The sequence below is a fragment of the Argopecten irradians genome, chromosome 1 (assembly GCF_041381155.1).
Source record: "Argopecten irradians isolate NY chromosome 1, Ai_NY, whole genome shotgun sequence".
In the NCBI taxonomy this organism is placed as follows: Eukaryota; Metazoa; Mollusca; class Bivalvia; order Pectinida; family Pectinidae; genus Argopecten; species Argopecten irradians.
Window position 1 is genome coordinate 70,412,909 of NC_091134.1, and position 72,089 is coordinate 70,484,997.

Consider the following 72,089-nt stretch of genomic DNA (forward strand, 5'->3'; position numbering starts at 1 on the left):
CATATATACCTGTTACCACGACCTTAGTCAGATATACCAGTTACCGCGTCCCTTGTCAGATATACCAGTTACCGCGTCCCTTGTCAGATATACCAGTTACCGCGTCCTTAGTCAGATACCAGTTACCGCGTCCCTAGTTAGATATACCATTTACCGCGTCCTAAGTCGGATATACCAGTTATCGCGACCTTAGTCAGATACCAGTTACCGCGTCCCTAGTCAGATATACCTGTTATCGCGTCCTTAGTCAGATACCAGTTACCGCGTCCCTTGTCAGATATACCAGTTAACGCGTCTTTAGTCAGATACACTAGTTACTGCAGTTTAGTCAGATATAGATCGCGATCGGTTAGTGCGGTCTTATTATAGTCAAACATATAGATAAATCTGTGTATATTTGTGGGATATAGTTCCCATCCTCGATCGGAAGTGAATAATCGTTAGTCATTGAAATCGAGGAAGAGTACATGTAGATACTGGTTGGAGGTTTTGAATTATTTCACATCAGTGAAGTGTAATCAGCCTGTTGCTATAGATTTATCATGATACAAGGAGATGGAAAAACTCGAGAACACAACAAAAAAGTTTATAAATAATCATACAAATGAAAATCTTTATCAGTACCAAGGCGTAACAGACCTGTCAGGTATACTACCACCCTTATATAATGATAAAAAAAGTTGTTGCTTTTTATCTAAAACATGAATTTGTATGCAAAATTTAACTTCGAATCTAAATTAGAAAGAAGGTGCTATTTTTTTCCGTTACAGCGTTAGCATGTCAGAAAATACTATTTTGTCACTCACGGTCATTAATAGTTAACTGTATGACATGCATTATATAGAGAACGATGGGGTAAATAATGATATCGATCTATTGATTTCCGAATCACCATGTGGTCCTTTGTCACCTTGGTCTGTGACGTCACGTTTCTCTATGATAAAGTTATGCCGAACTGAACTAATCGATTGCATTGCCATGAATATTAACCAACACTGCCTCCTGATTGGCTGTCACTGGCAGCTGTGTTCTGCTACAAGCTAGAACTACCAATACCGTCATAATTTCCAATATGGCATCCTCCACATGTTTGTGACCAGAATATGCACGTGAACTTTTCCTCTAGGAGACGTGACGAGTAACTTCTCGTCCCTTGGGTGATCTTTCGTTCTTTGTCGACTCCGCCACCATGGATAATTACTCGTTTTCGTTTCACACGCCGTCTTGGACAGACAATGCTCGTGCTTTCCTGTCACAGTTCTCTGACGTGTTCAGTGCCTTCTCCAAGTATATCTCTCCGTCTTACTACCATGACCGTTGTGAAAGGTAAGTTGAAAAGGGCTCGAATGTTGAACTGTCTTCAACTAATTAAGCTTATACACCCCTTAGTCTCAAATCCTAGTATAGACTAGAGACATATATACGTACATCACCGATAAACACAAGCCATATGGATAAACTTGTGTTTAAAGTCTTCAATTTTTTATTTATTCTGGTGATATTTAGCATATGATTCATCACCAAAAATAAACATTTTATCATTAAGTTATGGACATGCAATGGCCTGTCTGGCACAGCAGTCTTTCTATCGTACATGTATGTGTATATGCGCTATGCAATAAGACGATATACGATGTATCTGTAGTGTTCAATAATTAGTAAATACATCTGTTCGCAAGCGAACTTTTATAAATTCATTCCGAAATTCACCGTCATATTAGGTCTAAATATTTTAACAATCACTAAGCTAAAGTCTATACAAATAATCTATTGGTGATACAATTTAACATGCAAATGATGCAGTAGATTCTCTATATGTCATTGTGTTATACCAGAAACATATATACATATGTATATATGTTTCTGGTTATACACGACAGGGAAACATTTTTATGATTCTCTATTATATTATCAATTCAATAAATGTTCACGCATTTAACCACTACGTAGACTGCCGTTATCTGCAGCTGCATCTAATAGCCCCAGGCATACAAGCGTCTTAAGGACGTCGTGTTTTTAACAAATCATTGTCGCGTAGAACCTTGAAGTCAACATTGCAAAGAAAGCTTCCTCTGAGGGCACACACATTGCCAACATGGCACCAGAGATCGAATCGTAAGACTTTGATTAAGTTTTATATCATTCAACTGAATTGTATCTTAAATTTTTTTTGTTATTTGCAATAATTTTATCTGAAGTCAAAGAATGGACGTCACACTGACAGATCGAAGTATCAAAAGATGCCTCGTGTCATGTTGTTTAATCTAAGACATTTCGACCAATGATTAATGTTTCTTTTCAGATTAAGATCTCACATTTGGGTGTATAAATCATTTTCGTTTCATGGTTACTTCAAACAATGAATTATTTCAGCATGAAAATTTGCGGATACTCGTGAATATTCAAACTGTTTCTATAATCGACTTTTATTTGGTGGCCGATTTTGGACCAGTACTGTACTGTACCATTTACACTCTTTTTAACAGGCCTAATATTCAGTGTGAATTGCTTTTCACACGTAAAAAACAATTGTGGTTTGATATGAAAAAGTATAACTATAATTAACAAGGACAGAAAAACTGAATAGGTCTACTTGAAAATCCAAATATTAGTTATAGGCCTATTCCTATTTGCTCTTAAGCTTTATTCTAACTTAATTTTTGGAATTGAATATCAACGTTTGTAGTTTCCTGTATGTAATAAAGTTGATGATTTTGTGTTTTCATCATTTAAGTTTTATAGAATTATTAGTTTTTGAAACGTTAAATTACATTGTATAAGCTAAGTGAACAGATTGTCCTAATGATGTGTGGTAAAAATTGTCTAATTATAGCTTAAAATATACTTAGGAGACTTCAATATTTATGGAAAGCATATGTAAATTTTATTTAATAAAATTAAATTCAACAAAATCACTAGAAATGCAATAATTTTCTTTTGAAGGTAAACGTTGATACCGATTACTGAGAGACATGGAACCACTATGGCCAGACCAGATGTACCCTATTTACCTGTTAACATTGATTTTGATACTTTGAACACCTTTAACATATTCCCCTCTGTTTCCTTTGTTATCTCACTGAAATATTTCCATGTATGATTCATTTTGATTCAGGTTTGTTTTTCTTTTACATTTTCAGGTCTGTCCAGATGCGTCTGTATTCCCTGTCTAAGCGTCAGTTTGTCTCTGTTTTTGTGATATTCTTCTTCTGCTTCGGAATTACTGTGATGGTGGGTGTGGCAGGTAGGTTTACCTTGGTATACAACATAATCATTCATATATGTGAACTTAGACAGAAAACCTGCTATTACTTTATTTGATTTACAGAATTAAATTTAAAAAAACATTATCTCTGTTGCCTGTAGCTAATAAACTTGTTCTTTGTCTTATAAAGTTAAAGATTAATTACTGATTGCCGAACACAATGTATACTGACAGGTCCTCCTATCATAGAGACTGTGTCTCATAATGCATCCTTGATGTCTGGAAGTCAATCAACAGGGTCTGCCAGCCAGTTCAAGCTCAAGTCTCCCCCAATGTCCACATTTCACCAGCAGATGTGGTTGATTGCTCACATGACAACCAGCAATATGGGAGGTAAGACAAAAGAGATGTTTACCATTAAATCCTGCATTTTCCTTAAGAAATGGCGGAAGAAAAAATCATAAAGAGTTAGTCAGTAAGGTCAAGGCATTTCTTGTTGCTATTTATTAAAAAATAATAAGACTGATAAGAAAGTAAACCAGCTATCTATAGTTTGGTCTCACTGTTTAGTTGATATAATGTGTTGCTGTTGCAGGGTCCCGGTTCCAGGAGCCATTCGTAGTAGGTGTGGGGATCCGAGGATTTAAAGGAGATATCGACCATGGTATAATGAAGACAAAGAACCCAGAACTGAGTCCAATCGCTCATAACAGGACAAGACTTCTCAGCTGTTCACATGTGTGTATTTGATGATTTTATTGCCAATTTAAAGGTCATCTTTCAAAGTTACGCTATGTACCTGACAACATGCCAGTCTTCCTCCTCACACCAATCATATAGTACTTTTTGTGGTGAGCTATTGAAATCCATAATAATGGATTAATGGAATTATCTTTGGCAGTTACAATTTAGAGACATCTTTAGAATTTTATAAATAAATTAGAATTTGTGTTATTATGGATGTAATGAAATGCTTTATATTGTGTCCTAATATTGTTTCATTATGTTATTTTGTAGGTTTGTGACAATCTCATCCTTCTCCACCTCGGCTATTTAGATTACACTAACTACATCATCAACATAGACTTTTATGGCCTTGAGGCGACCAAGTCGAACATCAAGGATATTGTTTTCTATGTTAGTATTTCATTTGATACTTTAAGTGGTTACTAATTATAGCAATAGTTAATCGTCAGTGAATTACAATGTTTTTAAAGAAGAAATCTGTTGTGGTATTAAGAAGGCTAACAATTAAATGAATTTGAAAGTTGTAATTTTATTCACAGCTAAAATATTCTTTCACAATTAAATAATGAAGTTTTATTTGTATTCATATAAATCCGACTTTTTGATTGGCAGATTCTTTTTCTTCATTTACATATTCATGACGTCACAATAGAGACGTGGACGTTGCGTATTGATTTAGATAAAAAATTCAATGGAAAATCAATGGAATCATACATTTAAACATATTTAATTTTAGCAAGTAGTCTGAAATATTAATTATAAGCATCGATGTCACTACCTGTAATTTTTTTTTGCTTCATTGGGTTATGAAATAAATTTTGGTTGCAACTGTTGTGAGAATTCGCTACGAAGAGTCACACAGTTTGCTAACAAAATTTCTTTCATACTCTAATGAAATTTTAAAAAAAGTGACATCAATGCTTAAATAATTTTCAGCAATTTATATTTTCTTGTTCCAGACTGTTTATTTATGCTACTAAATATAAGTTGTTGTTTATTTGACAGTTTAAGAGTTACAACACCTCCTTTACCCAGCTTGAGATTTGGATCAGATTTGTGTTTGTGGTGATGACATTCCTCAGCACTGTAAGTTTTCTACTGATATTTTATTTTGACCGCATGAGTGAATAAGAAATTTAGGGGTGGGGATGGAGAGCTCATATCGTCTGTTTGAGTAAATATTAATGTACAAGTGCTTTGATAACAAAGCTGAGAAATTCCATGTGAATCTATTTTTAATATGGAAATGGAAAACAATTGCAAGTCACCAACTTAAATACAAATGTACTTGTCTAGTAGCTTGTGTAAATAAAGTATGGTTTGTATATGTTTCTTTGGAATATATGATATGAGGACTTTTTATACTATACAAATCCTGGTCCTATTTGGAGGTAGATACATGATCACAAACACAGCAAGTGAACTGAAGATAATTAAGTATTCATCAGATGTGTGCATATACTCTATATACAATCTGAATGACCTCCATCTGCGTAGTGGTGAGAGGAAACCCCAGATCTTGAGAACATCTGCCTTTATGTCAAGGATGTATGCAAACAATGTCTTATTGAACAACGTCAATAAACAGGGACACTCAACAGAACTAGCATTGTTAGCTTCATCAATAAACAGAGACACTCAATAGACCTAGCATTGTTAGCTTCATCAATAAACAGAGACACTCAATAGACCTAGCATTGTTAGCTTCATCAATAAACAGAGACACTCAACAGAAGTAGCATTGTTAGCTTCATCAATAAACAGAGACACTCAATAGACCTGGCATTGTTAGCTTCATCAATAAACAGAGACACTCAATAGACCTAGCATTGTTAGCTTCATCAATAAACAGAGATACTCAATAGACCTAGCATTGTTAGCTTCATCAATAAACAGAGACACTCAATAGAACTAGTATTTTTAGCTTCATCAATAAACAGAGACACTCAATAGACCTAGAAATATTGATAGCTTAACAGGGTTTTCTACCTTTTCTTCTCAAGTATCTGGTTTGTTTTGAAGTTGACAGGACGTGGAATGTCAAATTTTAAAGGATTTTAAACAATTTAACTTGTTATGTTTATTTGCTGGTATATTTCAATTCAAAAATCAGATTCATAGGTCTCTTCGGGTCAGATGACCTACAGTCGTCTTGTTTCGTTCGTCGTCGTCCGCGGTGCTCTGTGCGCTGTGCATTAACTTTTCACATTTTGAACTTCTTCTCAAGTTCTACCAGTGCGATTTGGATGAAATGATCCTGACATGGTCCCGACAAAGGGTTGTTATTTTTCGGGTCAATCCGAAATCCAAGATGGCCGCCACAGCCACCATCTTGAAAATACATTTTGAACTTCTTCTCAAGTTCAACCGGTGCGATTTGGCTGAAACTTACATGAAATGATCCTGACATGGTCCCGACAAAGTGTTGTTATTTTTCGGGTCAATCCCAAATCCAAGATGGCCGCCACAGCCGCCGTCTTAAAAACACATTTTGAACTTCTACTCAAGTTCTACTGGTGCGATTTGGCTGAAACTTTCATGAAATGATCCTGACATGGTCCCTCCAAAGTGTTGTTATTTTTCGGGTTAATCCGAAATCCAAGATGGTCGCCATCTTGAAAACACATTTTGAACTTCTTCTCAAGCTCTACCGGTGTGATTTGGCTGAAACTTGCATGAAATGATCCTAACATGATCCCTACAAAGTGTTATTTTTTGGATCAATCGGAAATCCAAGATGGCTGCCACAACTGTCATATTGAAAACACATTTTGAACTTCTTCTCAAGTTCTACCGGTGCGATCCTGACATGGTCCCGAAAAAGTATTGTTACATCTCTGGTTGATCCCAAATCGAAGATGGCTACCATGACACTATATCTAATTAATTTCCTATATGTTAAGGCCCTTGGGCCTCTTGTTTGAAATAAAATTTGTTGAAAATGATCCTTACATGGTCCTGACAAAGTGACACCATATATAATTAATTTTACTATTGCCAAGGTAGTCAGATGACCGTTATTTTTCTCAAAATTATAATGGTGGAAATCTGACTTAATATCTATATCATAGATTATTTGAAGATTCTAAAATATATTATATGCTGTAGATATAGCTTTAACCTTGTTTAAACATAAAAATAAACCGATATTCTAAATCACTTTGAGTATGTAATTATAAGTTGATTAAAATAGAAAATAAGATTCCTTTTTAGAAATCAATGTTAAAACAACCTGATCCAGTGGCAGCTCTGTTAATAAGCAGACAAGCAGTCAATTCTTATCAGTCGTTACAGGTGTGTTTGTATCTATATAGGTCTGCACCAGCTGTTACCAGGGCAAACACTGGTGTAAAACAATAAAACATACAGATGGTAGCTATACACATCATAGATAAAATTAACATCCACTTAAAACATTGATCCAGCTATATATGGGATTGCTCCTAACTCTTTGATACATTATGTTATGTGTTTATTATTTGTTTTATTTGTACTGTTATAGGAAGGTCCTATAAATAGCAGTATATACAGGAAGGTCCTATAAATAGCAATATATACAGGAAGGTCCTATAAATAGCAGTATATACAGGAAGGTCCTATAAATAGCAGTATATACAGGAAGGTCCTATAAATAGCAGTATATACAGGAAGGTCCTATAAATAGCAGTATATACAGGAAGGTCCTATAAATAGCAGTATATACAGGAAGGTCCTATAAATAGCAGTATATACAGGAAGGTCCTATAAATAGCAGTATATACAGGAAGGTCCTATAAATAGCAGTATATACAGGAAGGTCCTATAAATAGCAGTATATACAGGAAGGTCCTATAAATAGCAGTATATACAGGAAGGTCCTATAAATGGCAGTATATACAGGAAGGTCCTATAAATGGCAGTATATACAGGAAGGTCCTATAAATGGCAGTATATACAGGAAGGTCCTATAAATGGCAGTATATACAGGAAGGTCCTATAAATGGCAGTATATACAGGAAGGTCCTATAAATGGCAGTATATACAGGAAGGTCCTATAAATGGCAGTATATACAGGAAGGTCCTATAAATGGCAGTATATACAGGAAGGTCCTATAAATAGCAGTATATACAGGAAGGTCCTATAAATGGCAGTATATACAGGAAGGTCCTATAAATAGCAGTATATACAGGAAGGTCCTATAAATAGCAGTATATACAGGAAGGTCCTATAAATGACAGTATATGCAGGAAGGTCCTATAAATACATTTTATATGCAGGAAGGTCCTATAAATAGCATTTTATACAGGAAGGTCCTATAAAAAGCAGTATATACAGGAAGGTCCTATAAATAGCAGTATATAGAGGAAGGTCCTATAAATAGCAGTATATACAGGAAGGTTCTATAAATAGTATATACAGCAAGGTCCTATAAATAGTAGTATATGCAGGAAGGTCCTATAAATAGCATTATATACAGGAAGGTCCTATAAAAAGCAGTATATACAGGAAGGTCCTATAAATAGCAGTATATACAGGAAGGTCCTATAAATAGCAGTATATACAGGAAGGTCCTATAAATAGCAGTATATACAGCAAGGTCCTATAAATAGCAGTATATACAGGAAGGTCCTATAAATAGCAGTATATACAGCAAGGTCCTATAAATAGCAGTATATACAGGAAGGTCCTATAAATAGCAGTATATACAGGAAGGTCCTATAAATAGCAGTATATACAGGAAGGTCCTATAAATAGCAGTATATACAGGAAGGTCCTATAAATAGCAGTATATACAGCAAGGTCCTATAAATAGCAGTATATACAGCAAGGTCCTATAAATAGCAGTATATACAGCAAGGTCCTATAAATAGCAGTATATACAGCAAGGTCCTATAAATAGCAGTATATACAGTCAAACCTCGATGATTCGAACTTCGATGAATCGAATTTCTCGCTGTATCGAACTTTTTGTCTGGTCCTGAATTTCTTCACTATATAACATTACTAACTAACCCATGTATGAATCGAAGTTTTATGAATCGAAGTTCTCGATGTATCGAACTTTTTTCATGGACCATTTGTTATAGAATCATAGGTAACTGACACTCGATGATTCGAATAAAAATTTACCTGTACAGATCAGGTGTTCGCCGATAAATTACCCCGCGGCATGCTGTCACACCTAGCTGTCTTGCGACGGCCCTTCGCCGGACAATAGGGATTATGACAGCTTGTGTTGCTAGCTTGATATCATCAAGATAATTAATATCACTAATCAGGCCGATACCCGGTGCTTTCTTTTTACAAGCTGCGTTATTAAATTATTAGTACGGCAAAGATACAGTTAGTACCATTGGTAGCGGTTTGTAGAATTTACGGAACGGTAAATAGCGAGCCACATTTTTAGTAACTCATACTCAAAACTGTTACATTGCACAACTTTGGCATAAATACTGGAGCAAATCGATCATTCTAAATCGAAGTATTTTGTAGGTGTTGTAGCGCTTTCGGTTCCTCCTTTTTAGTTTCGTTTTTACAACGTGTTTTCGTTTTTATATACATTCCGTAATATTAACCATAGCTTAAATAGTCACCAAACGAACACTTGTACATGTACATGGGTTAGGCCTACTACACGTAAGTCTTGTTTATAATATACGTATGTATTGGTAACGATAGCAATACATGTGATTAATTGCATACTTCGTTTTTTATTTTGTTTTGCTTGTGGTACACTGATTATAAAGTTTACGGAACGGAGACGACATGTACACAACTACCACAGTTGTTGGTCATGGTTAAAAAAACATTGGTCTAATTTCAACCACGAATAATTCGAAGTCTCGATGTTTCGAAGTTTTTCTGATGGTCCCTTGAACTTCGATACATCGAGGTTTGACTGTACATACATGTTGCTCTTTTTATTCTTCTCTGATTTCTGTGCCCCATTGATAATAATCTATCCTCACCAGTCCTGGAACTGTCTACATTGAGACATGACTATTTAAGTCATACAGACATCTTATTTCTTAATCTATTCTTAATATTCATCAATACATGATATCTATAGCCAAGATAATGTAGACTACCCAAATAACTGACTGAGAGTATAGACTACCCAAATAACTGACTGAGAGTATAGACTACCCAAATAACTGACTGAGAGTATAGACTACCCAAATAACTGACTGAGAGTATAGACTACCCAAATAACTGACTGAGAGTCTATGTAGACTACCCAAATAACTGACTGAGAGTATAGACTACCCAAAGAATTGACTGAGAGTCTATGTAGACTACCCAAATAACTAAGATTGACTGAGAGTTGTATAGACTACCCAAAGAATTGACTGAGAGTCTATGTAGACTACCAAAGTATTGACTGAGAGTCTATGTAGACTACCCAAAGAATGGAATGAGAGTCTATGTACAAATTATGACTAAAGTATTGACTGAGAGTCTGTATATAACTACCAAAGAATTGACTGAGAGTATGTAGATTACCAAAGAATTGATGAGAGTTATGTAGACTACCTAAAGTATTGACTGAGAGTCTATGTAGACTACCTAAAGTATTGACTGAGAGTCTATGTAGACTACCTAAAGTATGACTGAGAGTCTGTATAACTACCAAAGAATTGACTGGGAGTCTATGTAGATTACCTAAAGTATTGACTGAGAGTCTGTATAGACTACCCAAAGAATTGACTGAGAGTCTATGTAGATTACCTAAAGTATTGACTGAGAGTTTGTGAAGACTACCTAAATTATTGACTGAAAGTCTATGTAGATTACCTAAAGTATTGACTGAGAGTTGTATAGACTACACTAAAAAATTGACTGAGAGTCTATGTAGATTACCTAAAGTATTGACTGAGAGTCTATGTAGATTACCTAAAGTATTGATGAGAGTCTATGTAGATTACCTAAAGTATTGACTGAGAGTCTGTATAACTACACAAAGAATTGACTGAGAGTCTATGTAGATTACCTAAAGTATTGACTGAGAGTCTGTATAGACTACCCAAAGAATTGACTGAGAGTCTATGTAGATTACCTAAAGTATTGACTGAGAGTCTGTATAGACTACACAAAGAATTGACTGAGAGTCTATGTAGATTACCTAAAGTATTGACTGAGAGTTTATGTAGACTACCTAAAGTATTGACTGAGAGTCTATGTGATACCTAAAGTATTGACTGAGAGTCTATGTAGATACCTAAAGTATTGACTGAGAGTTTGTAGACTACCTAAAGTATTGACTGAGAGTCTATGTAGACTACCTAAAGTATTGACTGAGAGTCTATGTAGACTACCTAAAGTATTGACTGAGAGTCTATGTAGATTACCTAAAGTATTGACTGAGAGTTTATGTAGACTACCTAAATTATTGACTGAGAGTCTATGTAGATTACCTAAAGTATTTGATGATGAGTTTATGTAGATATACCTAAAGTATTGACTGGAGTTTATGTAGACTACCTAAAGTATTGACTGAGAGTCTATGTAGACTACCTAAAGTATTGACTGAGTTTATGTAGACTACCTAAAGTATTGACTGAGAGTTTATGAAGACTACCTAAAGTATTGACTGAGAGTTTATGTAGATTACCTAAAGTATTGACTGGAGTATGAGATACTAATATTGATGGAGTCTATGTAGATACCTAAAGTATTGACTGAGAGTCTATGTAGATTACCTAAAGTATTGACTGAGAGTCTATGTAGATTACCTAAAGTATTGACTGAGAGAGAGTCTATGTAGATTACCTAAAGTATTGACTGAGAGTCTATGTAGACTACCTAAAGTATTGACTGAGAGTCTATGTAGACTACCTAAAGTATTGACTGAGAGTCTATGTAGTACCTAAAGTATTGACGGATTTATGTACTACCTAAAGTATTGACTGAGAGTCTATGTAGACTACCTAAAGTATTGACTGAGTTATGTAAGACTACTAAGTTTACAAGAGTTATTAGTAATACTAAAGTATTGACTGAGAGTTTATGTAGACTACCTAAAGTATTGACTGAGAGTCTATGTAGACTACCTAAAGTATTGACTGAGAGTCTATGTAGACTACCTAAAGTATTGACTGAGAGTTTATGTAGACTACCTAAAGTATTGACTGAGAGTCTATGTAGACTACCTAAAGTATTGACTGAGAGTCTATGTAGATTACCTAAAGTATTGACTGAGAGTTTGTGAAGACTACCTAAATTATTGACTGAGAGTCTATGTAGACTACCTTAAGTATTGACTGAGAGTCTATGTAGACTACCCAAAAAATTGACCGAGAGTCTATGTAGATTACCCAAAGAATTAACTGTGAGTTTATGTAGACTACCTAAAGTATTTACTGAGAGTCTATGTAGATTTCCTAAAGTATTGACTGTGAGTTTATGTAGACTACCTAAAGTATTGACTGAGAGTCTATGTAGACTACCTAAAGTATTGACTGAGTTTATGTAGACTACCTAAAGTATTGACTGAGAGTTTATGAAGACTACCTTAAGTATTGACTGAGAGTCTATGTAGATTACCTAAAGTATTGACTGTGAGTTTATGTTGACTACCTAAAGTATTGACTGAGAGTCTATGTAGATTACCTAAAGTATTGACTGAGAGTCTATGTAGACTACCTAAAGTATTGACTGAGAGTCTATGTAGACTACCTAAAGTATTTACTGAGAGTCTATGTAGATTACCTAAAGTATTGACTGAGAGTCTATGTAGATTACCTAAAGTATTGACTGAGAGTCTATGTAGATTACCTAAAGTATTGACTGAGAGTCTATGTAGATTACCTAAAGTATTGACTGAGAGTCTATGTAGACTACCTAAAGTATTGACTGAGAGTCTATGTAGACTACCTAAAGTATTGACGGTGAGTTTATGTAGACTACCTAAAGTATTGACTGAGAGTCTATGTAGACTACCTAAAGTATTGACTGAGAGTCTATGTAGATTACCTAAAGTATTGACTGAGAGTCTATGTAGACTACCTAAAGTATTGACTGAGAGTCTATGTAGACTACCTAAAGTATTTACTGAGAGTCTATGTAGACTACCTAAAGTATTGACTGAGAGTCTATGTAGACTACCTAAAGTATTGACTGAGAGTCTATGTAGACTACCTTAAGTATTGACTGAGAGTCTATGTAGACTACCTAAAGTATTGACTGGAGTCTATGTAGACTACCCAAAGTATTGACTGAGTTTATGTAGACTACCTAAAGTATTTACTGAGAGTCTATGTAGATTACCTAAAGTATTGACTGAGAGTCTATGTAGATTACCTAAAGTATTGACTGAGAGTCTATGTAGATTACCTAAAGTATTTACTGAGAGTCTATGTAGACTACCTAAAGTATTGACTGAGAGGTCTATGTAGACTACCTTAAGTATTGACTGAGAGTCTATGTAGACTACCTAAAGTATTGACTGAGAGTCTATGTAGACTACCCAAAGAATTGACTGAGTTTATGTAGACTACCTAAAGTATTTACTGAGAGTCTATGTAGATTACCTAAAGTATTGACTGAGAGTCTATGTAGACTACCTAAAGTATTGACTGAGAGTCTATGTAGATTACCTAAAGTATTTACTGAGAGTCTATGTAGACTACCTTAAGTATTGACTGAGAGTCTATGTAGACTACCTGAAGTATTGACTGAGAGTCTATGTAGACTACCTAAAGTATTGACTGAGAGTCTATGTAGATTACCTAAAGTATTTACTGAGAGTCTATGTAGACTACCTTAAGTATTGACTGAGAGTCTATGTAGACTACCTAAAGTATTGACTGAGAGTCTATGTAGACTACCCAAAGAATTGACTGAGTTTATGTAGACTACCTAAAGTATTTACTGAGAGTCTATGTAGATTACCTAAAGTATTGACTGAGAGTCTATGTAGACTACCTAAAGTATTGACTGAGAGTCTATGTAGACTACCTGAAGTATTGACTGAGAGTCTATGTAGATTACCTAAAGTATTGACTGAGAGTCTATGTAGATTACCTAAAGTATTTACTGAGAGTCTATGTAGACTACCTTAAGTATTGACTGAGAGTCTATGTAGACTACCTAAAGTATTGACTGAGAGTCTATGTAGACTACCCAAAGAATTGACTGAGTTTATGTAGACTACCTAAAGTATTTACTGAGAGTCTATGTAGATTACCTAAAGTATTGACTGAGAGTCTATGTAGATTACCTAAAGTATTGACTGAGAGTCTATGTAGACTACCAAAGTATTGACTGAGAGTCTATGTAGACTACCTAAAGTATTTACTGAGAGTCTATGTAGACTACCTAAAGTATTTACTGAGAGTCTATGTAGATTACCTAAAGTATTGACTGAGAGTCTATGTAGACTACCTAAAGTATTGACTGAGAGTCTATGTAGACTACCTAAAGTATTGACTGATACTGATTGTGGGTTATGTAGATTACCTAAAGTATTTACTGAGAGTCTATGTAGACTACCTTAAGTATTGACTGAGAGTCTATGTAGACTACCTAAAGTATTGACTGAGAGTCTATATAGACTACCCAAAGAATTGACTGAGAGTCTATGTAGATTACCTAAAGTATTGACTGAGAGTCTATGTAGATTACCTAAAGTATTGACTGAGAGTCTATGTAGATTACCTAAAGTATTGACTGAGAGTCTATGTAGACTACCTGAAGTATTGACTGAGAGTCTATGTAGATTACCTAAAGTATTGACTGAGAGTCTATGTGGACTACCTAAAGTATTGACTGAGAGTCTATGTAGACTACCTAAAGTATTGACTGTGAGTCTATGTAGACTACTGAAGTATTGACTGAGAGTCTATGTAGATTACCTAAAGTATTGACTGAGAGTCTATGTAGATTACCTAAAGTATTTACTGAGAGTCTATGTAGACTACCTAAAGTATTGACTGAGAGTCTATGTAGACTACCTAAAGTATTGACTGAGAGTCTATGTAGACTACCCAAAGAATTGACTGAGAGTCTATGTAGATTACCTAAAGTATTTACTGAGAGTCTATGTAGATTACCTAAAGTATTGACTGAGAGTCTATGTAGACTACCTAAAGTATTGACTGAGAGTCTATGTAGATTACCTAAAGTATTTACTGAGAGTCTATGTAGACTACCTAAAGTATTTACTGAGAGTCTATGTAGATCACCTAAAGTATTTACTGAGAGTCTATGTAGATTACCTAAAGTATTGACTGAGAGTCTATGTAGATTACCTAAAGTATTTACTGAGAGTCTATGTAGACTACCTTAAGTATTGACTGAGAGTCTATGTAGACTACCTAAAGTATTGACTGAGAGTCTATGTAGACTACCCAAAGAATTGACTGAGTTTATGTAGACTACCTAAAGTATTTACTGAGAGTCTATGTAGATTACCTAAAGTATTGACTGAGAGTCTATGTAGATCACCTAAAGTATTGACTGAGAGTCTATGTAGATTACCTAAAGTATTTACTGAGAGTCTATGTAGACTACCTAAAGTATTTACTGAGAGTCTATGTAGATTACCTAAAGTATTGACTGAGAGTCTATGTAGATCACCTAAAGTATTGACTGAGAGTCTATGTAGATTACCTAAAGTATTGACTGAGAGTCTATGTAGATTACCTAAAGTATTGACTGAGAGTCTATGTAGACTACCTGAAGTATTGACTGAGAGTCTATGTAGACTACCTGAAGTATTGACTGAGAGTCTATGTAGACTACCTGAAGTATTGACTGAGAGTCTATGTAGACTACCTAAAGTATTGACTGAGAGTCTATGTAGACTACCTAAAGTATTGACTGAGAGTCTATGTAGACTACCTAAAGTATTGACTGAGAGTTTATGTAGACTACCTAAAGTATTGACTGAGTTTATGTAGACTACCTAAAGTATTGACTGAGAGTCTATGTAGACTACCTAAAGTAATGACTGAGAGTCTATGTAGACTACCTAAAGTATTGACTGAGAGTCTATGTAGACTACCTAAAGTATTGACTGAGAGTCTATGTAGACTACCTAAAGTATTGACTGAGAGTCTATGTAGACTACCTGAAGTATTGACTGAGAGTCTATGTAGATTGCCTAAAGTATTGACTGAGAGTCTATGTAGACTACCTGAAGTATTGACTGAGAGTCTATGTAGACTACCTGAAGTATTGACTGAGAGTCTATGTAGATTGCCTAAAGTATTGACTGAGAGTCTATGTAGACTACCTGAAGTATTGACTGAGAGTTTATGTAGATTACCTAAAGAACTGACTTTTAGTCTGTGTTAAATTGCAGTGTTTGTTTGCCCATTCTCTGAGGAAGTTTTCTATGAGAGATTGGTCTATAGAGCAGAAATGGATCTCAGTTCTGTTGCCCCTGCTTCTCCTCTACAACGGTAAGTGTCTTTAGTATGGGCACGCTAACCAGAACAACTTTCCAGCAATAAACACAGTGATTTAACGCTTATCTCTTAATGTCATTAGCCAAAATCATTTCATAACATTTTAACATAACTGGCTAAGTGTTATGTGAAAAATATTAGCTTTGTTTGAGTAAAACACCGGTGTACATGTGATTTGCTGTTTCCAGATCCATTATTTCCAATGACATTCCTAGTAAATAGCTGGGTGCCAGGAATCATGGATGGAATTTTCCAGGCCACTTTCCTCTGTGGACTTCTCATGTTTTGGCTGTGTATTTATCATGGTGTTCGACAGGTGAGTAAAATATTCATCCTGATCATTAATTTGTTTTGCATATTTTGAAGTAGAAAAAGGAAGCAAACAATATGATCAAAGATTTCAGGAGTTAACTACAGCTCTCAGGATTTCTTAGTTAACCAGATTTATGTTACTATGAAATGCAATATCATTAGACTAAGAAACTCATCAAGCGACAAACATTTATTTCATTTTACTGTAAAGTCATCCTATAAAATTTTTCAATGCTTACCTCCCCTTAATGCATTCTTTCATGCTTAGAATGTTTGTCAGAAATGAGATTCGTTTGATTCTGACAGTGACATTGTTTTTAATATTTCTTTGATGTATAAAACTGTAAAATTGTGTTTTTGCAGACTGACCGCAGATTTGCCAAATTTTACCTGCCAAAATTAATCATTGTTGGTCTGATCTGGATCACAGCTGTTACTTTGGCCTCATGGCAGGGCTACAACGAGCTACAGGATCCCACATACTATTACCGACTAGACACCACCAACTTCATGGTACGTGTAAAAGTAATGTAAGCTTAAGTTCACATTTTTGATTCAAAAGTTAACTATGATATAAAAGAATCGTCATAACTGAGGGAAGTTTGTTATAGCTAATATTCTTTTTAAAAGATTAAATTGATCCAAATTGAGGATTAAAATTGATATTCCATTACAGTTGTAATCAGCTGATATTGGTGTAAAGCCTTTTCATCTTACGGAAGCTTTACTATCGTTAAGTGATTTAAAAAATAATGAAAAGTTTTGTAAAACTGTTTTGATCTTCCTTACATATGACATTACCTCCTGAATGATTCTAACATATTTGATATTACATTCCTTGTTTTGTTACAGGGATTTAAGATTTTCTTTTTCATCGTTGGTGGTCTCTATCTGTTGTACCTACTGTATCTGCTGGTGAGAGCCTATGCCGAACTTAGATCGATGCCTTATTTTGGTGAGTCTGTGTAGTATAACGATGCATTGATATGAAAATTTAATTTAAAGATTTAAGTAAGCTATGTATAATACAGAGGATTCCGCTTATTTGCATAGGTCATTTTCCAGAAGAAAATATGCAAATAACCGGAGTATTCGAATAGGCGGAGATGACATTTTGCACCTTTGTTTGATCCCACACATATGTATGTGAATAGGCAAATAGATATCGTTTCGTTTACTTGATAAATACGTAAATTATTTACACTTAAAACGAACCACAAGTAATTATTTTCGAAGTTGTATATCGATTTTAATTGTTTAATAACAAAAAATATTCCAATATTAGATTCTTGTTTACGTTAGATCGACACGTGAATATTTGAGAAACAGCTAAACGATCGATATCAAATGCAATTAGATTCTACTAAACAGGATTGGATTTGTGTCTACAATTCTAAACCTAAATAATAAACAAATTTACGTACATTTGCCTGGCAAAATAAACTTACGATCGTGATTAAACTTCAAAGTGCCGATCAACTAGTAGTGTTGCTTTTACACATGTGCATATGAATTCGAAAATGGCGGCAGGTGATGAAGCCATGCGTTCATTCGACCTAAATGTCTTTTGAGAATTCTCCCTGTATTGTTAGCTCACCTGGTCCAAAGGACCGAGGTGAGCTTATGGGATACCGCAGCGTCCGTCGTCCGGCGTCCGTCAACAATCGACTTCTTCTCCATAACCGCTGGTCGGATTTCAATAAAATTTGACTGGTAATATCCTTATGGGCTACTAACTGAAAATTGTACAAATGATGGGGCTGACCCCCCGGGGGCCTGAGGGGCGGGGCCAAAAGGGGTCAATTTGGCTATTTCCATATAAACGACTTCTTCTCTGAAACCAAGCATGGGATAGCACCCATAATGCAATGGTAGCATCATTATAGGGTGGGGATTCAAAATTGTACAAATAATGGGGCTGACCCCCCGGGGGCCTGAGGGGCGGGGTCAAAAGGGGTCAATTTGGCTATTTCCATATAAACGACTTCTTCTCTGAAACTAAGTATGGTATAGCACCCATAATGCAATGGTAGCATCCTTATAGGGTGGGGATTCAAAATTGTGCAAATGATAGGGCTGACCCCCCGGGGGCCTGAGGGGCGGGGTCAAAAGGGGTCAATTTGGCTATTTCCATATAAATGACTTCTTCTCTGAAACCAAGCATGGGATAGCACCCATAATGCAATGGTAGCATCCTTATAGGGTGGGGATTCAAAATTGTGCAAATGATAGGGCTGACCCCCCGGGGGCCTGAGGGGCGGGGTCAAAAGGGGTTAATTTGGCTATTTCCATATAAACGACTTCTTCTCAACTAAGTATGGTATAGCACCCATAATGCAATGGTAGCATCCTTATAGGGTGGGGATTAAAAAATGTGCAAATGATAGGGCTGAACCCCTGGGGGCCTGAGGGGCGGGGTCAAAAGGGGTCAATTTGGCTATTTCCATATAAATGACTTCTTCTCTGCAACTAAGCATGGTGTAGCACCCATTATGCAATGGAAGCATCCTTATAGGGTGGGGATTCAAAATTGTGCAAATGATAGGGCTGACCCCGGGGGGGCCTGAGGGGCGGGGTCAAAAGGGGTCAATTTGGCTATTTCCATATAAATGACTTCTTCTCTGCAACTAAGCATGGTATAGCACCCATAATGCAATGGTAGCATCCTTGTAGGCTGGGGATTCCAAATTGAGCAAATGATAGGGCTGACCCCCCTGGGGCCTGAGGGGCGGGGTCAAAAGTGGTCAATTTCCATATAAATGACTTTTTCTCTGCAACTTAACATGGGATTGTGCTCATAATGCAATGGTTACATCCTTATAGGGTTTGGATTCAAAATTTTGCAAATGATGGGGCTGACCCCCCGGGAGCCTGAAGGGTGGGGTCAAAAGGGGTCAATTTAGCTATTTCCATATAAACGACTTCTTCTCTGCAACTAAGAATGGAAGAGCACTTATAATGCAATGGTAGCATCCTTATAGGGTTGGGATTTGAAATTGTACAAATGATTGGGCTGACCCCGGGGCCTTAAACGGCAATAGATGCAAGGTCAAAAAGGTCAATTAGGCTACTATTTTCATATAAATTACTTTGTCTCTGAACCTATGTATTGGATAGCATATTTGTATGGTATCAATAGCATCATTGTATGGTTGTGATTCAAAATTAAACTTTGGGAGTCAATTTTGCTTATTTTTCTAATTGTCAGATTCTTGTGATAATTACTAACAAAAAACCAGGTGAGCGATACAGGCCCTCTGGGCCTCTTATTGATCTATACGGCGAATAGCTTGATAACATTTCAGAAACTAATGCATATTCAAGTAGCAATGAAACAATTAACGTAGCAAGTATCTTTTGTATCCTAAGCTTACATACTGTATGAAACTTGCGGTAGTCATTGCATGCCGACTTTGCATGCTTTTATGTCTCGTTCAACGAGACGCTTAATACGCACATGTCTGTCGTAGTCAACAAGACTCTGATTGAACGAGACTACTCATGAATGGCGATTGTTGTAAAAGTCTATGCAAATACACAGAGTTTAAAAACAAAGATAAAGAAGGAAAAATTGGGACCGCAGAATTTTATGCAAATAACCGAAATATTCAAATAACCGTTATTCGATTATGTGGAGTCCTCTGTATATATAAATTGATATTATAATTGACCAATGTGAATATGTCTTCAGGCAGTTGATTCAGGGACATCATCTAGTCCATATAGGAAGTCAGTTCATAAATAGGAAGTTGTTATTCAATCATTGCCTGACATAATTTTAGGAAATCGTGACCTATACACCATTCCTGCTTCCTGGTATAGAATATATACGAGACTCGAGATATTCTTTAAACACACTCCACAGACACTCCACAGATACTCCGGACACAACATACACTACAGACATGACACACTTCACACCAGACACCTCTACAGATACCAACATTAGGAAGCATGGAAATTAATTGTAGGAACATGTATTTTAGTAGACGGAGAAGTTATGATTGTAATTCCCGTCAGGATGTATAGGACTATATGGTCCTTTATCCACTGTACTAAGTATATATATGGAACCAAATAAAAACTATGCAACTGAAAGTCAACGCCTCCATCATCATTCAACTACATCGACATGAACATCACAAGCAACATCAAGCCTTCCAACTCCATTTTAAAGAAAAGACATTTCATTATATCTGATGTAACCAGGCTTGGTGTCATTATATCTATATTGTTACTACAACCGACACAAATAGTGTGGTCTATCACTCCGTAGTATTTCAGCACCACAGAACCTGGCTTAACGTTGGTAAAACAATGGGGTTTTAAAATTCTAAACAAAAATCATTTGATAATCAAAGGGAATCAAACATAGAATAAGATAATTTACAATAGGAATTTTCCACACACTCATTAAAAAGAATTTATTGTAGATATCACTTCATGGTTTTCTCTTGAAATCATTCACGTAACCATAATTTTATGAAAATTAGGATTTATGGTTTCACAAATATGTGAAACCATAAATCTTAATTTTCATGAAGTTATGGTTCTATTTTTGGAAAATCCAAATTAAAATGGTTGTTTTTTCTGATTTCCCATATTTTAAAAGTTGTACTTTGCGATTTCCCATAATTTAAAAGTGGTACTTTGTGATTTCCCATATTTTAAAAGTTGTACTTTTTGATTTCCCATATTTCAAAGTTGTACTTTGTGATTTCCCATATTTTAAAAGTTGTACTTTCTGATTTCCCATATTTTAAAAGTTGTACTTTGTGATTTCCCATATTTTGAAAGTTGTACTTTATGATTTCTCGTATTTTAAAAGTTGTATTTTTTAATTTTCCAGATGTCCGATTGAAGTTCATGACACTGCTGATGTTGATTGTGCTGTCAATAAGTGTGACTATAACAGTGATGAGATTTGGTGCAGCAGCCCTCCAGGACAACTTTGTCGCAGAACTCTCCACAAACTACGAAAACTCTATAGAATTTGTGTCATTTTATGGCCTCCTAAATTTCTATATGTACACAATGGCATTTGTGTACTCACCCTCCAAAAACGCGCAGTTTGGTGAGTAGATAGAACAAATAAACATTACATCTGTTAGAATTCAGGGTGACAATTAAAGAAAAGCTATTTCATGATTGTTGCATATTGGTATTCAGCATAAAGTGTAATACATTAAGGGACATTCATAGTTTTTACCTTCAAAGTACAGCTGCTAGAAATATACAACACAAAAGTAAGAGTTATCACTCTTTGTTCTATGGTGGTTGATGCTTACTATTCAAAACTCCTGATAATCTAAATTGAATATCATTATATTCATGTCTGTCTTGAATATCCCTATATTTATATCTGTTGAATATCACTATTTTATATCAGTGTTGAATACCCCTATATTTATATCTGTGTTGAATATCGCTATATTTATGTCAATGTTGAATATTCCTATATTTACATCTGTGTCAAATATCACTATATTTATATCTGTGTTGAATATCCTTATATTTATGTCTATGTTGAATATCGCTATTTATGTGTTGTGGAATATCACTATATTATTTTTGTGTTGTATCATATTGTCAGAGAGTAACTTGAAGGATAATCCAGCCATTTCCATGTTGAACGATTCAGATGAGGAGGTGCATTATGGGTAAGTTGTTATTCTCCAAAAACCTACAGCACAAGTAGAATTCTGATACCATCATAATTTCAAAATTGTGTAATACATCTGATATTTTATGGTGAGAATGTAAACAAATGTTTTTTTGGCATTGTCACTTTGCCTTCATCTCTTAGACATTTAACATACAATTGGATTAGCTGGGACTGTTGTATTGACTAGTCTGTTATTTATAGATCTGACCAAGAGGAGGCAACTCTCAACAATCACCATGTCAGTCGCTACCATGACTCAGAGGAGGAGACTTTTCGATAGGACAGCTGCCAGACATCTCACCCGAAGAAGCCCAGATCTTGGAAGGTTACTGTCAATCTGGCCATTTTGAGGGGATCCTGTTTTTGGCTATTTTAGTATATAATGCTGAAGTATTGAAATATTTTTCATATGATATTCTCTTCCTGACAGTTTTCCTAAACTACACATTTTGGAAATAATTTATCTTCATTAAATTGGAACTAAAAGAATGTAAAAGTATGTGACAGTGGGTTGTAATAAGTTGACTTGATAACATTCCGAGTGGATAGCCTGCTGTTCGGGGTGAGATCAACATTCCAATGGTTTATAGTGGCTAACATATCAAAAGTGATTGGAATGTCAAAAATAATTCATATTTAAAGTTGTGTCGTAGTTATAATACTGAAATTTTAACCTTGTCCATTAATATGTAAACAAAATCAAGATATGAATATTAAAGTAAAGTTTAGTTGAAAGCATGTCATATTTTTATAAGTGCTATGATTTTAATGAATATTGTTGTTTGTTGAAAGGATGTTCTTTCTAAATGGATATGATCTTTGACTTTTGAAAATATAACAGTGTAACTTGTCTATACAGGATGTCTCAGGGACCAGAATATTTGGTCGATGAAGTCAGGTTTCCAGTTTATACAGATATTAATTACTATAAATTAAGAAGGAAATTCTACACAAAAATGCTGGAATAGACAGTATTTGGATTAGACAAGTCATACTGTACAATGTTTAGGTGTAATAAACGAAGGAAAGTTTTGCTCTCTGTTCTTTAGTCCACTTTTGAGTGGAGGAGAACAATTACATATACTTCATAGCTTTACTATGTATCCTTGGTGCTTATATTGGGTAATAATTCAATTTACGAGCATTTTCATTGGCTTAAAAATTTACTTTATCAGCCCATACAGGAAAAAATTGCGTCGCTGTTTGTGACGTTGCTTATGATTGGCTGAGATGACGGCGTAATGATTTCATAGACAAAAGAGTCCCAAAATGAATTCTGAATATTGAAGAGATTATCTTTAGTAAATTGAATTATAAAGATTAATTTGAATAGATTTTTTATGTTATGGAGATATAACACAAAAATCTGAGTGTACTCTCATCATAAACTGCTTCGCGGTTTATTTAGAGTACACTCAGATTTTGGTGTTATATCTCCATAACATGAAAATCTATTCAAGTTAATCCTTAAAGGTTTCCTGTTCTCTGGCAGAATGGAGAAGATTTTAGGACTAGTGGTTGGGAGGAGGGGAACACTAAGGCTGTTTTGTCTTTAAAAAGAACTAAAACTAAAAAAGATAATAAGATACCTCTTCAATTTAGAAAGGGAAAATGGTTGATTAAAATAATTTTTGTTGAACAAAAAGCAACAATGTCAAATTTTCACAACTCCTTTGTTACTAAAACCTAGTATTTTGGTTATAAAATTTTATTTCTAACTTAACATAGATAAAATCGAGGTTGTTACAGAAATACATGACATGTTGTATTTGAAATATGATTACAGTGGAACCTCCCGAAACCGATCATGGTCGGTGCATATAATTTCGGCCCGTTTAGAGAGGGTTCGGTTTGGAGAAGTGAACCGAATACCGATCATCACGATCCGGATTTAATCGATCGGAAGTCGTTTTTTACACTAGTGCACCGCATGTATGCCTAGTGTTCGTTAAAACCGACCGATATTGATTGTTAATGTGAATGTTATCACAAAAGAGAGAATCATACGTTTAAAAGGAATGGATTACAGCAAACTTGACTTTGTTACCGCTTATAAACGTAGTTTAGTTAGTTAGTTGCGTGAATGTTCTTGGGGATGTTCTCGACTGCAACCTACATACGACCGATCGCTTCCGGTTACGTCAAGAATCAAATTATATGGTCTAATTACACGATGATCAGTTGATGCCGGTCATTATATGACAGTCATTTTCTAAAACAATACATGGCTTCGGCTTCTTTATACAGATAATTTACGTTATCCGACAACTACATGTATAAATAAAAAAACGTGTGAATTGAATACGAAACTTTCTCTTTATTACTAGCTCTGCTTGTTTTTCCTACAGTAAACAAACCGCGTGCACATGGTAGACCTTCGTTAGATATCTAAACAATAGACATGATTAAATAATTACACCACGATCTCGGGTATAATTACCGTGTACCTATAGCCTTCACATCTTATACATGCCCAAGGACATGGCATGCAACAACTATGGTACAGGTACGTGTGTATTTCACGGTCGGTTGATCAGACCTCAATGCAATCTATCGGTGTCGCTCAGGTAAGGCCGGTTTTCAGAAGTGTATTTTAGTTACATTTGACTATTCTGATCTCAAAATCGGTCCGGTATTTGGAATTGGGAGGGATCGGTTTTGGGAAGTTTTATATACTATTAATAAAGAGGAATTAATTCCGTACATGACATTCATGTTCGGTTTCTAGAGGTGATCGGTTTTGAGAAGGTTCGGTTTTGGGAGGTTCCACTGTATTATAAAATATGCATAGCGGGGATATACATTTTCAAATATGCTGCTTCTGCATTAATAATTTATGTTACACAAACCTCTGTTGTGTTGAAGTCAGGTGAAGTGATATATAAATGATGTGAAATCCACGTGGACCAAACAATTTTCATGCAATATTTACCCAAACTTGAAACATTATCTTTCTTCTTTTGATCTCCATTTCATACACGTTACGATTTACAATTAATGCAATTTGTTGATATTTTAACTAGATTTGAACAAATCGTAGCTTCAAAGATCTGAAAGCATTTCCATACAGAATTAAACGGAACAAATATAAGTGATAGTTATATATGGAGACAATCTTATTAGAGTAGTATATGTGCATATATGTATATTATTGTTTTTACTGCTTATTTCCTGCCATTATTCTTCTAGTCATTCAATCATCAATAACTTTTAATTATTTGTATTTTTTTTCATTTAAGATGAATAACTATCTGCAAAAATGAAATGTGGAATCAAATATTCTGGCAACACCACATTTTAAGATGGAAGGAATGAAAAAAAAAACTTAATTAGAACCAAATTAATGAGAGTAAATATATCTATCATTGCCTGTACCTGTACACAAACTTCCATTTTAATCTGATCATTGATTTATTCCTAATACTAAAAGTTTTGCATGCTTATAACATATCATTTATGGTAACAGCGACTCATGTATTTTGTTACAAGCTGGACCTTTGTTATTGGGAATAGCTTAATTTGTGGTAACAGCGACTCATGTATTTTGTTACAAGCTGGACCTTTGTTATTGGGAATAGCTTAATTTGGTGAATTGTAAAAAAGAAACTATATTGTGTTTGCCTTGCATTTTGTTTTCAAGTCTCATGGAAATTAAACAAGTTTCAGTCATATGAAGACTTTGGTTTAGGAACTTGTCAACATATTGGTATCGTAGTCAAAAGAAATGTGCAATTTTAAATTTACGATATTTTGATTTTAATTTGTTTTACATCATTGTTTTTATTTAAATTGAATTAGAACTTGTTTGGTTATTCCATGTGAAAAGGTCGTTTTAGTTTGGTCAACATTTCGTGAAATTGTTTTGTGTTTCACAGCATGGAATGCGTGTTCAGGAAGGGAGATAACTTACCAAGGGAGATAACTTGTATTTGGTACAATATTCAAAGATGCTCCACCGCCGACAGAGCATAAATGGTGTTCATCATTTGAACAAGAACTGGTGTCTAATCATGTTTATATATGTCTAATTAACACAAAAAATAATGAAAAAAAAAAAATTATGCCTTTGGTGCATGGGCAATCAGTTCTTCATTCCATATAGGATATAGTGCCACGGAATTTTTTCGGGATGCAATTAATTATTTTTTAGCTCACCTGGTCCGAAGGACCGAGGTGAGCTTATGGGATACCCCGGCGTCCGGCGTCCGTCAACAATCGACTTCTTCTCCATAACCGCTGGTCGGATTTCAACAAAATTTGACTGGTAGCATCCTTATGGGCTACTAACTTAAAATTGTACAAATGATGGGGCTGATCCCCCGGGGGCCTGAGGGGCGGGGCCAAAAGGGGTCAATTTGGCTATTTCCATATAAACGACTTCTTCTCTGAAACCAAGCATGGGATAGCACCCATAATGCAATGGTAGCATCCTTATAGGGTGGGGATTCAAAATTGTATAAATGATGGGGCTGACCCCCCAGGGGCCTGAGGGGTGGGGTCAAATGGGGTCAATTTGGCTATTTCCATAAAAACGACTTCTTCTCTGAAACTAAGCTAGAGATAGCACTCATAATGCAATGGTAGTATCGTTATAGGGTGGGGATTCAAAATTGTACAAATGATGAGGCTGACCCCCGGGGGGCCTGAGGGGCGGGGTCAAAGGGGGTCAATTTGGCTATTTCCATATAAACGTCTTCTCTGAAACCAAGCATGGTATAGCACCCATAATGTAATGGTAGTATCCTTATAGGATGGGGATTCAAAATTGTGCAAATGATAGGGCTGACCCCTCTGGGGGCTTGAGGGGCGGGGTCAAAAGGGGTCAATTTGGCTTTTTCCATATAAATGACTTCTTCTCTGCAACTAAGCGTGGGTATAGCACCCATAATGCAATGGTAGCATCCTTATAGTGTGGGGATTCAAAATTGTGCAAATGATAGGGCTGACCCCCCAGGGGCCTGAGGGGCGGGGTTAAAAGGGGTCAATTTGGTTATTTCCATATAAACGACTTCTTCTCTGCAACTAAGCATGGAATAGCACCCATAATGCAATGGTAGCATCCTTATAGGGTGTGGATTCCAAATTGTGCAAATGATAGGGCTGACCCCCGAGGGCCTGAGGGGCGGGGTCAAAAGTGGTCAATTTCCATATAAATGACTTTTTCTCTACAGCTTAACATGGGATTACGCTCATAATGCAATGGTTACATCCTTATAGGGTTTGGATTCAAAATTTTGCAAATGATGGGGCTGACCCCCCGGGGGCCTGAAGGGTGGGGTCAAAAGGGGCTAATTTAGCTACATGTATTTCCATATAAACGACTTCTTCTCTGCAACTAAGAATGGAAGAGCACTTATAATGCAATGGTAGCATCCTTATAGGGTTGGGATTTGAAACTGTACAAATGATAGGGCTGACCCCCGGGGCCTTAGACGGCAATAGATGCAAGGTCAAAAAGGTCAATTAGGCTACTACTTTCATATAAATTACTTTGTTTCTGAACCTATGTATTGGATAGCATATTTGTATGGTATCAATAGCATCATTGTATGGTTGTAATTCAAAATTAAACTTTGGGAGTCAATTTTGCTTATTTTTCTAATTGTCAGATTCTTGTGATAATTACTAACAAAAAACCAGGTGAGCGATACAGGCCCTCTGGGCCTCTTGTTATATTTTTAACTTAAAATAAAATCAGAAGCTCAAACTTTTTAATGGTGTAAAGTAAGTTATTAAATGAAGAAAAATACTAAATCGTCTGCTCCTGTTTTTGATAGTGAAAAAATACTATTTGTCAGCAGTGGAGCATCTTTGAAGAAAATCATTTTTCAAGCACACAGATTTAAAATATGATATAAATGTATGATATATTCTAAAATGTTATATATATATATGTAACTTTAACATAAGACATCTTAACAATGTGTATGTGAAACACCCTTAATATGTTTTGTCCCAGATGAAAAAATTATCTAAAGAATTTTTCTGCCCGAAATTTAAATCTAGTTTGAATACTTTTACGACCACATGGTGTTTTTTTTTTTTTTTTTTTTTTGTTAGAGACAGCCAACAGGATATGGTGTTTCAGTAGTTGTTTATAAAGTGATTTTTAAGTTATAAATTGTATTTAAATTTAATTTAATTTACTGTCAGATTTCATTACAACAGTCATATAAACATTGCGTTGTAGTATTATTATAATGAATTATTTAATTAAGTTTGTAAGATATTATTTGTGTTTTTCTTGCCGTAGGATCAATGTACATTTTCTATATGTGTCAGGTGTTTTTATCTAATAACATACTATTTATTCTGATTTAATGCCGTTTTTTATGTTCTATAAATGAAATCCTAGAGTTTACACTTGATCAGCTACAGAAGTCAGGGCAGTGGGAGGACTTGGAAGATGATGTAATCACTTATTCTGATTTATAATTGTTGTATTTATACTAACACTAAGCTAGGATCTGGTTAATGTTTAACCTCTCAAGTCTTACAATCATTCTGTCCAAATAATCAAATCCATACAGACATCAATGGATTTTCATCATGATAAATATCTATAAATATTTAATATACTTTATCTTTTACCAATCTTTATCAGTAACCTCTCTTTAATTTAATTCCTGTGTATAAATTTTTTGTATTCATTTGATCTAGGCCGATAATGAAAAACATGCTAAGTTACATTTGTGTGCTGGATCAGATTTGATTGCGCTTTGAAATAATTCAATGATATATACGCGGGTAGCTATGTATAGTGTATATTCTTGACTCGCCATCAGTCACTAGAACTTCCCTAAGAACTTCAAAATCACCACTGCAATATGGCTTGATCCTTTTTGTCTTGTCTCTGCGACATATCTGATTCTAAGTTTTAAACTAGGGGGAGATGATCTAGACAACTTTGGGTCTGGTAGCCAGTCCAGGATACATTTTCTAAAATTCTGCGGAAAATGTAATAAACATAAACCGATGTAAATGTATAGAGAGATAAAGTCTTTACATTGAAGGCTTTCAAAGTCCTACTGTATAGAGATAAAGTCTTTACATTGAAGGCTTTCCATGTCCTACTGTATAGAGATAAAGTCTTTACATTGAAGGCTTTCCATGTTCTACTGTATAGAGATAAAGTCTTTACATTGAAGGCTTTCAAAGTCCTACTGTAGAGAGATAAAGTCTTTACATTGACGGCTTTCCATGTCCTACTGTAGAGAGATAAAGTCTTTACATTGAAGGCTTTCCATGTTATACTGTAGAGAGATAAAGTCTTTACATTGAAGGCTTTCCATGTTATACTGTAGAGAGATAAAGTCTTTACATTGAAGGCTTTCCATGTTATACTGTAGAGAGATAAAGTCTTTACATTGAAGGCTTTCCATGTTATACTGTAGAGAGATAAAGTCTTTACATTGAAGGCTTTCCATGTTATACTGTAGAGAGATAAAGTCTTTACATTGAAGGCTTTCCATGTGTTTACTGTAGAGAGATAAAGTCTTTACATTGAAGGCTTTCCATGTTCTACTGTATAGAGATAAAGTCTTTACATTGAAGGCTTTCCATGTCTACTGTAAGAGATAAAGTCTTTACATTGAAGGCTTTCCCTACTGTGTAAAGATAAGTCTTTACATTGAAGGCTTTCCATGTCTACTGTATAGAGATAAAGTCTTTACATTGAAGGCTTTCCTGTATATAGAGAGATAAAGTCTTTACATTGAAGGTTTCCATGTCCTACTGTATAGAGATAAAGTCTTTACATGAAGGCTTTCATGTCTTCGTATAGAGATAAAGTCTTTACATTATGTATAGAGGCTTTCCATGTTCTACTGTAGAGAGATAAAGTCTTTACATTGAAGGCTTTCCATGTTCTACTGTATAAGAGATAAAGTCTTTACATTGAAGGCTTTCCATGTTCTACTGTAGAGAGATAAAGTCTTTACATTGAAGGCTTTCCATGTTCTACTGTAGAGAGATAAAGTCTTTACATTGAAGGCTTTCCATGTTCTACTGTATAGAGATAAAGTCTTTACATTGAAGGCTTTCCATGTTCCTACTGTATAGAGATAAAGTCTTTACATTGAAGGCTTTCCATGTTCCTACTGTATAGAGATAAAGTCTTTACATTGAAGGCTTTCCATGTCTACTGTATAGAGATAAAGTCTTTACATTGAAGGCTTTCCATGTCCTACTGTATAGAGATAAAGTCTTTACATTGAAGGCTTTCCATGTTCTACTGTATAGAGATAAAGTCTTTACATTGAAGGCTTTCCATGTTCTACTGTAGAGAGATAAAGTCTTTACATTGAAGGCTTTCCATGTCCTACTGTATAGAGATAAAGTCTTTACATTGAAGGCTTTCCATGTCCTACTGTATAGAGATAAAGTCTTTACATTGAAGGCTTTCCATGTTATACTGTATAGAGATAAAGTCTTTACATTGAAGGCTTTCCATGTTCTACTGTATAGAGATAAAGTCTTTACATTGAAGGCTTTCCATGTCCTACTGTATAGAGATAAAGTCTTTACATTGAAGGCTTTCCATGTTATACTGTAGAGAGATAAAGTCTTTACATTGAAGGCTTTCCATGTCCTACTGTATAGAGATAAAGTCTTTACACTGAAGGCTTTCCATGTTCTACTGTAGAGAGATAAAGTCTTTACATTGAAGGCTTTCCATGTCCTACTGTAGAGAGATAAAGTCTTTACATTGAAGGCTTTCCATGTTCTACTGTATAGAGATAAAGTCTTTACATTGAAGGCTTTCCATGTTCTACTGTATAGAGATAAAGTCTTTACATTGAAGGCTTTCCATGTCCTACTGTATAGAGATAAAGTCTTTACATTGAAGGCTTTCCATGTTCCTACTGTATAGAGATAAAGTCTTTACATTGAAGGCTTTCCATGTCTACTGTATAGAGATAAAGTCTTTACATTGAAGGCTTTCCATGTCCTACTGTATAGAGATAAAGTCTTTACATTGAAGGCTTTCCATGTCCTACTGTAGAGAGATAAAGTCTTTACATTGAAGGCTTTCCATGTTATACTGTATAGAGATAAAGTCTTTACATTGAAGGCTTTCCATGTCCTACTGTATAGAGATAAAGTCTTTACATTGAAGGCTTTCCATGTTCTACTGTAGAGAGATAAAGTCTTTACATTGAAGGCTTTCCATGTCCTACTGTAGAGAGATAAAGTCTTTACATTGAAGGCTTTCCATGTCCTACTGTATAGAGATAAAGTCTTTACATTGAAGGCTTTCCATGTCCTACTGTAGAGAGATAAAGTCTTTACATTGAAGGCTTTCCATGTCCTACTGTATAGAGATAAAGTCTTTACATTGAAGGCTTTCCATGTCCTACTGTATAGAGATAAAGTCTTTACATTGAAGGCTTTCCATGTTCTACTGTATAGAGATAAAGTCTTTACATTGAAGGCTTTCCATGTTCTACTGTATAGAGATAAAGTCTTTACATTGAAGGCTTTCCATGTCCTACTGTATAGAGATAAAGTCTTTACATTGAAGGCTTTCCATGTCCTACTGTATAGAGATAAAGTCTTTACATTGAAGGCTTTCCATGTCCTACTGTATAGAGATAAAGTCTTTACATTGAAGGCTTTCCATGTTCTACTGTATAGAGATAAAGTCTTTACATTGAAGGCTTTTCCATGTCCTACTGTAGAGAGATAAAGTCTTTTACATTGAAGGCTTTCCATGTTCTACTGTATAGAGATAAAGTCTTTACATTGAAGGCTTTCCATGTCCTACTGTAGAGAGATAAAGTCTTTACATTGAAGGCTTTCCATGTCCTACTGTATAGAGATAAAGTCTTTACATTGAAGGCTTTCCATGTCCTACTGTATAGAGATAAAGTCTTTACATTGAAGGCTTTCCATGTCCTACTGTAGAGAGATAAAGTCTTTACATTGAAGGCTTTCCATGTCCTACTGTATAGAGATAAAGTCTTTACATTGAAGGCTTTCCATGTTATACTGTATAGAGATAAAGTCTTTACATTGAAGGCTTTCCATGTCCTACTGTATAGAGATAAAGTCTTTACATTGAAGGCTTTCCATGTCCTACTGTATAGAGATAAAGTCTTTACATTGAAGGCTTTCCATGTTATACTGTATAGAGATAAAGTCTTTACATTGAAGGCTTTCCATGTCCTACTGTATAGAGATAAAGTCTTTACATTGAAGGCTTTCCATGTCCTACTGTATAGAGATAAAGTCTTTACATTGAAGGCTTTCCATGTCCTACTGTAGAGAGATAAAGTCTTTACATTGAAGGCTTTCCATGTCCTACTGTATAGAGATAAAGTCTTTACATTGAAGGCTTTCCATGTCCTACTGTATAGAGATAAAGTCTTTACATTGAAGGCTTTCCATGTCCTACTGTATAGAGATAAAGTCTTTACATTGAAGGCTTTCCATGTCCTACTGTATAGAGATAAAGTCTTTACATTGAAGGCTTTCCATGTCCTACTGTATAGAGATAAAGTCTTTACATTGAAGGCTTTCCATGTTCTACTGTATAGAGATAAAGTCTTTACATTGAAGGCTTTCCATGTTCTACTGTAGAGAGCTTCAGCAATGTTTATAGGGGTGAGTTGTTAGTGTCATCTCATTGCTGATAAAATAAGGTTGTGATCTCTGTATTTACACATCATTGCTTTGCATTTTTTATGTTACATGACAATTTCCGACAAGGGCTGTGTGTTTTAGATGTAACATTTATATATTTCTACTTTTAAGTATTCAGTTTGTTAGCATCATTTTCCATGTTGCTCTTTTTGTTTGTTTTCCCCGTTTTGATCCTTTCCTTACCAGGTATTTAGAGGACCGCTTGAATTGTTAGGGCTATTATATTCAAAAATGTATTAACAGACTTCAAGTTTATCATTTAATTATAGTACCTATTATGATTATTGTTTTTAAAACTTTGTATATAATGGAAGACCGTCGGGTGTGAGGGTAATGGACGTTATTGTACGAGTGTCATTGTTACTTTATTGAGGAAATCCATGTTGACTTCTTGAGGCATAAGATATTGTGTACTAGACTGAGAATAAGATGTGGTCGTTGGAAGAAAGTATATGTGGGGTGGGGAGGTTGGGGCATTATATTGGGGAATGGGGAAGGACATATATTTTGTAGCAGAGGATGGGGTGGAGAAATTATTGTTATGTTGGGGATTGGGTCCTGAGTTAAGTCTCTTTGTTACATTGTGCCAGTACTTGGTAGCTTAGTTAGAGAAAGATGTACATGTATTTATTATAAAGCCTATGTTAGGGAAAGGGTCTTGTGAGATGTATTATAAAGCCTATGGTAGGGAAAGGGTCTTGTGAGATGTATTATAAAGCCTATGGTAGGGAAAGGGTCTTGTGAGATGTATTATAAAGCCTATGGTAGGGAAAGGGTCTTGTGAGATGTATTATAAAGCCTATGGTAGGGAAAGGGTCTTGTGAGATGTATAATAAAGCCTATGGTAGGGAAAGGGTCTTGTGAGATGTATTATAAAGCCTATGGTAGGGAAAGGGTCTTGTGAGATGTATAATAAAGCCTATGGTAGGGAAAGGGTCTTGTGAGATGTATAATAAAGCCTATGGTAGGGAAAGGGACTTGTGAGATGAGCACAGAGTTGTTATTATTTTAGGGGACTTTGTATGCAATATTTGGGGTTAATTGTTATATTTGTTGATATTTGATGATAAAGACGTGTGACAATGGAAAGTCAATTTATTGTATATAAAAACCAGACAATGGAAAGTCAATTTATTGTATATAAAAACCAGACCTAGAACAAAAACAAACTTCTGAATCATGTACAATAAATTATTTAAGTTAAATTATCTATGTACTTCCAAGGTACATCATTTTCCACCATGACATTGTCTTCCTGTGAAACAACCGAAACATTAATTTGGTAAGATGCGAGCATGACCATCATGATTTGTAATACAAAAGAAATCAATTTTTTGCTTCACTTTTCACGTTTTTGCTATAGGTTGTAGACACTTCATTAACTGATATAGAAGCTACTAGTTATTTAAATCAGCGGTTTACCTAATTGATATAAGCTACACGGCAGTTATTAGACTGGTGGTTAAATCCTACCAAGTGTGACTGTTATCTAATTGTGATTTTGTTGATTTGTGGACAGTCTACAGTTTTTACTGTTGTGTTACTAGCTATGTAATATATATAAAACGAAGGGTCACAATGAAATAAAAGTGGTTATATAAAGCACAATTTCTCTGGCTTGTTTTTCACATATAAAGACTGTGCACATACAACATAACTAAACATGGTTATAATGACCCTATTTTACACGAGATTTATATTTTACACGAGATTTATAAAGTGTTACTCTTTCCAGTCAGCAGATAGCAGATTCCTGGATCTGTGGAATACATTTTATGTAATGTATGTAACCAAATGAGGTTTGCATGGACTAAAGTTACCTAATATAAAAAAATTTTTTGGCACAAAATTGATTTTAGATGAGTTTGACAATGGTGCCATTCACAATGATTGCTTTATGAAATTCAAACTGAAACTACTATAAATAACATTTCAGTATAACATGCTGCCTTAAATATAATTAAGTTCTTAGGCCAACTACCCTTCTAAAACAAAAATTAAAAGTTTCTTAAAACAATAATAACACAAGTAAATATATAAATGGCTTAAGATGAGGTTACAACACCAAACAAATGCAACATTCCCTGTGTAACCTATTTTCGCTGGAGTTAATAGTCAAATAACCTGCAGCAATTAAAACCACAACGGGAAACGTGAGACCACCTGGTTATGAAAATTATCATTTTTGAATTAAATTGTCCAGAAGGTGATGATAAGTGTAGTATTAACGATAAGCTTGTTACTTTTGCGAACTCAAAATTATCAATTTCGTTTTACATTCCAGTTTTAAAAATAAAAGTTGTTTCGGAAAGGTAGTGGGCCTTTTAAAACATTTTTAGCCCATGATGATGGTGGGCTATTCAAATCGCCCTGCGTCCAGCGTCTGTCGTCTGTCGTCCGTCCGTAAACAATGCTTGTTATCACTATTTCTTAAAAACTGCTGCAGGGATTTTGTTCAAACTTCACATGGAGGGTCCCCTTGGTCCATATTTGTGCCATACAATTTTTCGGGCTGATCGGAAAAACAAGATGGCCGCCAGGCAGCCATCTTTGATTTTGGCAGTTGAAGTTTGTTATCGATATTTCTTGAGAACTACTGAAGGGATTTTGTTCAAACTTCACATGGAGGTTACCCTTGGTCCCTAGTTGTGCCATACAGATTTTGAGGCTGATCGGAAAAACAAGATGGCCGCCAGGCAGCCATCTTTGATTTTGGCAGTTGAAGTTTGTTATCGATATTTCTTGAGAACTACTGAAGGGATTTTGTTCAAACTTCACATGGAGGTTACCCTTGGTCCCTAGTTGTGCCATACAGATTTTGAGTCTGATAGGAAAAACAAGATGGCCGCCAGGCGGCCATCTTGGATTTTGATAGTTAAGGTTTGATATCCCCATTTCTCAAAAAGTGCTGAAGGGATCTTTCTCAAATTTAATATGTAGGTTCCCCTAGGGCCCTTGTTGTGCATATTGCATTTTTGGACCAATCGTCGAACAAGATGGCCGCCAGGCCGCCATCTTGGATTTCGATAGTTAAAGGTTGTTATGGCTATTTCTCAGATAGTACTGAAGGGATTTGTCTCAAATTTCATATGTAGGTTCCCCTAGGGACCTAGTTGTGCATATTGTATTTTGGGGCCGATCAGTTAACAAGATGGCCGCCAGGCAGCCATCTTGGATTTTGTTATTCAAAGTTTGTTATCGCTATTTCTCAGAAAGTACTGAAGGGATCTGTCTTATATTATTAGGCTTTTAAAAAAAAAATTGCCTAATATATATATTAGGCAAAAAAAATTAAAAAGCCTAATAATATAGGCAGGTTTAGCGGACTACCGTTAGCTCACTTCACACTCTCTTACTATAAATAACGTGTTTATCCAGACATAGGTTTTTTATTAGTGTTAACAGTATTAAGGGTCCGGGAAATTTACACTATGTAGCTATATATAGCACAGACCAATTCCTCCCTAGATTTCCTTTCATTCATTCATTTCCTGACGTGAGGGTGTCCGAGAGATTGACGACCCCATGTCTCCGGAATATCGACCTGTCAATCAACACCTACCCCCCGGTTAGACTTGGTCACACCTGAGTGACCACCAGGTAAGTGCCAGGTAAAAAGTGGTCACTTACCTGTATATCATATTGCATTTAATATCATTTCAGTGATCATTTTTTTATTTAGAATTTTATGTGACATTAACATATTCTTAATTAAACTGTGATTATTACAACATATTTGTGAATTTTTTGATAATGTAATATGTTATAAATAATGATAAATAAATATTTTATCAACTAAGATGTTATGATTTTTTGCTGATGTCTACCTGTAAATTACCTGTGCTGTCAGTGTTGTGATAGTAGAACTTGTGTTGTTTTAGTAAAACACACCTATTCCAACCTGGCCAACCTTTTACCCTATCTGTTTAACACCTAAACTCCCAAAAGTTGGCTAGACTGGAAGACACCTATTTAGGCACCAGATTCTATTCTTGGTAAGACACTCCTTTAATTGATCTTAATTAATCTTTTCTGTGGCCCGACCATTATTTTAGAGAAGGTTGCTAGTCAATCTGTTAAAGATTTCCCGAGCAATTTATATATGTTAATGGTAAGATCCTTTAACGCGTAAATAATTAGAACATATGTCCACAAATTCACTGAACATACCACGACCAGCTTCCCCAGAACACAGGGACATGGGTTTACTCACCATAGCTGTAAGGTTTCTGTTTTCTTGCAGCCAAAACTTTAGATCCATTGCTACCATACGTTTTTCATTGTCCAAGATCACGAGTTGGGTGATATTATTTGGATCTGTCTATAGTGTCTTGTATGGCAAGCCGTTTGGGTTTTTACCTATTGAAATGAAGATATCTGTATTCAAAATGCAGATATATCTGTATTTCTACAGCAATTAGAGATATCTGTATTTAAAACGAAGACATCTCTATATAACCAAATTAAAAATATTTTTATTTAAAATATGGATATCTTTAATTCAAATAGAGATATCTCTATTATAAATAAAGATATCTTTAATTGGACAATAATTAAAGATATCTCTATTTAAAATAAAGATATCTCAATTACGATTAAAGATATCTGTAATTCAAATAGAGATATCTGAATTTGAAATAGAGATATCTATAATTTAAAAGAAGACATTTCTATTTTCAGTAGAAATAGAGATATCTGTATTTAAATATGACATATCTTTATTCAATAGAGATATCTTTATTATAATTACAGATATCTTCATTTTTAATAGAGATATCTTCATTTTAAATAGAGATATCTTTAATTAAATGGAGATATCTTCATTTTAAAAGGTAAAAACCCAAACGGCTTGCCATAGTGTTGAGGACATTTTCCTACGTTTTCGGGATCTAGATTAAAATTCGGTAAAATCTATACTCCGTCATGACAGAAACATAAATCGTAAATATATATCTAATTAACACAAAAACTATTTAATTTGCCTTTGGTGCATGCGCAATCAGTATTTCATTCCATATAGGGTATAGTGACATGGAATTTTTTCGGGATGTAATTAATTATTTCTTTATATTTTTGTCTTAAAGTAAAAGTAGAAGCTCAAACTTTTCAATGGTGGTAATGGTGTAAAATAAGCAACTTTTGTAACTGAAGAAAAATGCTAAATCGTTTGCTCATGTTTTTGATAGTGAAAAAATACCATTTGTCAGCGATGGAGCATCTTTAAGGTAACTCGCTGATGGTGTTAAAATCTAAATAAAATTATGTATTTCTGATTAAGGTCAAGGTCACAGAGAAGGTTTAAATACAGAACTGGACTGTTTCCATTATTTAAAACGATAAATTTGATTTCCATAGAGAATAACAAAGCAATGTTTTTACTACACTTGATTTAATCATAGTGTAACGCAGTAGGTTGATCGTTTTATCCATGTTTTAAGATTTGTTCGTTTCACAATGCACGTGAGTTGATATCACATGGTCGTGTGGATGTCGTCTGGTGTGTAGCGGTGGCTATGCCTATGGTATGCTGTACCACTAATCTATTGAGCGCACCTCTGAATGTTCATCAGCATAGTTTGGCATGGTTCAAGATAGTAACATGTAACGTTAGAGCTTTGATAGATTCAATACTTGGTCTGGTTTGTCGCGAGTGTTTTCGTTTGTGCTGCACGAGCGTCTGTCAGCGTCTGTCAGCGCGTGTTGTCCCTATTACAGCACATCAATCATGTCATTGTTACACTCAGTATTTTGTTTTCGTGGTTTCCAATATCCGAATGTTTATTTCATTCCAATATTGTGTCTAATAGATGCCCCTGTGTAATATAGAAAATTGCAAAATTGTGTTTCTTTTTATTACTTTATATGGTCAAGCTTGTGTACATGCACGCGCGCTATATAACAAACCCAATCTCTACTGAGATTCCAGACTTGCCCAAATATAAAACTAACTATGCTTTTGACTACGTGGAACATCACCTCTTTTGATCTAAGGGTTACAGAGATATGTAGAGCATGCGCGTCAAACATGTGGGCAAAGAATGCTTCAGCATCTGAAAGTGGTTTAATGGTGGAAAACATCACAAACAAATGTTTTACTCCGACACAGGTAGTACACAACTCTCACTGACGTCACGCAAACATAGACCTAAAGCAAGTTACGAAAACGCCGTAACGTGAAACTGTACTCTCTCTATGTGATTGATGTGTGATACATTTGTGTTTGTTACGTTATAGATGGGTGACTTGATAAACAAAAAAAACACATTATAGCATCACTGATGACCTTACACAAAGAAAAGGCAATGTAAAATCAACGAACTTGTTCCCATTACTATTTATACAATATTTATCTTTATAACGTCATTAAATTGAGAGTCCGGCATTACAAGGTTGTTAATATCAAACGACAGTTTCTTCAGTAAAGGGCGTGCCATGCGAAAATTACACTCTTCCAATATTCATATAAAGTGAAAATTGAATTAATGTCTAATGTTGGTTTCACGACTTTACTGTTTTATGAACAGCTAGTGCTATTTTGGCGGGAACTTCCTATAGTAGTGACTATCCCCCTGAACATTGAATATAGTACTGGCCGATCCGTTGCTCAATTTTCTGGCAAAATTGGCTCACGGTGCCATAGGTAACGCTGTTCCGAAGCAGCCGCTGTACTGTTAGAACGGACGTTGACTATAGCGTTCTATCACAACACGTGTCACCAATCACAGAAGGACTCTTCACTCGAAACCATTCTGGTGAAATGAACCAAGAGTCGTATCCGTGGCGGTACGAGGTGCACGAGAGGACTAGGATAGTATATTACTCTCGTCGGGATATGGCGAGAGTCGACCATAACGTCACCGTTATAAGTTAATGACCGATATCAACTGATTACCACGCAAACTTTATTGAATTGTTCGGCAGGCGATGGTTTCGGAACCATCTGTACCAGATTTGTGGATAAAAGAGCAGCTAAACAAGAACTATGTGTATCTCCCTACATATCTAGTGCTTATCACACCAGTGTTATCCACATAACACGTAATGTCCATGTTTTTTCTGTGTGACTTTACCGTTGTTGTGGTATTACCGGTGTGTTCAAAGAAGTGTTGGTATCAAGCTCTTTGTGTTTCGATGCTACTTGAGTTTATTGAACCGTCCTAATTAAAACTGTTTCCGGTCATCAGCTTCATCAGTGACCTCCGACCCTGTATTATCCGCGGTATTACAGATAATTACAGTACGCATGGCTCGGTGAGTGAGCCTCCCCTGGGATTTATTGCTCTCTGGATGGTGCAACAAGTCGAGTGATACCCTAACGGATTTAACCGATAGGTGACGCCACCAGATATTGATCCGATGTTTGACAATATATGATGACGTAATGATGCTTAGTGTTTGGCCGCATGAAGTCGCCATAAATCAGTGTTCTACTCTAGTTCTTTAAAGTCTATATAGGTGTCGCTACTGGTCGGACACCTTAGTAGTTTGACGGCGTCCTCTGTGTGGAATTTACCGAACTCATGGTGGCTATATTCTAAAGGTTCATCCAACGTGGGAACCGTGGAAATACCATTTTTATCGGACCAGTTTGGATAACTTTTCTGGTGCCATAGGTAAGATAAATGTTAATCAATTGGTGACAACATTTAAACTACAAACATTTGTAGTTTATCATATAGATACTGCAGTGATTCAATATAGTAAAATAATGACCCCAATTCGGATCCTACGACCAATTAAACCAATTGATGGCTAAGCTATCTCTAAAGAACATAAGACTAGCCTATAACGATTACTGAAACTCTTCACTCAGCTTTAGTATACGTCTTCACGAAGCTTTACGTACCCTTACAAGCTGGCTACGGTTACTGTGAAATCCACGTACTCATAAAATACATCATAATCAAAACAATTATTTGTATATTGACAAGATAATGATATATAATCAATAATGTTTCAATGTAAGGAGATCACCAGATACGCTTGTGTGTTTAGTAATTGATAACGTTTATGATATGGGATTTGAGTATGTATCTCATCAGGGACATCGGGGTACCTGGAAATGGTTTGCATCTTAAAACGTTCATATAATAGCGATTTTCCCGCCAGAAACGTCACTAAAATTGATTGTGCACATTGCATTTCGATTATACCATTAATATATATAATATGATATATATGTAGCTAGTCGCGGTGGCTGAATGGTTAAGATGTCCCGACATATTTTACAAATATGCCCTCCACCTCTGGGATGTGGGTTCGAATCCCATGTGGGGCAGTTGCTAGGTACTGACCGCTTTCGGTTTTTTTCACTCCGGGTACTTTGGCTTTCCTCCACCAACAAACCTGGCACGTCCTTACATAAAACACTGGCTGTTAATAGGAAGTTAAACTAATTAAAACCAAACATCATTCCGAACGCGCAAGTTCATCATTGATCCACTGAACCTGCATATTTAGAATGGAGTAAAAATATTATTGTGCTAAAATAATCATCAGGAATTTTTATCAGTCTCTAGAGAATCGGATGTTGGGAAATACTGGTGGGTCTATAAATTATCAGATTTGAATGTGTGCTTAGGAATGGATTTGAATATAGGACTAAAGTGTTTCATTGGTGAACCTTGATTTGAATATAGGATTGGTGTGTTTGATTGGTGGATGTTGGTTTGAATATAGGATCGGTGCGTTTGATTGATGGACATTGGTTTGAATATAGGATTAATGTGTTTATATCGCCAAGAACATTGGTGGACCTAGAAATGATGCGAAGATTTTGATGAATATGTCATCTAGGGATAGGGAGAATACAATTATATACGATTTTGATATTTACGTTCTTGTTTTACTCTGTATTCAAAGTTACAAAAGTTTTACGTGTCAAATGTGTGTGGCACTTTATCTGAACATCTAACTCGATTTGTGGGGAAACATATGTAATTACAGTACACATTCAAGTCGCGAGTTCGAACCCACGTTGGACAGTTGTCAGATACTGACCGACATTGGTGATTTTTCTCCTTCTAAATCTGACATGTCCTGAAATTACCTTTGTGGTCAAGAGGACGTCATATCAAACAAATCGAATGGTTATCATTGATCTACGAGATTCCAGAGACCCGATGGACATGTTTAGTTATTTTTTTCTATTGACTAAAGGGTTAGTTGAGCAACTACGGGGAAAACCATAAGCATCGTTTAAACTAGGTTTGGTTTTATAAAGGAAATAATTGGCTTTAGAATTGTAACATAAAAAACATGTGCGTTCAAATGTAAATGTGAAGGTTGTTTGAGGTGCACGGTCGATGCTGGGACGACCAGCTCTTGGTTCATACTTCGCTGAACGTGTGTTATATCGGATACATTAATGAGGTATTATGGAAACAATTCCGGATTCTCAGTAACGTCATCCTTTTTATTTTCCTTGTTACAAGTTTCTAGAAGGATTCTTTGAACATTGAGAAGAAAGTTTAATTTCATTAAAAACATGTGTTGGTAATGGAACAATGGTTACAAGGTACGTAATGAGTTTATACAGGTATAGAGGATAGAGTATTCTCAAACTGACGTACAAGGTAGACAAGTAGGGAGAATTGGTGAGGCCGAAAGGCTTTTCGTTGTGAGAGGATAGCTCACATTTCGTTTGGGGGATGTCACAAGCGGATACTCAGTCTTCAGAGAGTTGTCAGGTGGCTACGACAAAGTGACCTGGATTTCAAGGTATTCATCAGGACTTAAAATTACATGTATGTTATACTATCGATTCGCCATTCCTAATGATACTAACGTTCTTTCTTTCTTCTTTCTTTCTTTCTTTCTTTCTTTCTTTCTTTCTTTCTTTCTTTCTTTCTTTCAGGGTACAAATCTATCGAGTCTCTAATTACATGTAAACAAGTTGTAATGCGATGTGAATTGCATAAAAATGATAGTAAGCAGTAAAACTATGTGATATTTCCTTCAAACTTCTTGTGGTAAATCGAAATATCGCGAGAATTTAGTGAAAGAAGAACGATCAACAAGGCATGAAAAAGGCGGATACATAGAAAGTCGAAAATAAATGCTCGCTAATATTGGTTTGTCTTCAGGTTGTCTCTATAATTTTATATATAGGGCCGGTATATAGAGAAGCACTAGGTCTATTTTCAGCACACATCGTCTAACACGTGCAGCTATTTCTCGTTGTCATGGAAACCAGCACTTAAAAATGACAAGGTTGTCAACCTTTTTAGATGTGTCGACAAGAATAGTCCAGACTGTCGATCGGTTCTACAATCCAACAAAGGTATAGTTATTTTTGTCGTTTTGTCTAGTCCATGCCCACAAGATTTAATTTTGCGTTTCGATGTCGGATCACTATTTTTATGACGATTCATTTTCGTTTATTTGACCCGTAGTATCAATACGTTTTGGCGGAGATTCATTTTCGTTTATTTGACCTGTAGTTGATACGTCTTGGCGGAGATTTAATTTCGTTTATTTGAGCTGTAGTTGATACGTTTTGGCGGAGATTTATTTTCGTTTATTTGACCTGTAGTTGATACATTTTGGCGGAGATTTAATTTCGTTTATTTGACCTGTAGTTGATACGTTTTGGTGGAGATTTATTTTCGCTTATTTGACCTGTAGTTGATACGTTTTGGCGGAGATTTGTTTTTGTTTATTTGACCTGTAGTTGATACATTTTGGCGGAGATTTAATTTCGCTTATTTGACCTGAAGTTGATACGTTTTGGCGGAGATTTATTTTCGTTTATTTGACCTGTAGTTGATACGTTTTAGCGGAGATTTATTTTCGTTTATTTGACCTGTAGTTGATACGTTTTGGTGGAGATTTAATTTCGCTTATTTGACCTGAAGTTGATACGTTTTGGCGGAGATTTATTTTCGTTTATTTGACCTGTAGTTGATACGTTTTGGTTTAGATTTAATTTCGCAAACACATGGTACTAGTCATGGGTGAAATACGTGAAGTGGTGTTGATTTATAATAAGCGGAAATCGACGATATAGAAAGGCACGTCGGGCAACAGATAATTATAGGTCGGATACTTAGTGTTATAAGGAACGTCGTGTAACAGATAATTATAGGTCGGGTACTTAGTATTATAAGGAACGTCGTGTAACAGATAATTATAGGTCGGGTACTTAGTATTATAAGGAACGTCGTGTAACAGATAATTATAGGTCGGGTACTTAGTGTTATAAGGAACGTCGTGTAACAGATAATTATAGGTCGGGTACTTAGTGTTATAAGGAACGTCGTGTAACAGATAATTATAGGTCGGGTACTTAGTATTATAAGGAACGTCGTGTAACAGATAATTATAGGTCGGGTACTTAGTGTTATAAGGAACGTCGTGTAACAGATAATTATAGGTCGGGTACTTAGTGTTATAAGGAACGTCGTGTAACAGATAATTATAGGTCGGGTACTTAGTGTTATAAGGAACGTCGTGTAACAGATAATTATAGGTCGGGTACTTAGTGTTATAAGGAACGTCGTGTAACAGATAATTATAGGTCGGGTACTTAGTGTTATAAGGAACGTCGTGTAACAGATAATTATAGGTCGGTACTTAGTGTTATAATATATAGGTCGGGTACTTAGTGTTATAAGGAACGTCGTGTAACAGATAAATATAGGTCGGGTACTTAGTGTTATAAGGAACGTCGTGTAACAGATAATTATAGGTCGGGTACTTAGTGTTATAAGGAACGTCGTGTAACAGATAATTATAGGTCGGGTACTTAGTGTTATAAGGAACGTCGTGTAACAGATAATTATAGGTCGGGTACTTAGTGTTATAAGGAACGTCGTGTAACAGATAATTATAGGTCGGGTACTTAGTGTTATAAGGAACGTCGTGTAACAGATAATTATAGGTCGGGTACTTAGTATTATAAGGAACGTCGTGTAACAGATAATTATAGGTCGGTTACTTAGTGTTATAAGGAACGTCGTGTAACAGATAATTATAGGTCGGGTACTTAGTGTTATAAGGAACGTCGTGTAACAGATAATTATAGGTCGGGTACTTAGTGTTATAAGGAACGTCGTGTAACAGATAATTATAGGTCGGGTACTTAGTGTTATAAGGAAGTCGTGTAACAGATAATTATAGGTCGGGTACTTAGTGTTATAAGGAACGTCGTGTAACAGATAATTATAGGTCGGGTACTTTAGTGTTATAAGGAACGTCGTGTAACAGATAATCATAGGTCGGATACTTAGTGTTATAAGGAACGTCGTGTAACAGATAAATATAGGTCGGGTACTTAGTGTTATAAGGAACGTCGTGTAACAGATAATTATAGGTCGGGTACTTAGTGTTATAAGGAACGTCGTGTAACAGATAATTATAGGTCGGGTAGACTCGTTATTTAGTCGGTACTTAGTTTATAAGGAACGTCGTGTAACAGATAATTATAGGTCGGGTACTTAGTGTTATAAGGAACGTACGTCGTGTAACAGATAATTATAGGTCGGGTACTTAGTGTTATAAGGAACGTCGTGTAACAGATAATTATAGGTCGGGTACTTAGTGTTATAAGGAACGTCGTGTAACAGATAATTATAGGTCGGGTACTTAGTGTTATAAGGAACGTCGTGTAACAGATAATTATAGGTCGGGTACTTAGTGTTATAAGGAACGTCGTGTAACAGATAATTATAGGTCGGGTACTTAGTGTTATAAGGAACGTCGTGTAACAGATAATTATAGGTCGGGTACTTAGTTTATAAGGAACGTCGTGTAACAGATAATTATAGGTCGGGTACTTAGTGTTATAAGGAACGTCGTGTAACAGATAATTATAGGTCGGGTACTTAGTGTTATAAGGAACGTCGTGTAACAGATAATTATAGGTCGGGTACTTAGTGTTATAAGGAACGTCGTGTAACAGATAATTATAGGTCGGGTACTTAGTGTTATAAGGAACGTCGTGTAACAGATAATTATAGGTCGGGTACTTAGTGTTATAAGGAACGTCGTGTAACAGATAATTATAGGTCGGGTACTTAGTGTTATAAGGAACGTCGTGTAACAGATAATTATAGGTCGGGTACTTAGTGTTATAAGGAACGTCGTGTAACAGATAATTATAGGTCGGGTACTTAGTGTTATAAGGAACGTCGTGTAACAGATAATTATAGGTCGGGTACTTAGTGTTATAAGGAACGTCGTGTAACAGATAATTATAGGTCGGGTACTTAGTGTTATAAGGAACGTCGTGTAACAGATAATTATAGGTCGGGTACTTAGTGTTATAAGGAACGTCGTGTAACAGATAATTATAGGTCGGGTACTTAGTGTTATAAGGAACGTCGTGTAACAGATAATTATAGGTCGGGTACTTAGTGTTATAAGGAACGTCGTGTAACAGATAATTATAGGTCGGGTACTTAGTGTTATAAGGAACGTCGTGTAACAGATAATTATAGGTCGGGTACTTAGTGTTATAAGGAACGTCGTGTAACAGATAATTATAGGTCGGGTACTTAGTGTTATAAGGAACGTCGTGTAACAGATAATTATAGGTCGGGTACTTAGTGTTATAAGGAACGTCGTGTAACAGATAATTATAGGTCGGGTACTTAGTGTTATAAGGAACGTCGTGTAACAGATAATTATAGGTCGGGTACTTAGTGTTATAAGGAACGTCGTGTAACAGATAATTATAGGTCGGGTACTTAGTGTTATAAGGAACGTCGTGTAACAGATAATTATAGGTCGGGTACTTAGTGTTATAAGGAACGTCGTGTAACAGATAATTATAGGTCGGGTACTTAGTGTTATAAGGAACGTCGTGTAACAGATAATTATAGGTCGGGTACTTAGTGTTATAAGGAACGTCGTGTAACAGATAATTATAGGTCGGGTACTTAGTGTTATAAGGAACGTCGTGTAACAGATAATTATAGGTCGGGTACTTAGTGTTATAAGGAACGTCGTGTAACAGATAATTATAGGTCGGGTACTTAGTGTTATAAGGAACGTCGTGTAACAGATAATTATAGGTCGGGTACTTAGTGTTATAAGGAACGTCGTGTAACAGATAATTATAGGTCGGGTACTTAGTGTTATAAGGAACGTCGTGTAACAGATAATTATAGGTCGGGTACTTGTGTTATAAGGAACGTCGTGTAACAGATAATTATAGGTCGGGTACTTAGTGTTATAAGGAACGTCGTGTAACAGATAATTATAGGTCGGGTACTTAGTGTTATAAGGAACGTCGTGTAACAGATAATTATAGGTCGGGTACTTAGTGTTATAAGGAACGTCGTGTAACAGATAATTATAGGTCGGGTACTTAGTGTTATAAGGAACGTCGTGTAACAGATAATTATAGGTCGGGTACTTAGTGTTATAAGGAACGTCGTGTAACAGATAATTATAGGTCGGGTACTTAGTGTTATAAGGAACGTCGTGTAACAGATAATTATAGGTCGGGTACTTAGTGTTATAAGGAACGTCGTGTAACAGATAATTATAGGTCGGGTACTTAGTGTTATAAGGAACGTCGTGTAACAGATAATTATAGGTCGGGTACTTAGTGTTATAAGGAACGTCGTGTAACAGATAATTATAGGTCGGGTACTTAGTGTTATAAGGAACGTGTACGTACTAGTGTTATAAGGAACGTCGTGTAACAGATAATTATAGGTCGGGTACTTAGTGTTATAAGGAACGTCGTGTAACAGATAATTATAGGTCGGGTACTTAGTGTTATAAGGAACGTCGTGTAACAGATAATTATAGGTCGGGTACTTAGTGTTATAAGGAACGTCGTGTAACAGATAATTATAGGTCGGGTACTTAGTGTTATAAGGAACGTCGTGTAACAGATAATTATAGGTCGGGTACTTAGTGTTATAAGGAACGTCGTGTAACAGATAATTATAGGTCGGGTACTTAGTGTTATAAGGAACGTCGTGTAACAGATAATTATAGGTCGGGTACTTAGTGTTATAAGGAACGTCGTGTAACAGATAATTATAGGTCGGGTACTTAGTAGTTTATAAGGAACGTCGTGTAACAGATAATTATAGGTCGGGTACTTAGTGTTATAAGGAACGTCGTGTAACAGATAATTATAGGTCGGGTACTTAGTGTTATAAGGAACGTCGTGTAACAGATAATTATAGGTCGGGTACTTAGTGTTATAAGGAACGTCGTGTAACAGATAATTATAGGTCGGGTACTTAGTGTTATAAGGAACGTCGTGTAACAGATAATTATAGGTCGGGTACTTAGTGTTATAAGGAACGTCGTGTAACAGATAATTATAGGTCGGGTACTTAGTGTTATAAGGAACGTCGTGTAACAGATAATTATAGGTCGGGTACTTAGTGTTATAAGGAACGTCGTGTAACAGATAATTATAGGTCGGGTACTTAGTGTTATAAGGAACGTCGTGTAACAGATAATTATAGGTCGGGTACTTAGTGTTATAAGGAACGTCGTGTAACAGATAATTATAGGTCGGGTACTTAGTGTTATAAGGAACGTCGTGTAACAGATAATTATAGGTCGGGTACTTAGTGTTATAAGGAACGTCGTGTAACAGATAATTATAGGTCGGGTACTTAGTGTTATAAGGAACGTCGTGTAACAGATAATTATAGGTCGGGTACTTAGTGTTATAAGGAACGTCGTGTAACAGATAATTATAGGTCGGGTACTTAGTGTTATAAGGAACGTCGTGTAACAGATAATTATAGGTCGGGTACTTAGTGTTATAAGGAACGTCGTGTAACAGATAATTATAGGTCGGGTACTTAGTGTTATAAGGAACGTCGTGTAACAGATAATTATAGGTCGGGTACTTAGTGTTATAAGGAACGTCGTGTAACAGATAATTATAGGTCGGGTACTTAGTATTATAAGGAACGTCGTGTAACAGATAATTATAGGTCGGGTACTTAGTGTTATAAGGAACGTCGTGTAACAGATAATTATAGGTCGGGTACTTAGTGTTATAAGGAACGTCGTGTAACAGATAATTATAGGTCGGGTACTTAGTGTTATAAGGAACGTCGTGTAACAGATAATTATAGGTCGGGTACTTAGTGTTATAAGGAACGTCGTGTAACAGATAATTATAGGTCGGATACTTAGTGTTATAAGGAACGTCGTGTAACAGATAATTATAGGTCGGGTACTTAGTGTTATAAGGAACGTCGTGTAACAGATAATTATAGGTCGGGTACTTAGTGTTATAAGGAACGTCGTGTAACAGATAATTATAGGTCGGGTACTTAGTGTTATAAGGAACGTCGTGTAACAGATAATTATAGGAACGTCGTGTAACAGATAATTATAGGTCGGTTACTTAGTGTTATAAGGAACGTCGTGTAACAGATAATTATAGGTCGGGTACTTAGTGTTATAAGGAACGTCGTGTAACAGATAATTATAGGTCGGGTACTTAGTGTTATAAGGAACGTCGTGTAACAGATAATTATAGGTCGGGTACTTAGTGTTTATAAGGAACGTCGTGTAACAGATAATTATAGGTCGGGTACTTAGTGTTATAAGGAACGTCGTGTAACAGATAATTATAGGTCGGGTACTTAGTGTTATAAGGAACGTCGTGTAACAGATAATTATAGGTCGGGTACTTAGTGTTATAAGGAACGTCGTGTAACAGATAATTATAGGTCGGGTACTTAGTGTTTATAAGGAACGTCGTGTAACAGATAATTATAGGTCGGGTACTTAGTGTTATAAGGAACGTCGTGTAACAGATAATTATAGGTCGGGTACTTAGTGTTATAAGGAACGTCGTGTAACAGATAATTATAGGTCGGGTACTTAGTGTTATAAGGAACGTCGTGTAACAGATAATTATAGGTCGGGTACTTAGTGTTATAAGGAACGTCGTGTAACAGATAATTATAGGTCGGGTACTTAGTGTTATAAGGAACGTCGTGTAACAGATAATTATAGGTCGGGTACTTAGTGTTATAAGGAACGTCGTGTAACAGATAATTATAGGTCGGGTACTTAGTGTTATAAGGAACGTCGTGTAACAGATAATTATAGGTCGGGTACTTAGTGTTATAAGGAACGTCGTGTAACAGATAATTATAGGTCGGGTACTTAGTGTTATAAGGAACGTCGTGTAACAGATAATTATAGGTCGGGTACTTAGTGTTATAAGGAACGTCGTGTAACAGATAATTATAGGTCGGGTACTTAGTGTTATAAGGAACGTCGTGTAACAGATAATTATAGGTCGGGTACTTAGTGTTATAAGGAACGTCGTGTAACAGATAATTATAGGTCGGGTACTTAGTGTTATAAGGAACGTCGTGTAACAGATAATTATAGGTCGGGTACTTAGTGTTATAAGGAACGTCGTGTAACAGATAATTATAGGTCGGGTACTTAGTGTTATAAGGAACGTCGTGTAACAGATAATTATAGGTCGGGTACTTAGTGTTATAAGGAACGTCGTGTAACAGATAATTATAGGTCGGGTACTTAGTGTTATAAGGAACGTCGTGTAACAGATAATTATAGGTCGGGTACTTAGTGTTATAAGGAACGTCGTGTAACAGATAATTATAGGTCGGGTACTTAGTGTTATAAGGAACGTCGTGTAACAGATAATTATAGGTCGGGTACTTAGTGTTATAAGGAACGTCGTGTAACAGATAATTATAGGTCGGGTACTTAGTGTTATAAGGAACGTCGTGTAACAGATAATTATAGGTCGGGTACTTAGTGTTATAAGGAACGTCGTGTAACAGATAATTATAGGTCGGGTACTTAGTGTTATAAGGAACGTCGTGTAACAGATAATTATAGGTCGGGTACTTAGTGTTATAAGGAACGTCGTGTAACAGATAATTATAGGTCGGGTACTTAGTGTTATAAGGAACGTCGTGTAACAGATAATTATAGGTCGGGTACTTAGTGTTATAAGGAACGTCGTGTAACAGATAATTATAGGTCGGGTACTTAGTGTTATAAGGAACGTCGTGTAACAGATAATTATAGGTCGGGTACTTAGTGTTATAAGGAACGTCGTGTAACAGATAATTATAGGTCGGGTACTTAGTGTTATAAGGAACGTCGTGTAACAGATAATTATAGGTCGGGTACTTAGTGTTATAAGGAACGTCGTGTAACAGATAATTATAGGTCGGGTACTTAGTGTTATAAGGAACGTCGTGTAACAGATAATTATAGGTCGGGTACTTAGTGTTATAAGGAAGGAACGTCGTGTAACAGATAATTATAGGTCGGGTACTTAGTGTTATAAGGAACGTCGTGTAACAGATAATTATAGGTCGGGTACTTAGGTATAAGGAACGTCGTGTAACAGATATTATAGGTCGGGTACTTAGTGTATAAGGAACGTCGTGTAACAGATAATTATAGGTCGGGTACTTAGTGTTATAAGGAACGTCGTGTAACAGATAATTATAGGTCGGGTACTTAGTGTTATAAGGAACGTCGTGTAACAGATAATTATAGGTCGGGTACTTAGTGTTATAAGGAACGTCGTGTAACAGATAATTATAGGTCGGGTACTTAGTGTTATAAGGAACGTCGTGTAACAGATAATTATAGGTCGGGTACTTAGTGTTATAAGGAACGTCGTGTAACAGATAATTATAGGTCGGGTACTTAGTGTTATAAGGAACGTCGTGTAACAGATAATTATAGGTCGGGTACTTAGTGTTATAAGGAACGTCGTGTAACAGATAATTATAGGTCGGGTACTTAGTGTTATAAGGAACGTCGTGTAACAGATAATTATAGGTCGGGTACTTAGTGTTATAAGGAACGTCGTGTAACAGATAATTATAGGTCGGGTACTTAGTGTTATAAGGAACGTCGTGTAACAGATAATTATAGGTCGGGTACTTAGTGTTATAAGGAACGTCGTGTAACAGATAATTATAGGTCGGGTACTTAGTGTTATAAGGAAAGTACGTCGTGTAACAGATAATTATAGGTCGGGTACTTAGTGTTATAAGGAACGTCGTGTAACAGATAATTATAGGTCGGGTACTTAGTGTTATAAGGAACGTCGTGTAACAGATAAATTATAGGTCGGGTACTTAGTGTTATAAGGAACGTCGTGTAACAGATAATTATAGGTCGGGTACTTAGTGTTATAAGGAACGTCGTGTAACAGATAATTATAGGTCGGGTACTTAGTGTTATAAGGAACGTCGTGTAACAGATAATTATAGGTCGGGTACTTAGTATTATAAGGAACGTCGTGTAACAGATAATTATAGGTCGGGTACTTAGTGTTATAAGGAACGTCGTGTAACAGATAATTATAGGTCGGGTACTTAGTGTTATAAGGAACGTCGTGTAACAGATAATTATAGGTCGGGTACTTAGTGTTATAAGGAACGTCGTGTAACAGATAATTATAGGTCGGGTACTTAGTGTTATAAGGAACGTCGTGTAACAGATAATTATAGGTCGGGTACTTAGTGTTATAAGGAACGTCGTGTAACAGATAATTATAGGTCGGGTACTTAGTGTTATAAGGAACGTCGTGTAACAGATAATTATAGGTCGGGTACTTAGTGTTATAAGGAACGTCGTGTAACAGATAATTATAGGTCGGGTACTTAGTGTTATAAGGAACGTCGTGTAACAGATAATTATAGGTCGGGTACTTAGTGTTATAAGGAACGTCGTGTAACAGATAATTATAGGTCGGGTACTTAGTGTTATAAGGAACGTCGTGTAACAGATAATTATAGGTCGGGTACTTAGTGTTATAAGGAACGTCGTGTAACAGATAATTATAGGTCGGGTACTTAGTGTTATAAGGAACGTCGTGTAACAGATAATTATAGGTCGGGTACTTAGTGTTATAAGGAACGTCGTGTAACAGATAATTATAGGTCGGGTACTTAGTGTTATAAGGAACGTCGTGTAACAGATAATTATAGGTCGGTACTTAGTTTATAAGGAACGTCGTGTAACAGATAATTATAGGTCGGGTACTTAGTGTTATAAGGAACGTCGTGTAACAGATAATTATAGGTCGGGTACTTAGTGTTATAAGGAACGTCGTGTAACAGATAATTATAGGTCGGGTACTTTAGTGTTATAAGGAACGTCGTGTAACAGATAATCATAGGTCGGATACTTAGTGTTATAAGGAACGTCGTGTAACAGATAATTATAGGTCGGGTACTTAGTGTTATAAGGAACGTCGTGTAACAGATAATTATAGGTCGGGTACTTAGTATTATAAGGAACGTCGTGTAACAGATAATTATAGGTCGGGTACTTAGTATTACAAGGAACGTCGTGTAACAGATAATTATAGGTCGGGTACTTAGTGTTATAAGGAACGTCGTGTAACAGATAATTATAGGTCGGGTACTTAGTGTTATAAGGAACGTCGTGTAACAGATAATTATAGGTCGGGTACTTAGTGTTATAAGGAACGTCGTGTAACAGATAATTATAGGTCGGGTACTTAGTGTTATAAGGAACGTCGTGTAACAGATAATTATAGGTCGGGTACTTAGTGTTATAAGGAACGTCGTGTAACAGATAATTATAGGTCGGGTACTTAGTGTTTATAAGGAACGTCGTGTAACAGATAATTATAGGTCGGGTACTTAGTGTTATAAGGAACGTCGTGTAACAGATAATTATAGGTCGGGTACTTAGTGTTATAAGGAACGTCGTGTAACAGATAATTATAGGTCGGGTACTTAGTGTTTATAAGGAACGTCGTGTAACAGATAATTATAGGTCGGGTACTTAGTGTTATAAGGAACGTCGTGTAACAGATAGATATATAGGTCGGGTACTTAGTGTATTATAAGGAACGTCGTGTAACAGATAATTATAGGTCGGGTACTTAGTGTTATAAGGAACGTCGTGTAACAGATAATTATAGGTCGGGTACTTAGTTTATAAGGAACGTCGTGTAACAGATAATTATAGGTCGGGTACTTAGTGTTATAAGGAACGTCGTGTAACAGATAATTATAGGTCGGACTTAGTGTATGACGCGTGTATATATAGTATAAGGTATAGAACGTCGTGTAACAGATAATTATAGGTCGGGTACTTAGTGTTATAAGGAACGTCGTGTAACAGATAATTATAGGTCGGGTACTTAGTGTTATAAGGAACGTCGTGTAACAGATAATTATAGGTCGGGTACTTAGTGTTATAAGGAACGTCGTGTAACAGATAATTATAGGTCGGGTACTTTAGTGTTATAAGGAACGTCGTGTAACAGATAATTATAGGTCGGATACTTAGTGTTATAAGGAACGTCGTGTAACAGATAATTATAGGTCGGGTACTTAGTGTTATAAGGAACGTCGTGTAACAGATAATTATAGGTCGGGTACTTAGTGTTATAAGGAACGTCGTGTAACAGATAATTATAGGTCGGGTACTTAGTGTTATAAGGAACGTCGTGTAACAGATAATTATAGGTCGGGTACTTAGTGTTATAAGGAACGTCGTGTAACAGATAATTATAGGTCGGGTACTTAGTGTTATAAGGAACGTCGTGTAACAGATAATTATAGGTCGGGTACATAGTGTTTATAAGGAAACGTCGTGTAACAGATAATTATAGGTCGGGTACTTAGTGTTATAAGGAACGTCGTGTAACAGATAATTATAGGTCGGGTACTTAGTGTTATAAGGAACGTCGTGTAACAGATAATTATAGGTCGGGTACTTAGTGTTATAAGGAACGTCGTGTAACAGATAATTATAGGTCGGGTACTTAGTGTTATAAGGAACGTCGTGTAACAGATAATTATAGGTCGGGTACTTAGTGTTATAAGGAACGTCGTGTAACAGATAATTATAGGTCGGGTACTTAGTGTTATAAGGAACGTCGTGTAACAGATAATTATAGGTCGGGTACTTAGTGTTATAAGGAACGTCGTGTAACAGATAATTATAGGTCGGGTACTTAGTGTTATAAGGAACGTCGTGTAACAGATAATTATAGGTCGGGTACTTAGTGTTATAAGGAACGTCGTGTAAAGATAATTATAGGTCGGGTACTTAGTGTTATAAGGAACGTCGTGTAACAGATAATTATAGGTCGGGTACTTAGTGTTATAAGGAACGTCGTGTAACAGATAATTATAGGTCGGGTACTTAGTGTTATAAGGAACGTCGTGTAACAGATAATTATAGGTCGGGTACTTAGTATTATAAGGAACGTCGTGTAACAGATAATTATAGGTCGGGTACTTAGTGTTATAAGGAACGTCGTGTAACAGATAATTATAGGTCGGGTACTTAGTGTTATAAGGAACGTCGTGTAACAGATAATTATAGGTCGGGTACTTAGTGTTATAAGGAACGTCGTGTAACAGATAATTATAGGTCGGGTACTTAGTGTTATAAGGAACGTCGTGTAACAGATAATTATAGGTCGGGTACTTAGTGTTATAAGGAACGTCGTGTAACAGATAATTATAGGTCGGGTACTTAGTGTTATAAGGAACGTCGTGTAACAGATAATTATAGGTCGGGTACTTAGTGTTATAAGGAACGTCGTGTAACAGATAATTATAGGTCGGGTACTTAGTGTTATAAGGAACGTCGTGTAACAGATAATTATAGGTCGGGTACTTAGTGTTATAAGGAACGTCGTGTAACAGATAATTATAGGTCGGGTACTTAGTGTTATAAGGAACGTCGTGTAACAGATAATTATAGGTCGGGTACTTAGTGTTATAAGGAACGTCGTGTAACAGATAATTATAGGTCGGGTACTTAGTATTATAAGGAACGTCGTGTAACAGATAATTATAGGTCGGGTACTTAGTGTTATAAGGAACGTCGTGTAACAGATAATTATAGGTCGGGTACTTAGTGTTATAAGGAACGTCGTGTAACAGATAATTATAGGTCGGGTACTTAGTGTTATAAGGAACGTCGTGTAACAGATAATTATAGGTCGGGTACTTAGTGTTATAAGGAACGTCGTGTAACAGATAATTATAGGTCGGGTACTTAGTGTTATAAGGAACGTCGTGTAACAGATAATTATAGGTCGGGTACTTAGTGTTATAAGGAACGTCGTGTAACAGATAATTATAGGTCGGGTACTTAGTGTTATAAGGAACGTCGTGTAACAGATAATTATAGGTCGGGTACTTAGTGTTATAAGGAACGTCGTGTAACAGATAATTATAGGTCGGGTACTTAGTGTTATAAGGAACGTCGTGTAACAGATAATTATAGGTCGGGTACTTAGTGTTATAAGGAACGTCGTGTAACAGATAATTATAGGTCGGGTACTTAGTGTTATAAGGAACGTCGTGTAACAGATAATTATAGGTCGGGTACTTAGTGTTATAAGGAACGTCGTGTAACAGATAATTATAGGTCGGGTACTTAGTGTTATAAGGAACGTCGTGTAACAGATAATTATAGGTCGGGTACTTAGTGTTATAAGGAACGTCGTGTAACAGATAATTATAGGTCGGGTACTTAGTGTTATAAGGAACGTCGTGTAACAGATAATTATAGGTCGGGTACTTAGTGTTATAAGGAACGTCGTGTAACAGATAATTATAGGTCGGGTACTTAGTGTTATAAGGAACGTCGTGTAACAGATAATTATAGGTCGGGTACTTAGTGTTATAAGGAACGTCGTGTAACAGATAATTATAGGTCGGGTACTTAGTGTTATAAGGAACGTCGTGTAACAGATAATTATAGGTCGGGTACTTAGTATTATAAGGAACGTCGTGTAACAGATAATTATAGGTCGGGTACTTAGTGTTATAAGGAACGTCGTGTAACAGATAATTATAGGTCGGGTACTTAGTACTTAGTGTTATAAGGAACGTCGTGTAACAGATAATTATAGGTCGGGTACTTAGTGTTATAAGGAACGTCGTGTAACAGATAATTATAGGTCGGGTACTTAGTGTTATAAGGAACGTCGTGTAACAGATAATTATAGGTCGGGTACTTAGTGTTATAAGGAACGTCGTGTAACAGATAATTATAGGTCGGGTACTTAGTGTTATAAGGAACGTCGTGTAACAGATAATTATAGGTCGGGTACTTAGTGTTATAAGGAACGTCGTGTAACAGATTATTATAGGTCGGGTACTTAGTGTTATAAGGAACGTCGTGTAACAGATAATTATAGGTCGGGTACTTAGTGTTAAAGGAACGTCGTGTAACAGATAATTATAGGTCGGGTACTTAGTGTTATAAGGAACGTCGTGTAACAGATAATTATAGTCGGGTACTAGTTAAGGAACGTCGTGTAACAGATAATTATAGGTCGGGTACTTAGTGTTATAAGGAACGTCGTGTAACAGATAATTATAGGTCGGGTACTTAGTGTTATAAGGAACGTCGTGTAACAGATAATTATAGGTCGGGTACTTAATTATAAGGAACGTCGTGTAACAGATAATTATAGGTCGGGTACTTAGTGTTATAAGGAACGTCGTGTAACAGATAATTATAGGTCGGGTACTTAGTGTTATAAGGAACGTCGTGTAACAGATAATTATAGGTCGGGTACTTAGTGTTATAAGGAACGTCGTGTAACAGATAATTATAGGTCGGGTACTTAGTGTTATAAGGAACGTCGTGTAACAGATAATTATAGGTCGGGTACTTAGTGTTATAAGGAACGTCGTGTAACAGATAATTATAGGTCGGGTACTTTAGTTTATAAGGAACGTCGTGTAACAGATAATTATAGGTCGGGTACTTAGTGTTATAAGGAACGTCGTGTAACAGATAATTATAGGTCGGTACTTAGTGTTATAAGGAACGTCGTGTAACAGATAATTATAGGTCGGGTACTTAGTGTTATAAGGAACGTCGTGTAACAGATAATTATAGGTCGGGTACTTAGTGTTATAAGGAACGTCGTGTAACAGATAATTATAGGTCGGGTACTTAGTGTTATAAGGAACGTCGTGTAACAGATAATTATAGGTCGGGTACTTAGTGTTATAAGGAACGTCGTGTAACAGATAATTATAGGTCGGGTACTTAGTGTTATAAGGAACGTCGTGTAACAGATAATTATAGGTCGGGTACTTAGTGTTATAAGGAACGTCGTGTAACAGATAATTATAGGTCGGGTACTTAGTGTTATAAGGAACGTCGTGTAACAGATAATTATAGGTCGGGTACTTAGTGTTATAAGGAACGTCGTGTAACAGATAATTATAGGTCGGGTACTTAGTGTTATAAGGAACGTCGTGTAACAGATAATTATAGGTCGGGTACTTAGTGTTATAAGGAACGTCGTGTAACAGATAATTATAGGTCGGGTACTTAGTGTTATAAGGAACGTCGTGTAACAGATAATTATAGGTCGGGTACTTAGTATTATAAGGAACGTCGTGTAACAGATAATTATAGGTCGGGTACTTAGTGTTATAAGGAACGTCGTGTAACAGATAATTATAGGTCGGGTACTTAGTGTTATAAGGAACGTCGTGTAACAGATAATTATAGGTCGGGTACTTAGTGTTATAAGGAACGTCGTGTAACAGATAATTATAGGTCGGGTACTTAGTATTATAAGGAACGTCGTGTAACAGATAATTATAGGTCGGGTACTTAGTATTATAAGGAACGTCGTGTAACAGATAATTATAGGTCGGGTACTTAGTGTTATAAGGAACGTCGTGTAACAGATAATTATAGGTCGGATACTTAGTGTTATAAGGAACGTCGTGTAACAGATAATTATAGGTCGGGTACTTAGTGTTATAAGGAACGTCGTGTAACAGATAATTATAGGTCGGGTACTTAGTGTTATAAGGAACGTCGTGTAACAGATAATTATAGGTCGGGTACTTAGTATTATAGAGAACGTCGTGTGTAACAGATAATTATAGGTCGGGTACTTAGTGTTATAGGAACGTCGTGTAACAGATAATTATAGGTCGGGTACTTAGTGTTATAAGGAACGTCGTGTAACAGATAATTATAGGTCGGGTACTTAGTGTTATAAGGAACGTCGTGTAACAGATAATTATAGGTCGGGTACTTAGTATTATAAGGAACGTCGTGTAACAGATAATTATAGGTCGGGTACTTAGTGTTATAAGGAACGTCGTGTAACAGATAATTATAGGTCGGGTACTTAGTGTTATAAGGAACGTCGTGTAACAGATAATTATAGGTCGGGTACTTAGTGTTATAAGGAACGTCGTGTAACAGATAATTATAGGTCGGGTACTTAGTGTTATAAGGAACGTCGTGTAACAGATAATTATAGGTCGGGTACTTAGTGTTATAAGGAACGTCGTGTAACAGATAATTATAGGTCGGGTACTTAGTGTTATAAGGAACGTCGTGTAACAGATAATTATAGGTCGGGTACTTAGTGTTATAAGGAACGTCGTGTAACAGATAATTATAGGTCGGGTACTTAGTGTTATAAGGAACGTCGTGTAACAGATAATTATAGGTCGGGTACTTAGTGTTATAAGGAACGTCGTGTAACAGATAATTATAGGTCGGTACTTAGTGTTATAAGGAACGTCGTGTAACAGATAATTATAGGTCGGGTACTTAGTGTTATAAGGAACGTCGTGTAACAGATAATTATAGGTCGGGTACTTAGTGTTATAAGGAACGTCGTGTAACAGATAATTATAGGTCGGGTACTTTAGTGTTATAAGGAACGTCGTGTAACAGATAATTATAGGTCGGGTACTTAGTGTTATAAGGAACGTCGTGTAACAGATAATTATAGGTCGGGTACTTAGTGTTATAAGGAACGTCGTGTAACAGATAATTATAGGTCGGGTACTTAGTGTTATAAGGAACGTCGTGTAACAGATAATTATAGGTCGGGTACTTAGTGTTATAAGGAACGTCGTGTAACAGATAATTATAGGTCGGGTACTTAGTGTTATAAGGAACGTCGTGTAACAGATAATTATAGGTCGGGTACTTAGTGTTATAAGGAACGTCGTGTAACAGATAATTATAGGTCGGGTACTTAGTGTTATAAGGAACGTCGTGTAACAGATAATTATAGGTCGGATACTTAGTGTTATAAGGAACGTCGTGTAACAGATAATTATAGGTCGGGTACTTAGTGTTATAACGTCGTGTAACAGAACGTCTTAGTGTTATAAGGAACTGTAACAGATAATTATAGGTCGGGTACTTAGTGTTATAAGGAACGTCGTGTAACAGATAATTATAGGTCGGGTACTTAGTGTTATAAGGAACGTCGTGTAGCAGATAATTATAGGTCGGGTACATAGTATTTTAAGGAAAGTAGAACCTCCTGCTTTATCACAGGGACACGAGAAATGTAGTTTTCAGTCGTGTGTGTTTGAACCTATATGTGTATCTTAGTCTCGGGCCAACCTTACTCCTGATCATTACGTCGTGTCAATATTGCCCATCAGCAGTTTCTCAATATCGACGTCTAATATTATTGGATTAGGGCCAACCTAAGAAGCAAATATTTGTAAATACAATACATTTTTATGTATATTTGACCAAAAGTTAGACGAGTCTTTGTATATATTTGTTACCGATAAGAAGATAACAGATTATTATAAGGTTATACAATGACTCATACTTAGTGATTATTAAGGGACCTATCTAAGTCTCAGGGACCTGAGAATTAGATATAGTCTTAGTGTATTTGAACCTATCCATGTCTCATGGACCTGAAAGGTAGATTATTTGGTTCTACCTAAGTCTATCTATGTCTCAGGGACAGGGAATCTAGTGTCAGTTTGTATATTTGAATCTCTTTCTAGTCAAAAAGACATGGCAAAGTAATCACAAATTGTTACTTTACCATATCATAGTCGCTGCGACATTCAATACCAATTATTGAAATTTGTCTATCACAGAGACCCGATATAGTTTCTGACTGTGTATATCACAGGGACCCGATATAGTTACTGTCTCTGTCTATCACAGGGACCCGATACAGTTACTATCTGTGTCTATCATAGGGACCCGATAAAGTTACTGTCTGATTATATTTTGTCCATGTGAATTATGTACACTATACAATAGCTGTTTGTCAGTCTGAATAATAAATACTTACTTTTGACCATATGTATTACACTCGTCTGACAATATATGTCGATTATATATTGACATATAACGTCAGACGTTTTTGACTATAGACGCTTCCTTAGTGTAGCCAAGGGATATCACTCCTGCTGCGTTCATGCGTATGTGGGCTGTGGATGTGTAGTGTAGTAAACTTGTGATTGTTTGACTGGGTATATTACATATTGAGCTCGAGCTCAGGACAATAATGGGTTTCAAAACAAAACAATAGGTTGTAAATATCGATAGAGAAAATCCCCGTTTGTTTGCTGCTATATCAACTGTTATATAAAAGATGCTTTAGACATCGCTCCAGTTTGATCAAGTGAAAGACATCTCAAACAACACCAGCCTCTAGATCAAAGAGACCTCAAGATTGATTATGTATATATTTGGTCCAATTGTATTGCCTATCAATTTTTCTCAACTGCTTTTGGGTTGTATAATAAAATTAACCACATTTTACCGAATGTTTTTCCACCTACATGTACATAATTAAGTGTTCTATAGGGTAGGCCCAGATGTGTTCACCCCGTCACATCTATCTGAGTTACTTCCCTTAGTTTCACTCCGTCAGTACTGACGGATCACAATGATGGATCATAATGAAGTTTAAGTGACAATTCGTTCCTAGTATATTATTCACATAATACAAAACATTAAAATAATTCAATGTTTTCGTGTCGTTTTGAGTTGAAACAATAAAAAGACCAGAATTAAGGATTGTTGATTTTCGTCTGATGGGGATGTAAAGATACGCACGAAAAAGTTGTTTATTTCGTCAGAAAAATAACCCCAAAATATTAAGGCAAAAAAGGCAAAACATACTGTTTTCATTATATGTATGTTTGATCCGTAAACATTTCACCAATGGACTCTCTTGAAATAAAAAAGGGAGATTAGTTAAATCACTGGTCAGTTTAGGCTTTACATTCACGTATCGTCTCCGAATAAAATTCTAGATAATATAGAGCTTTATGACTTTCAATTTCTGTACGGTATAATATCGCAACACAAGGAATCTTTTACTAAGCCAAGTACTAGTGCGTTCATTGGCAAGAAATGTTTTCCTATGTAAATGCTTCACGTTTTATATGATCTGATTTTAGATTCAATTTTTCATGTAAAATTGACGCCAAAATACCTGGTAATGTATCATTTAAGCACTATCGAACGGAATCTATAACTTTCCTATTTATATTAATTTTAAAAGTTCGGTTGTATTTTGTTCAATACTCGTCAAAGTGTATTACACAGATTTAAAAAAAACCCCGGCTATGCCCTGTCAAGTGATAGCCGGGTCTCAGTGGGAATTATCTCCCCTGTTCTTTCCAGCAGACGGCTGAAAGGCTAAGCCAGCCAACTCAGCCACTGTATCATATTGTTTCGGAGGGTCTAACACTGCACAACGGGGTGCATGGGGTCCTTCCCGAGGGTGACATTAACAGCCTCACCCCAGGGGCCTTTATATTACTGAAGCATGGGTAGTCGACTGCTAAACACAAACTTGTTGTCTTCGTGAATGTGAAAGTAGGACACTCCACTCCCACGCCTGTGTCGCCTGTTATCGCAATGTGACCGATATTTCGTTCAATCATTGCCTTTGGCGCTCATTTCGTTAAAATAAACAAACGGAGAGCAGACATTTTAGTCACACGTGTGGACTGTTGTCTCTGTGGAGGAGGAATATTCTTTTACATGGTAAGATCGTCAAAATCGTTATGTATTAAACCCTATTGTATCTAGATTTTTTGCCGCCGAAAATTTAACAGTACAAAATTAACGACCGATGCATTTCCCTGATATTGGACACATTGATTCATGTATCTTGGAATCGTAATATACACCAGATAGTTTTATGAATGGATTATTAAAACAATATGGTTTTCCGTTTTTTTCTGGTACCACGTACATGTACTTTGTTTGAGTTGCACATTCCTGTACGTGTACACGAACAATATATCAGTAGAATTGCACATATGCAGAGAGAAATATATTATGAAAATCCTTGTGGATATCAATTTACTATAACCGTGTTCAAGATAAAAGAGAATTAATAGAAGTTTCAAGTTGTGATATTTATGGTGATCTTTATCAACTTTCCGATTTAGAGAATCTGTTCCTGTTTAAATACTGTAAGTAATGTATAAGACCTTGTTCAGTTTAAGTATAGTTACAGATCCATTTCCATTTTCTGTGTTTGACATTGATCTGTAGTTCTAACTTCCCCACCTTTCCAAAGTGACACAAAAGTTGAGAGATATTAAGTCTCCAAAATCTGTAAGTAAGCAAACTTGCAAGAACTTCTGAAGAATGTGAGAAAAGTTATTTAACTTTTGAAAAAGGGAAAATTTGTTTTTGCTCTATAAATACATAATCAGTTTCACAAATGTTTCTGGTTTAGAATCTGAAATACAAAAATGTATTACTGTAATATTTTTAGTATCAGAATGCGATTGTAATATGTGAAATCAACCGTTTATAATTATATTTTGTTTGTATAAGTGACACCAGGACAGCTATAAGTACCATATGTCAGTATAGTTTACCAGTACCTTATGGAGCCAGAGACAAAGATAGCAGTGGGAAATCATTGGATATAAACTGTGTAGAAATGTATAAAGTCTATGTCAAAAATCTATATTTACATATGCCCCTATATAGTCAACGGGAGGGGAGTTGCGTTCAAATTAGCGTAAACGCAATGACGTATGAATACAAACGCAGTGCAGGTTCGGACTACATCTAGTTCACGCTTCGATAAGATTTTGCGTCATAAGTTGACGGATTTTAAAATAACAATAAAGAGTTTTTATTAGATCCAATTAAATATGTATTTGACATCAAAACAAAACATGTGTTCAAGCATTGTAACGGTAATAAACTACAAAATGAATCGCTGGTCGGGGCTACAACCGGGGGGCTTTCCTCAGGAATGTTCGGGGAATCCCATAGTTACGTAAGATGTACATGTGGGTACGGTCACTCATCCCACCTAAATGTACAGAACATCTGATTGTCGGTGAATAATTCTGGGAGCGTCTAAGCGAACAATAGGTTAAAAGATCATATACAGGTTTCCAGAAAAAAAAAACATTACAGGTAGCCTATCCGAAACAGTATCATCAGCTTAAATGGCCCCGTCTTTGCATTCAAAATAGGCCTACACACACGCAAACACTTGTCTATCCTCCGTACAATAATATAAAAGTCATGACTGCGAAGAATTTAGTGTATATCGCGTTCTTAGACCGATACATACATGACAAACATTCAGCAGCTCAACGGTCATACCATCAATAGGCTTTATCACAGTCACTTTCCTCGGTTGAAAATCAAATATGGCGGCTCGCTTCACTTCGGACCGCATCACTACCCTGACAACGATACATACCGGTAGTCGTTCCGCCTTGGTTATCTCAATTTTTATTCGAAATGGACATTATTAATATATATTATCAAATTGAAAAAAAATATATGTTGAAAATAATTGAAAAGTGTCATTGTTGTATTTCAAACCAAACTGCAGCTATAACATTCAACAATCGGAACTATATCTTCGGTCATCCTGACTACCGTAGTTACCCAACTTAGCAACCATCACCGTTTTAAATTGTACGTAAAGGTAGATTTATTTATGTAAATATATAGATTGAACAGTGTTTTGATTGCGTTAAAGGTGGTATGAACGCAATGGGATACATACATATTCTACATGTAGCGCTAACGCGCTACATTGAATATGTCTGTATCCCATTGCGTTCATACCACCTTTAACGCAATCAAAACACTGTTCAATCTCTATGTGGCGGCCAATTACCCTGATCTAAATATTTCTGTTTGCCTCCATTAATCTGTGTCATGTGAGTTGTGTGTCAGAGTGTTGAATACTCCAGAGTTTACATCCACACAGATTAAGGAAGCAAGTCTGATATAGTTGTATGATGATCAGATGAATAAAGCACTTTCCAATTCTAATCTGATATAGTTGTATGATGATCAGATGAATAAAGCACTTTCCAATTCTAATCTGATATAGTTGTATGATGATCAGATGAATAAAGCACTTTCCAATTCTAATCTGATATAGTTGTATGATGATCAGATGAATAAAGCACTTTCCAATTCTAATCTGATATAGTTGTATGATGATCAGATGAATAAAGCACTTTCCAATTCTAATCTGATATAGTTGTATGATGATCAGATGAATAAAGCACTTTCCAATTCTAATCTGATATAGTTGTATGATGATCAGATGAATAAAGCACTTTCCAATTCTAATCTGATATAGTTGTATGATGATCAGATGAATAAAGCACTTTCCAATTCTAATCTGATATAGTTGTATGATGATCAGATGAATAAAGCACTTTCCAATTCTAATCTGATATAGTTGTATGATGATCAGATGAATAAAGCACTTTCCAATTCTAATCTGATATAGTTGTATGATGATCAGATGAATAAAGCACTTTCCAATTCTAATCTGATATAGTTGTATGATGATCAGATGAATAAAGCACTTTCCAATTCTAATCTGATATAGTTGTATGATGATCAGATGAATAAAGCACTTTCCAATTCTAATCTGCAAATTCTGCCTTCATTAATGTGTTCTATGTATGGATTTAATTTTGCTTCAAAATTTTATGGAATTAACTTACAATAAAAACTCATAAAACTGGATAAAGATCTCCAGGGAAATTAATTGGTTAATTACTGATAATCACAGAACTGTTTCAGTATAAACTTTCACAGAATTTACTAAATGGTACAAACTAACTGCAGAATTTCCCAAGTAATTACTGTACGTACAGTGTAACTACTGTACATACAGTGTAACTACTGTACATACAGTGTAACTACTTTACATACAGTGTAACTACTGTACATACAGTGTAACTACAAAAAATGTATACTGTAACTACAGTGTAATACTGTACATACATGTACATACATATGTAACTACTGTACATACAGTGTAACTACTGTACATACAGTGTAACTACTGTACATACAGTGTAACTACTGTACATACAGTGTAACTACTTTACATACAGTGTAACTACTGTACATACAGTGTAACTACTACTTACATACAGTGTAACTACAAAAAGTAATTACTGTACATACAGTGTAATTACTTTACATACAGTGTAACTACTGTACATACAGTGTAACTACAAAAAGTAATTACTGTACATACAGTGTAATTACTGTACATACAGTGTAACTACTGTACATACAGTGTAACTACTTTACATACAGTGTAACTACTGTACGTACAGTGTAACTACTGTAGGTACAGTGTAACTACTGTACATACAGTGTAACTACTTTACATACAGTGTAACTACAAAAAGTAATTACTGTACATACAGTGTAATTACTGTACATACAGTGTAACTACTGTACGTACAGTGTAACTACTGTATGTACAGTGTAACTACTGTACATACAGTGTAACTACTTTACATACAGTGTAACTACAAAAAGTAATTACTGTACATACAGTGTAATTACTGTACAAACAGAGTAACTACTGTACATACAGTGTAAATACTGTACATACAGTGTAATTAATGTACCTACAGTGTTATTACTGTATGTACAGTGTAACTACTGTGCATACAGTGTAACTACTTTACATACAGTGTAACTACAAAAAGTAATTACTGTACATACAGTGTAATTACTGTAAAACAGAGTAACTACTGTACATACAGTGTAACTACTGTACATACAGTGTAACTACTGTGCATACAGTGTAACTACTATACATACAATGTTACTACTGTACATACAGTGTAACTACAAAAATGTAATTACTGTACGTACAGTGTAATTACTGTACATACAGTGGAATTACTTACATACCGTGTAATTACTGTACATACAGTGTGATTACTGTACATACAGTGTGATTACTGTACATAGTGTAACTACTGTACATACAGTGTAACTACTGTACGTACAGTGTAACTACTGTACATACCGTGTAATTACTGTACATACAGTGTGATTACTGTACATAGTGTAACTACTGTACATACAGTGTAATTACTGTACATACAGTGTTACTACTGTACATACCGTGTAATTACTGTACATACAGTGTGATTACTGGACATAGGGTTACTACTGTACATACCGTGTAATTACTGTAATTACTGTACATACCGTGTAATTACTGTACATACAGTGTGATTACTGTACATAGTGTAACTACTGTACATACAGTGTAATTACTGTACGTACAGTGTAACTACTGTACATACAGTGTAATTACTGTACATACAGTGTAATTAATGTACCTACAGTGTTATTACTGTATGTACAGTGTAACTACTGTAAGTACAGTGTAACTACTGTACATACAGTGTAACTACTGTACGTACAGTGTTACTACTGTACATACCGTGTAATTACTGTACATACAGTGTGATTACTGGACATAGTGTTAATACTGTACATACAGTGTAATTACTGTATATACAGTGTAATTATAAAGTGATACTGTCACCTTCTATATCTGGGGAAATTTCACTTTGGTTTTTTAGTAGATTGGCGGACCAGTAAGTTCTGGGTTGTGTGTTCAAGTCGGGCTGACAACACTACTCTCGCCCTGCTACAGGTTCATCACTTTATTGATGTTGTTATGCGATGTAGGTCACTGTGTGACAGGTGAATGTTGATTATTGGGCAATAAAAACACACAGATGTCACATTACATCTAAAAGATAACTGTTTTATGGTTTCAAACTTGCAACATTTGTGTTTACTAGGTTACAAATCATTTATATTCTAGTTTATATTAATGTATAAAGGTTTAAGGTTCACATAAATGTCCGATAACTAATTATAATTCAATAGAAGTATCTAACCTACTGCCTATAGCCAAGCATATCTAAATTAGACTGAAAGTATAATATTATATTGAATGCGTTTAATGTTTATATTTGATGGTAGTTTTCTATTTTTACCACTCTAGTTGCCATAGTTACCATTCAAAATAATGTATGTACATATATACTAATGATACATAACTACATGGCTTTGTTCCTAACAATATAAATCAGATTTAATATTTTCATTAATAAAAGACATTAAAATACATGAAAACAAAGAATATACAAAAATAAACCAAGCAATGTCTTTTTTTGATCTTTTGTTCTCTTTACTGAATATCCTAATGATGATAGATGCATAGTTAACTTTTTAATGAGATTGAATAAGAAAATGTCTTCTAAGGTAAAAACCAGCAAATAGGATTCAGATGCTACAAGTTACTGTCAGTTATACCCAATTATTATGAATGCTGTGATTGACTGTTTTAGGGATGATTTAGTGTGAGGTATTGTGTATAGAGTGTTTTCAGTGGCGGGGAGAATGTTATGGTATGAAAGCTATACACACGATCACGATTTATAATTGATGTATGGGTGCGGAGGTGGCGACCTGGTATTCTGTGTTGATGGACAGTAAGGCTTCCCCTAAACAAATACCTTGTATCTCCACTTGTCCAGGTAATTGGTGGCCAATCACGTCTATCATCAGCCCTAATTAGGGACAGGTGGGTGGGCCGTCCGTTCACAGGGTCAAATGGTGCACATCTCACAGAGATCGGCAGATTGTTTCCCCATCACACAATATTGTTTTTGTTGATTTATTGATAGTTTTGTTTGCTTACATAGGTCTGAAGTAAATAGATTCTATATCTGAGAGCATAGGTTTGTTGTCTTTCTCTCTCGGGCTATCTCGTTATTGTTGTCAAAAATACAATATACATAATTAAGGGTAGAAGCAACATCGTGACTTACAGACTATTGTCCAAAATAGTTCCATTCATATTGTAGATAATCCCACCATTTCACTGTGATGAGAAGGTGAATTATCCGCCACCTACGTTAACACTATTGACCCCCCCCCCCCCCCTGTAATTACGAGTACCACATATAAAATCATCTAGCCTCCTGCAGAACTATTAAATGACCATACATTCTCTCCACTGTCACACCCCTATACTGGTCATTGTTAAGAGGATCAACCCTTGGGTAAGAATTCATTTTGGATGATCTGGTGTGTAAGAAGCAACTGTTGCTTTTCTCCTCTATCCAGATTATATTTGTTTCCTATAATGTTGCCTGTCTTTACTTATAACAAGTATCATATAGCTCCTTAATATGTCTCTAGCATGGCAAGTTTGGTGGGTTCATCAGCTTATAAGTAATGTCCAATTAACAGCACAAGTAATTTAAAGGCTTCTCTGTATGAAATATTTGTGTCCTATGCTTGTTATTGATTTTTGGGAGAATGTGGTAAACCCTAACCTATTGTGGGATAATGTGGTAAACCCTAACCTATTGTGGGATAATGTGGTAAACCCTAACCTATTGTGGGAGAATGTGGTAAACCCTAACCTATTGTGGGAGAATGTGGTAAACCCTAACCTATTGTTGGAGAATGTGGTAAACCCTTACCTATTGTAGGAGAATGTGGTAAACCCTAACCTATTGTGGGATAATGTGGTAAACCCTAACCTATTGTGGGATAATGTGGTAAACCCTAACCTATTGTGGGAGAATGTGGTAAACCCTAACCTATTGTGGGAGAATGTGGTAAACCCTAACCTATTGTTGGAGAATGTGGTAAACCCTTACCTATTGTAGGAGAATGTGGTAAACCCTAACCTATTGTGGGATAATGTGGTAAACCCTAACCTATTGTAGGAGAATGTGGTAAACCCTTACCTATTGTGGGAGAATGTGGTAAACCCTAACCTATTGTGGGAGAATGTGGTAATTCCTTACCTATTGTGGGAGATTGTGGTAAACCCTAACCTATTGTGGGAGAATGTGGTAAACCCTAACCTATTGTGGGAGAATGTGGTAAACCCTAACCTATTGTAGGAGAATGTGGTAAACCCTAACCTATTGTGGGAGAATGTGGTAAATCATTACCTATTGTGGGAGAATGTGGTAAACCCTAACCTATTTTTGGAGAATGTGGCAAACCCTAACCTATTGTAGGAGAATGGTAAACCCTAACCTATTGTGGGAGAATGTGGTAAACCCTTACCTATTTTGGGAGATTGTGGTAAACCCTAACCTATTGTGGGAGAATGTGGTAAACCCTAACCTATTGTGGGAGAATGTGGTAAACCCTAACCTATTGTAGGAGAATGTGGTAAACCCTAACCTATTGTGGGAGAATGTGGTAAATCATTACCTATTGTGGGAGAATGTGGTAAACCCTAACCTATTTTTGGAGAATGTGGCAAACCCTAACCTATTGTAGGAGAATGGTAAACCCTAACCTATTGTGGGAGAATGTGGTAAACCCTTACCTATTTTGGGAGATTGTGGTAAACCCTAACCTATTGTGGGAGAATGTGGTAAACCCTAACCTATTGTGGGAGAATGTGGTAAACCCTAACCTATTGTAGGAGAATGTGGTAAACCCTAACCTATTGTGGGAGAATGTGGTAAATCATTACCTATTGTGGGAGAATGTGGTAAACCCTTACCTATTTTTGGAGAATGTGGTAAACCCTAACCTATTGAAGGAGAATGTGGTAAACCTTACTTATTGTGGGAGAATGTGGTAAACCCTAACCTATTGTGGGAGAATGTGGTAAATTCTTACCTATTTTGGGAGAATGTGGTAAATTCTTACCTATTGTGGGAAAATGTGGTAAACCCGTACCTATTGTTGGAGAATGTGGTAAACCCTAACCTATTTTGGAAGAATGTGGTAAACCCTAACCAATTTTGGGAGAATGTGGTAAACCCTAACCTATTGTGGGAGAATGTGGTAAACCCTAACCTATTGTGGGAGAATGTGGTAAACCCTAACCTATTATGGGAGAATGTGGTATACCCTAACCTATTGTGGGAGAATGTGATAAACCCTTACCTATTGTGGGAGAATGTGGTAAACCCTTACCTATTTTTGGAGAATGTGGTAAACCCTTACCTATTTTTGGAGAATGTGGTAAACCCCTACCTATTTTGGAAGAATGTGGTAAACCCTAACCAATTTTGGGAGAATGTGGTAAACCCTAACCTATTGTGGGAGAATGTGGTAAACCCTAACCTATTGTGGGAGATTGTGGTAAACCCTAACCTATTGTGGGAGAATGTGGTAAACCCTTACCTATTGTGGGAGATTGTGGTAAACCCTAACCTATTGTGGGAGAATGTGGTAAATCCTAACCTATTGTGGGAGAATGTGGTAAACCCTAACCTATTGTGGGAGAATGTGATAAACCCTAACCTATTATGGGAGAATGTGGTAAATCCTAACCTATTGTGGGAGAATGTGTTAAACCCTAACCTATTGTGGGAGAATGTGGTAAACCCTAACCTATTGTGGGAGAATGTGATAAACCCTAACCTATTGTGGGAGAATGTGGTAAACCCTTACCTATTGTGGGAGAATGTGGTAAACCCTAACCTATTTTGGGAGAATGTGGTAAACCCTTACCTATTTTTGGAGAATGTGGTAAACCCCTACCTATTTTGCAGTGATACAGTGGAACCTCCCGAAACCGATCATGGTCGGTGCACATAATTTCGGCCGGTTTAGAGAGGGTTCGGTTTAGAGAAGTGAACCGAATACCGATCATTACGATCCGGATTTAATCGATCGGAAGTCGTTTTTTACACTAGTGTACCGCATGTATGCCTAGTGTTCGTAAAAACCGACCGATATTGATTGTTAATGTGAATGTTATCACAAAGGAGAGAATCATACGTTTTAAAGGAATGGATTACAACAATCTTGATTTTGTTACCGCTTATAAACGTAGTTTAGTTAGTTAGTTGCGTGAATGTTCTTGTGGATGTTCTCGTCTGCACTAACCTACATACGGCCGATCGCTTCCGGTTACGTCAAGAATCAAATTATATGGTCTAATTACACGATGATCAGTCGATGCAGGTCATTATATGACATAGTCATTTTCTAAAACAATACATGGCTTCGGCTTCTTCATACAGATAATTTACGACATATGTAAATAAAAAAAACCCGTGTGATTTGAATACGAAACTATCTCTTTATTAC

General features: G+C 35.9%; 2 protein-coding genes across 4 annotated transcripts in view; both read left to right on the forward strand.

Moving 5' to 3' along the window:
- The first annotated feature begins 780 nt into the window (after positions 1-780).
- Positions 781-28,764, forward strand: LOC138307139 (transmembrane protein 181-like). 2 transcript variants are annotated; one of them, XM_069247770.1, is made up of 13 exons: positions 781-1,326; positions 3,141-3,244; positions 3,440-3,598; positions 3,801-3,943; positions 4,223-4,342; positions 4,958-5,038; positions 16,237-16,336; positions 16,531-16,658; positions 17,018-17,167; positions 17,507-17,609; positions 21,504-21,728; positions 22,248-22,314; positions 22,521-28,764. In XM_069247770.1, exons 1-13 carry the CDS (start codon positions 1,190-1,192, stop codon positions 22,597-22,599), a joined length of 1,596 nt encoding a protein of 531 aa, XP_069103871.1. In that variant the 5' UTR covers positions 781-1,189; the 3' UTR covers positions 22,600-28,764. The 2 variants fall into 2 exon arrangements, with proteins under 2 accessions (XP_069103871.1, XP_069103876.1); XM_069247775.1 differs by lacking the exon at positions 781-1,326 and adding an exon at positions 1,979-2,115.
- Positions 28,765-39,706: 10,942 nt separating this feature from the next.
- Positions 39,707-72,089, forward strand: part of LOC138307150 (arrestin domain-containing protein 2-like) — a 176,392-nt gene continuing 144,009 nt past the window's right edge. Inside the window, exon 1 of one of the 2 annotated variants that reach the window (XM_069247792.1) lies at positions 39,707-40,576. The gene's annotated coding sequence lies outside the window, so the exon portion shown is untranslated. Of the gene's footprint in view, positions 40,577-62,376; positions 62,721-72,089 lie in introns of those variants that run through there. The other variant, XM_069247787.1, reaches the window with a different exon arrangement.

What these genes read in the sequence shown, in the direction of transcription:
- LOC138307139 (XM_069247770.1), top strand. Translation starts at nt 1,190, where the DNA reads ATGGATAATTACTCGTTTTCGTTTCACACGCCGTCTTGGACAGACAAT. An exon ending in TACCATGACCGTTGTGAAAG is followed by an intron (nt 1,327 to 3,140) that starts GTAAGTTGAAAA and finishes TTACATTTTCAG; the next exon opens with GTCTGTCCAGATGCGTCTGT. An exon ending in TCAAGGATATTGTTTTCTAT is followed by an intron (nt 4,343 to 4,957) that starts GTTAGTATTTCA and finishes TTTATTTGACAG; the next exon opens with TTTAAGAGTTACAACACCTC.